Genomic DNA, 72,089 nt, shown 5'->3' with positions numbered 1-72,089 from the left:
TATCACAAATGTGTGTTAAAGTTGAACAAGTATACAATAAACGTCAAATGAACAAAATAAACATTTACCCAAACTTATTTTTTAGGTGGAGAACAGAATCCACATAAACATACAAATCATCACATGTGTAGAAAAAATACTCAATCAATATGAAATCAAGGACTCATGGTTTGAACTGAAACAACCCAAAATTAATATAAAGGTTGTTGTTTCATTTGATATGATAATGAACAAATCAAAGTAACAGTCAATCAGTCTACTAGAAGAGACAATGGGCCTCATTACGAAGTCGGTGGTAACCATCGGTGCCACTGGTGGGTTGCCACCGACCCCGAAACACCATTTCCGGTGCCTGACTTCCTGGTGCCACCGGGTCATTACAAGTCCCGGCAGCGCGGGAAGTCAGGCGTCAGATTTGGTAAGTCGGTCAGATCTGCCCTGGCGATGGCCCCAGCAGGCAGACCTGTAGTGTGGCGGCCCGGAAATAGGGGTGCCAGTAAGCTTACCGGCACCCTTATTTCCAGCCCGCCACACTCGTAATGAGGCCCAGTTAATATTTGTCTTCTATGTCCAGCTCATGAAGGGTTGTCTCCTGATCATCCCTAATCTAGTTTCAACCATATCACCATAATTGGGCTGGTTTTCCTCAGGACTTGGTGGTTTTTTTCTTAAAAAATGCTTCCTTTTCTTATTCAGACGACTCTCTGTCATCCTACAATTCAACAGGAAAACAGTCAGGGAATGCAAAAGCTATTTCAAAATTTTAATTATTTATCTCCACCATTATCAACAGGAATCATGTATATCACACAAAAATGGTATGGAGCATACAACATACAGTTTAAAAAAGCTGCTTAGGTCTGGGGTAATTCCAGAAGAGCACTAGTACTGACCCTCGACTGAAGAACACCCCTTAATCACAGGGTGCTGTCCCTAGATGGACGGTGCTGTGCCGCCGATCTAAAAGGAAAGGAGAGAATCCTTGAGAAAGCAGAAGCCACGCAACTCCTCCAACACATCAAAGCCAACAACCTCCTTCAGTCCCACCAATCTGTCTTCGGACATAGATGCAGCACAGAAATGGCTACCATCAAGATGATCAACAATGCCCTTAAAATTCTCGATGATGGCCATCCTTGCCTCCTGGTTCGCCTTGACCTCTCTGCAGCATTTGAAACAGTAGACCACCAGAAATCTACATCGCTGCATAGGGATCATCAAACTTGTTCTCAGCTGGTTCAAATCCTACTTTGCATACGCCACCAGTTTGTACAAATGGTATCCTCCAGATCACCAACTCTACCCATCAACTGTAGAGTCCCGCAAAGATCCATTCTCTCTCCTGTCTCTACAACCTTTACATGGAACCACTTGGAAGGTGTTGGAGTAGTTAATCATGACACTGATGAGTACATCAAAGTGTCTTTATTCGCCTAAGAGTAACATAGCGGGTACAAAGTTCCTTGAACATCCTCCCTCATCTTCCACATCTTCCAACTTTCCCTTTAGGAGACCCTGCACACTCCAGAAGCTTGGCACTCCCCAGCATTCTTCCCAACTCCCAACACTCCATGTTTTACCACCCACATGCAGATAAAACCCACCTCCCCCCTTAGCATCACACAATCACATGCGCACACACACACATACACACACACTCCCAGTGAAACAAGACATATTGGGCCTCATTACACGGTAGGCGGTAACCATGGCGCTATTAACGCCATGGTTGCCGCCGGTATTTTACCGTGTCCGCCTTGGTGGATGGTGGAATTACCGCCCTACTCCAAGGTGAGCGGGGGCGGTAATTCCCCATTCACCAAGGCCCTTCCCCATTCCCATCTTTTCCCCCATAGGGCATAAAAGCAGGCATTAAAGTACCAACCCGCAAAGGGACCTCGTAATAAGGCGGTAAGGGTTAACAGTCACCAGTAGCATTACCGGTGACCGTTAACCCTTACCGCCTTCCGTGCAATGAGGCCCATTACCACATACAAGACACTATGTGCAACTGGTGGGCAACATTTATTCCCCCCACCGGCAACAGTTCCCACCTGACAGGCGATGCTCTCAACCAGCTCTTTTTGCCACCATGCCTTTGTTCCATACCGTTCCATCCTGTGTGACCACAGCATTATAATAAACTCTCACGACCCTCTGAGGACCCCAAAATCTGCTATATGCCTTTCTGACCTCACACCCTTTCCTGATTCACACATTCTCACCTACATGAAACTCCTGTCTCTGAACATACTTAAACACGTCATACATTTTCTTCATGTTCTCTCCCTATTTTACAACCTCCTCTTTCAGCTACTGCTCCTCCGACTCCATGAAACACGCTCTTCCTAACCAAGGATAATGTCAGATGTCTATCAAAAGTAAAAGGTCCACTGTTCTATGTCCCCAACCTATTTCCATCCCTTACACTTCAAAAGAAACCTCTAACTAGATCACACCTTTCTTATAACAGGATGACTCCCTCCTTCGGATTCTTTCAGGCAGTTCATAAATGGTGGGGGAATATCCTTCTGCCCCTAGCTGTCACTAGGCTTTTAACGTGTTATTACCTGTAGATGGAGAGGAGGTCTTTCTCTCTCCAGACCTTCTCAGATGATTTATCAAAGTTCCAAGTTCCAAAACAATATTCAGAAGGCATCTCCCTTCCCCAAGCCTTTCTCATGCTCTCTTTTCCAATAGCCTTATTTATCAAGTTCTATCTTGTGCAAAAGGATATATTTCCCTCCTCTGGTCTTCTTGTAACTTGTGCCAAAAGGATCTCTTTCCCCTTTTGCTTTTCATGACTTTTGCCAAAGGTTCTCTTCCCCTGGACATCTTGTCTCGTTGTGTGGGTCTCAGATCCCTTGCTCAGCTCTCTAGGGTGGATTTCTTAAGCACGGTTCACTAACCTGTGAGGCATTATCTGGTATGTATAATTCTTTTGGTTTCTCAATGTTTGGGTCCCCGACCCCTTTTTCAGCTTTGTAATGTCTCTTAACTAGGCCTGGTTCACTATCCTGCTAGGCCTCTCATTGAGTCTCTTTGGGGCACCTTTTCACCCTCTGCATGCTCTCTCACTTCAGTTCCACTGGTATGAGGAAATTGGCTCCACACTTCCTCCCAACCACAGCCTCTTGAGCCTCCCCGTGCCTTCGCAGTCCCCCTCCGTATACCTTTACATTTGGTCCACGAGGGTTCCGGTCCTCGCCAACACTGGTAAGCTTCTGCAGCTTCCCCATGGCTCTCGGGGTCTTCCTTTGACATTCAGTGGCTACACCACACTGGTTCCTCAAGGCATTTCATTTCTCGCCGGGACCACTCGGATGGCTTGGTTTCTGCCACCGGACACCGGGTTCCCCAACTACCAGGTAGTGTCAATCTGGAAAAATGAATACCCTTCATTTTGAATGATAGACGTAACTTGATGGCCGTGGGCCAACCGTCTTATGCACCAAATTATAGAAATATAAACTGCTATGCTTGACCGACGAGCGGCCATTTTAAATGTAGCAAGAATCGCCATTTTGCTTGTTAACCATTGCTCATTGCTCATTGCTTTCTGTCTAAAAACTGTTTTGCAGCTTGCAATTCTTGCGGATTCTGCTTACTCTGCTCAACTGTTAACATTGTTGTCTGAATATGAAAGGACAAGGTCGCGGGACTGGAGAGTTTGCTGAAACTCCTCATGAGTAGCCCAGAGAGGAATGCCCACGCTCCCTCTCCGTAGCCTTGGGAGGAAGCTGCAGGGCATTTAATCACTTCACAGCTGCCAGCCAGTCTCGTACGATGGTAGAATATGTTAGAATAATACAGTTAAAGGCTTGAATTATGCTTTTCTTACGGCCCCCTTCGCAAAACCCTTTAGAACGTGTCGGCTCCCCGGACACAAATAGTACCTCATAGATAGCAAAGCCTGGAATGTGGCTCTTCCCCCGTTTACAGATTGCTTCCAAGAACAGAACCACTGTGTTCTAAAAGATGCCTCCGCACTTTCTAAATTGCACATTGATACTAGAATAGACATCGAAAGCATTATAATCGTCATACTCGTCGGATATGTCCATCGTCATCCCGAGTTCAAAGGAACTTAATACAGAGGGGTGTTGAACATGACTTTGCTGATTGTATGATATGCATTTTGTATATATGTAACTGATGTACGTAATTCGCTCTCTTGCGTCCCTCGAGGTCTAGGAAACTCACGTCACGGGGCATGAGATCAGAATTGGCCAATTGATACTATCTTTTGCTTGCAATAAACCCTAGCATTGGGAATTTGAAACCTTGTGTCTGGCGCATCTTTTCGTGTATGGTCATTGCCTTGTTTCCATAGCACGAGGGACCCCTAGGGGCCCCTTTCAGTAGGTTGTGACACTTTTCCACCTTCTCGGTCTCTGCCTTCCTACTTCAGGCATTTGGGTCTGCAGTGCGTCCTCTCTGTGTTGCTCCGCTCCCCAGCATGAAGCTGTTCTGGGGCAGGACTGACTTCGAGGAGAGTCTTTCATTAGTTTTTATCTCGAATTGTCTCTCTAGCTTCCAATAGCTAGTGTGTTCTTATTGGTTCTGCGTAGGGGTCTTCATCGGCCTGCTCTTCCTCATGTCAGTACTTTTGGAGTCATCCATATTCACTCTTCCTTGTCACAGTATCATCTGCCTGATATGCATAACTGCTATGCATGAGGGAATTAGTAGAAGGAAGAGGAGTCAGTGAGGATGGGGTGTATGAGTCCTATTTTTATGGTTGGCTGAAATATGTCTGGCAGCATGATGGTGTGCATACCGTGTTCTCCCTTGACAGTCTTCACTTCTCCCATATAGGGGCTCCCCACGGATCCTCCAACTGAGTACCACCCCAGTGGGACTATCGGGTAGCGGCTTCACCTCCCTTGTCCCATGGGAAGGGTCCCCCTCCCAGGGAGAATTAATGACATTGAGGCATTTGTCACATTGTATAGTCCGATCCAGAGTCGACCAGCTTGGGTACCGGCATTCCATTTACCTGCACCTCCACATGTGGCTTCCCTGCCTTCCTTTTCTTGCTGCCCACCTGACTCACCGAAACACTCACACTTCCAACATCTACTCTTCCGCACCCATTCATTTCTTCCTAATCGCGTGAAATCTCTCTCACTCCTAACTTAGAGAAATGTTCCTAGTAACGTGCACAGTGTTCCTTTTTTCCACACTTACTGCACTCCGAATTTATCCCTGGACAGTTCCCAGACTTTGCAAAGTGGAAGGTACTCCCACAATGAAAACATCTACTTATCTCTCTGCCACCTGCTCTTTATACTCCCTTCTGCCCAGCCCTATTGCTAATCTCCTCAGCTTTCTTGTGATCTATATTTCTTTTGTAAAAAGCTGTCTTCACTCTCGTCTAGGTCTAGGTTTCATTCTTCTGTCTTTATAGCAACACATTCTTTCTTTTACAACCCTTTATATTTATTCTCCAGTTCTTTGCCACTTTTCATCATGTGTTCAATTTACTTTGCTATTTGTAACAACTCACGCTGTGACTAGACTTAAGATGGCCACAGCCGCAGTAACTGATTGGAAGATGTGGACTGCACAAGCATGTTGCACTAGTCATGGCTCAGACTGCCTGCTTCTGTCTGTGGCACGTTTTCCCAGTCGCCGAGGGGTTTGATATTTATCTTCGGCACTCCAGAGTGAGTACAGCAAACTATCTTTATTTGACTAAGAGTAACAAAGTGGGTACAAAACCCCTTCGACATCCTCCCTCATCTTCCACATTGTCCAACTGTTCGTTTAGGAACCCCTGTACACTCCAGATGTTTGTCACTTCCCAGGAATCCCAACTCCCAACATTCCATGTTTTAACACACACATACAGATATAACACATCCCTCCTCATTAAACACAACGTCCACATCCACCAATATGCAGACGACACAAAACTCTACCTCAAGATGATCTACATTGAAGATATCCACAGGCTCAAGGTCTGCCACACACTGATCCAGTTGTGGATGTCTAGTGCTTACCTGAAGCTCAACCCCTCAAATACTGAATTTCTAATGCTGACCAATAACACCTAACACCCTGAAATCCATACCTGGCTCTGTGCTATCAACCTCAAGGGTTTCACACCACAGCTGATCACTTGTGCCAAGTTCCTCGGCTTCGGCATCAATAGACAACTCCCATCCAAATAGCACAAAGCATGGAAGACACAATAGGCTTGATACCAACTTTCTCTCCTGTGGAAAATCAAACCCTTCATCCCAAAAAACTAATTTATATCTGCCGTCCAAGTCTGGGTCCTCTCCCACCTGGATGGTGGCAATGCCCTTTTGGAAGGCCTTCCAGCGACTACCCTGGTACCCCGAGATGTGTCCTGCATGCTGCAGCACGACTGCACTGGCTCCTGCTGCAAGCCCATATCATCTTCACATCATGCTGCATCACCTATGAGGCTGTCACCCTGAAGTCACCAAGCTACCTCACTAAGAAACTCTGCGTCTCTGGAAGCCTAGGATTTACCCGATGTAAGGACATGTGCAGACTTGAACTCTGCCAGAGCAGGAAGGAAAGAACTTGAAGACAGGCCTTCTCTGTCTATGCCCCAAGACTCTGGAACCTCCTCCCAGTCAATAACAGAGTCACCCCATCACTTCCAGTCCAGGAAGGAGCTCAAGAACCCCCCTCTTCAAGGAATGGGTCCTCCCTAACACCTAGGTCCACACACCCTCCACTCCCCATCCTACCTGAGACTGAGTGATCTGCTCCAGACTGTGTCCTCGCCTAGTTGCTTTGTAGTCCTGTAGTAAGTCAGAATCAGGAGACAGACAACTCATTGTAGTTTGAACTCAACAGTTTTATTTCTTTTGCAAAAACCCTGTTCTATCTCTACGCTCTAGTCCCTATACTTAGGAAAGGGTGCATGTCAGGAAGTCGTTCAAAATAAAGTCGATCCACCATCTACAAACCTAATTAGCCTGATCCTAGACCTACCACTACAAAGGAAAGGAATATAATCATGACACAAATTCACAAAAGGGCCTTTGCCCAAATGGTATATTCCTGGCTGGCTTCTGACTGGCCCTGTATTGTCCCAGGATTAGACAAGGGCTTCTTGCACTAAGCAGGATTCAGGCGAATGTCTCTGGGTCTTTCTCCTACTCCACAGTTCCAACAAAAATGTTCAACATGCCTTCTTGACCAACACAAAGTACTCAGGGATGTCCTAAAATAGTCGGCCTTGTCCAGACCGGTTCAGAACCCTTCTGGCTCCAGATGGATTCTTTCCCCACCCTGGGGTCCTGGGATTCACACCCCTTCATGGGGTATCTGATTTCTTAGCGCCGCTTAGGCCACTGGTTTGCAAGCCTTCTTCCGGCTCTCTCTCTCTTGGTTGGTCTCATGGGCCCTTTTTGTTCCTCCCGGGGAGGAAACAGAACTGTCCATTGGTCCTGCAGTTCATAGACGGTGGGCAACTGAAAAGGGTCCGAAACCTTACCTGTTAGTTAACATTCCTAGAGCTGTCTATTCATACAGCCCATAATAACATTAGCTTCCTCGGACACGAGAGGATAATCGCTGTCAAGGGATAGCCTGTCCTCCAAGGGGGGTTTCCTCCAGTGGGATCCCGCTTGCCCTGCCCGCCAGCGAGAGGACGAATTCCTTGGTTGTGTCACAAGCCCTTGCTGCCAAATTGCCCACCCTCTCCCACCCCAGTGTTAGCTCCCCACTCCCTTCTTCCTCTGCTTCCCTCACTGGGCCCTAACGCCTATAATTGTAAAGCGCTCTGTTGCTTACCGAAGCTAGGTCTGAGCTCAATAAATACCGTAATAATAATAATAATAATAATAATAATAATAATAATAATAATAATGGCTCCTTTTGTGTACTTCCAAATTCCACCATTCCTGCATGGATGGAGGTCAGTAATCAGTATTCCCTATACCTCATTTAGAGTTGGTTGGGGGAGTGCCAGAGGGTTGCGAATATCCATGTGAACGAGTTTCTTTCAGATATTGGCACCCTTTTTAAATGCAAACAGTGTTTTCTGTAATTTCAAGGGTCCTAATTCCAAAAGACCCCAGTGCCTCCCTGAGCACAGCTAGCATGGAAATGGGTTGCAAAATGCTCGTGTCTGATAATGGTGACCTGGCCCCTCTTGGAGTTTTTCATGTGTTCCCCTAGAGAACCTACTATAAATTGTATGGCTTTGTCCCAAATGTGTATGAACTCTTTGCTCCAAAATGCACCCTTTCAACCCATTATTTCAACAATCTTTCTTTGGGTGGGGGAGGGCAGGGACCTTCTCCCTGTACCCTACTGAGTTTGGAGTTGAATAGAGTCAATTGAGCAAGCCTGGTGATATTGAAGTGTGTTCGAAAAGCATTACCGGTCTTGCCTGCTCTATTACTCTTTCCACCATAGTCATCTAATTCTCTGAGGACAATCCTCGATAGACCGCTAAACTTCAACCATGTTCCATCTTCTGTTCCCGCTGCGTTGCACAGCATATGCAGAAACTTGACAGATTTGGAAACCTTTGGTGACGTTCAGATGAGTTACTTCCACTTCATGTTTGATCAACTTGGCTTTAAAGCTTTTATCTCTCTGATGTGCCACCTTATAATTCTTTGGTCCCCTTTCTGAGGCTTTCCTTTCCTTGCATCGAGCAACTTGAGACCATGGTTACTAATAGGCTGGTTACATTTGGTAGCAAGTTACCTGCCCTTCATCAATAAGAACGATGACACACCATTTGACCTGACTCATGCACTGTCGTCTAGACACTCAAAAGCATGTACATCACCAACGTTTTCCATGTTCAGGCATTAACTAAGGCTAATCAGATGTATTCCCCAAGACATTTTATTGAATCTCTTTACTCGCCTGCTGCTCTCTGGGTGATACAAAAACGTGAATGCCCACTTACAAAATGCAGACTCTCCCCTGCACCTGTTTGGAATAGAGACATGCCCAGGGGGCAGGCGCAGGGGGATGCACCATGCATAAGAGAGTCATTTATGATCCTCTCATGCATTTAAAATGAAGTGGACCAGCAGCAGTAGTAGCCGCTCAATGTCTAGCCCTTGACACAGAATAGAAAGGCATTGTATGACATTTCACTTTGTAAAGTGCTTCCTGGGTTCTGGGAACCAATCCTGGATTAGTGTAAAGCTCCCAACACTATACTATCAAGGGAACTGGCGCGAACGCATCATTTGTCATGGCACACATCCCCTGAAACACGCATTGGCAATGCCAACAGTTTGGGCTTTTGTGTAGGCTTTTGTGTAGGCATGGGCACGTGCCACGCACAGCCATAGTTTTATGCCAACAGAACTTGTATAGCAGACTTTCACCCAAGGTATCTTGGCGCTGGGACAGCATGCGTGTAAACATAAAAGCAGCACTAGAACAATAGGGTCTTTAAAGCCTGTCTGAACTCAAGATGGTTGGGCGTGCTATGCAGCAGCAATGGCGGGGCATTCCAGAGTTTGGCCACTACGACAGAAAAAGCCTGGTCGCCAACCCTGGCAAACCGAGCGGTAGGAACTAATAACAGGAGAGCAGACTTGGAGCAGAGTTCACGACCAGGAGGGTACCGCACAAATCTGTCCCGAAGGTAACTTGCAGCTTGCCATAGAAGGCACGATGAACTATATAGAGAGACTTGAAGTCAATTTGTCTGGCCACAAGGAGCCAGGGAGGGCCGGAGTAATTTGAGCGCCGTAAGGAACATTCAGAGCAACACAAGCAGCAAGGTTCTGCAGAAGTTGTAATCGATGTATTAGCCCTTTGGGCTGGGCCAAATACAGCGAATGAATTACAGTAGTCGTTTCCCACTCTGGATGAATGCAGCCACAAAGGGAGAATGAAGATGAAAGGCAATCAGTGGAAGTACCTTCCACAGAATCCTCAGGTGGAAATGCCCTGCTTTACTAACCGCAGCCACATGGGAGGCCATCGAAAGAGTGGAAGAGACTACGACTCCAAGATGTTTTACCTTTGTTACAGGGGAAGGGGGAGTCCCAAGTGTAGGTGACCAAAAGGAAGAGACCCAAAGTGAAGGGATAGGAGGAGCACCCACCACCATAACCTCTGTCTTGTCACTATTAAGTTTCAGCCAATTATGGTTCATCCAGCTCCCCACGGCCCCCAGCCACTGACACAGGCGCGACGACACCTCATCCTGGTAAAGAACTAAACGGACCAGCATCTGGGCGTCATCAGCATATGAGTAGCACTGGTGGCCAAAGGAACCGATAAAACACACCAAAGGCTGAATATGGAGGTTAAATAACCATTGGTGGCAAAGCAGAGCCCTGGGAAATACCACAAAATGGGGAACAAGGGAAAGAGAAAAAAGGAGGAAGACAAGGTGTTTGGCACCTGTCAGACAAAAAGAAGGTAAACCAGGCCAAATCAGACCCGTCAAAACCAGCATTTACCAGGCGTGACAACAGTGTGAGGTGATCAACGGTGTCAAACGTCGCTGACAGCTCCAGCAAAATCTGGGCACCTACCCGGCCCTTGTCCACCAGCCTGGCCATTTCGTCCATGACTGACACCAAAACACTCTCAATGCCTCATCCCGGCCGAAATCCCGATTGCAAAGGATCAAGAAATCCTGTAGTTTCTATTAACGAAGAAAGAAGAGGAGGAACCAGTGTTTCTAGCAGCTTAATAAAAATCGTCAATAAGGAAATAGGTCGGAAGTTGGCTGGGAGTGAGGGATCCAGAGATGGCAAAGATTTAGCAAAGGAATGACTGTAGCATGTTTTAACTCTTTAGGAATTTGGGCAGTTTGACAGGACAAGTTAATAGCCTGTGTAAACCTAGACAACATGTCTGGATAGATGTCCTTCAAAACCGAGAGTGGAATAGGGTCAAAAGGTGCCGCAGATTTAAGGCACCAAATCGCATTGGCGACAGCCTCCATTGAAAATCAAGGGGAAGGTAGACCATTTGCAAAGGAAGAGGTCACTATTAGGCATAGAGGAGGAAACAGATGGGGTCTGAGTGGCCTAGCCAATATTGGAATAAATGGTCTCAATCTTAGTCACAAAATACCTTGACAGAGATCTCACAGAGCTCTTAAAACGGAGTAGCCAGAGATGAAGGGTTGGAAGCAGATGACAACGATTTAACTACAGAAAACAGTTGTTTAGGTTTATTGAGAGCAACAAACCTAAGTATGGCCTCTTTAATTGAGGCAAAATATTGACTAATGCATTGTTTATATGCAATTATTTTCTGCAGATCCATAGGACTGGCACCACTTGCACTATGTTTGCCTAAGCAGAAGGCGGGCTACACTAAGCTCAGGCGAAAACCAAGGCTCTGAGAGCCGGCTACGCACTTTACGCAGTTTAAGAGAAGCCACTGAGTCGGCTGCCGTTTTCAAGAAAAAGGTTGAAGAAGCCAGATGAGCTTCGGGAGTAGGCTCACGCTCAGAGTGGACACAGTTTAGCAAAGAATCCAGATCCGCGCAGCGCCAGTTAAGCCACATAACTAGCACAGGGGCAGTCTTTGGTCGTGGACTCGGAAGTTTAAGCAGAGAAGACAGAAAGTGGTGATCAGACCACAACACGGGTTCCACTAAGGGAGCACATAACTGGCAATCCCTGGCAAACACTACATCGAGCGTATTACCGTTTATGTGTTAGCTCCAACACACTTTGTTGAGGACCAAGATCAGATAGACAATCAAAAAATGAGAACGAATAGGAGCCCGTGGCAGATTAAATGTGATGTTAAGCTCTGCTACCAGGTCAAGAAAGGGGTTAAGGAACGCCACATGAGACCCAGGAGGTCTGTAAACCAGGAGGATGTCGAGATCCTTGCTAACATTGCTTCCATCATGACAGTGCGTAAATGGAATCATAGTGACGCAAAGCGCAGATTTAAAAAATCATCGCCACCCCCCTCCCCCAGGATTTGATGATAATCGATCAAGATGAATGATTTTATAGCCCGTGGGCAGAGCCCGAATGAGTGATGGCTCAGAGGACTTTTCGAGCCAGGTCTCAGATAGGCAAAGCACATCAGGCAAACGATATGTCAGACGGCCAAATATCGAAGCTGAATGTGCCGGAAGGGATCTTCTATTAAATAAAGGAACTGACAGATGAGGCATACTATCCGTTGTGTGCTGGAGGCATTGATGGCTTTGGCAATGCTTGTTTTTAACAGGACTTCAGTGAAGGACATGCAGAGTGCTTATAAATCCAGTGGCTGAAGGCAGACCTGGTAAGACATTTTTATTACACCAGTGGCGGGTTTACAATTACAATTAAGTCATTAACTCTCAGAAGACTACTTTGATAAAAACCTGGCAGGCACTTGCAGTGACAAAGTTTGATGGTAAGGCTTGATTAAAGCGAGCTCAAAGAGTTCCCATAAGGAAGTGGACGAGGAGGAGCAAGAACTGCGTGGGAATGACCATAGGGATTAGCATGGCCATAGGCACTCAAGGGGTGGGCAAATAACCAAACAACACCTGCTGGCTGTGTGTCCCTCTTTACATGCCATTCCTCCCTATTTGTTCTCTAATGCAACAGTTCCGGCTTAAGGGTGTCACAAGCGATACCTAATAGCCCAAACTAAAATGGCTGGGAGAGAGGGAGAGCCTGCAGACCAGGCACTCAAAGGATGAGTAGGCCTGAATGGGAATGACAGACACAGGGATCCACTGAGGGAAGATCAATGCTACTCCCCCACCTGGTCTGTTTGGTCGAGGAAGAGAGAGTTTGTTGTAGCCTTCTGGGAGAAGTGTGTCAAAACTCGTGACAGAGCTATCCTTGAACGAGGTGTTTCAGTGAGGGCAAGAACATCAAGATCCAGGAGTTTAAGGAGGTTGCAGATGTCAGACGAGTGTTTGACAGCTGAGGGAGTGTTAAACGTGGCAATGTGGAGCAGATTGCCATCCGTGAAAGATTTACGGGGGGGCGAGCAGGGGACAGTGGTCCCCTCCATAAGTGACGAGAGTGCCTGAGGGACAGAGGTAGATGGGGGCAGAGGAGCCAAGGCCGGCAAGGTTGCTGGGACCGTAATGGTTGAGAAGGGAGCCAGTGCAGGAGGAGCCGCAGGGGGCAAGGGATCCCCAGATACAGAGTTAGTGGGTGGCTGATTCACCAAAGAGGAGGAGGCTGATGGGGTTGTCAAAGTGTGGGGTGGTGGCAAGGAAGCTGTGGCGAGGGTAGAAGGGTGGTTTGGAGGCGGCAAGGGAGCCAAGGTGGGCAGAGCTGGCAAGGGAGCCAGGGATGGCAAAGGAGTTGGTGAAGAAGGAGGAGGGAGGTTGATAAGGTGGGGGAGGAGCCTATCAAAGAGTAGAAGGTATGGTTGAGGACCCTGTACCATGATGGTACCATTGCGGTAGACATTGATGATGACCCTGGATGTGGAGAGGGCAAGATGGACCACCCAGTGGGTGCCACCATTGCTGGGTGAGGAAGAGAAAGGAGAGAGAAGAACGATCATATGGAAGGTCCATAGGTCGGGTGAGGGAACGACAAAGAGGATGTCGGTGAGAGGTTCTCTGGCAGAGGCAGTGTCGTAGGTGTTTGCAATCAGAAGGCATGGGTTAGAGCCCAGTATGCCTTTCTTGAGTTTCTTCCTGCCGGGCTTAGTAAGGGGTGAAGGATAAGGGATAGAGAAGCAGTTTGAGAAGATAGTAGAGATAGAGAGCGCCATAGCAAACGGCAGAGAGTGAGGTACAATTAACCAGGCTGAAGCCGCAGAGGTGCGGGGAGAGCAGTAGTTGGTGGGGGAGACAGGGCTCAAGACTGGGAGAAAAGCACTGGGAGCTGGGGAAGGGTAATATGCACAGAAACACAGTGAACACGCTGAGGGAAGGGGGTAGCGAGTGTAGGGAGGAGGGGAATAACAGCACAGAGAGAGAATGGAAATGGAGGGAGAGTGAGGGAACAGGTAGCAGAGTAAAGAGGGAGTGGACTTGTCAACACATTCTCATGAAAATCAGGTTATGCACACAGCTAAATTCAACTTTAAGCAGCAGCAATATAATCAAGATGTACACACAGCTACATTCGACTTTAAGCAGCAGCAAGATAATCAAGATGCACACAAAGCTAAATTCGACTTTAAGCAGCAGCAAGATAATCAAGATGCACACAAAGCTAAATTCGACTTTAAGCAGCAGCAAGATAATCAAGATGCACACAAAGCTAAATTCGACTTTAAGCAGCAGCAAGATAATCAAGATGTGCACACAGCTACATTCAACTTTGAACAGTAGCAAGATAATCAGGATGTGCACACAACTAAATTCGACTTTAAGCAGCAGCAAGATAATCAAGATGTGCACACAGCTACATTCAACTTTGAACAGTAGCAAGATAACCAGGATGTGCACACAGCCCAGCCAAAAACGAATTTAAACAGCAGCAAGATAATCAGGATGTGCACAAAGCTACATTCGACTTTGAACAGCAGCAAGATAATCAGGATGTGCACACAGCCAAAAACGAATTTAAACAGTAGCAAGATAATCAGGATGTGCACACAGCCAAAAATGAATTTAAACAGCAGCAAGATAATCAGGATGTGCATACATCTAAAATCGAATTTAAACAGCAGCAAGATAATCAGGATGTGCACACAGCTAAAAACAAAGGTACACCACAGCAGGACAATCAAGATGTGTACACAGCTAAAAAAATAATTTGTTTTGGTGTTTTTTTGTTTTTTTAGATCAACAGGTATATAAGCAGGATAGTACAGGGGTGTAGCAGTGGAGGTAAAAGTCCAGGAAGACGTGGGTGTTAATGTTTGGCATTTTTTAAACAAAAGTGAGAAGAAAAGTGACTTTAGAGAATAGTTAATAGAGATTGTCGGGGAAGGCTCGAACTCCAGAGCATGATGTAGGCAGCATAGAAAAGTGTAACGCTTACCTTTGGTGCCCTGCAGGAGTGCCTGGTCCAGACTGTGTCAAAGCGTTGCCCCCACTGAATGAACTGTTCATGACGGATCCCAAACCACTCCTTCCCAACTGTCTCACTGAAGAGCTATAGCCCAGTGACCAGTGTAGTTGGGAGTGGCCTGGTAGGATTCTGAGTCTCTGGTAAGGTGTGCGAGGGGGTCTGGATGGACACCTAAGGACAAGCAAGTGCATGGATCAGTATTTGCTTCCCGGCTTTCCCACCACCTCCCCCTTATCTATCACTTACATGTGCTGGCTGGCACGCAGGCAGTTTTGCTCACTGTGTTTAAGGAAGATGAAGGCTGAAGGTGTCAGGTAAGCATCCGACTCCATTTGCTTCACTGGAAATAGTGGCCCAGGACGGCAGTGGCCAACGACATGCTGAGGGTGCTGAAGTAAGTATTCGTTCAGCACTGCTTTGTGTCCTTCTAAGGTAATAGCAACTTATGAGCGAAGCGCAGCTTGTTTTGTATTGTTCGTTCTTGTATGGTGGCGCAGAGCGCATTAGCTCTTTCTCCTTTCCTCCTGCAGGTGTGGAATATGCGAAATGCCGGTCCGGATCGGACCGCTGCACGAAGAATGATGGAAGTGGCAGCTGAGCAGGTTTCCAGCCAGCTAAGAGCTTGCACAGGTAAGTGTGTTCTCAATGGGGAATTTGGGTGGGCATTGTCTTAAAACTTCATACTCTTACTCCAGTTTCTCTGTTTCAGGAGCCAGAGTTGCCACGGGCCCCGATCAGTGAAGATTCCAAGTAAGTATCAGGCACTGAGGCTGCTACAGAGCTCGGTCGATAAAGTCTTCAAGTAAGTATGGATGCAGGGATGGATTCAGAGCACAGATGAGTTTGTGCGTGCACCGGTAAGGTTAGAGTCTCGGTGCACGTGGAAACAGGAATGGTAGCATTACACTGCTCTCACTGGTAGCAGAAGAATCGCTAAGCACAGGGTGTGGCCCGGGGCATGGTTTTATAGCCTCAAGCTGTACGCGGTAAAAGTAAACCACCAGAGATCCCAAGCACTCGGGCCAGCTGGGGGCCATCTTGAGTTCCACAGCAGGTCCTGACTTGGTGGCCATGTTGGTGTGGGTCGTTGTAACTTCCTAATAAGCGCCTGCGCCAACCAGCCATCCTATATGTCCGCCCCTCCCCATGCTACCATATGGGGGTGTGCCTTGTGTTCTCACTGGGTTCATGACAGCACTCACCTCCATAGCCCCCCCAAGGAGAGCCATTCCTGGTCCTGGCCGGGTTGGGTGATTGCGGTGATAGCAAGCTAATAGGCAAGGTGCATGGATGTTTTGAGCTGGTTCTATCCAGCATGCTGTAACCCTTCCAATCCACAAGATCATGTAATCTTTTCCTAATGATTTTAGAGTCTAGGATGTCTTGAACCTCATATTCTTTTTCCCCACCTACTGTTTCTACTGGAGAGGGTTCGTGTATGGAGTTTTGTGTTCCCGGTTGCACAGGTTTTACTAAACAAACGTGGAAAACAGGGTGTATTTTCAGAGACATGGGCAGCCCCAACTTAATCTCCACATGATTAATAAAAGAAATAACAGGATAGGGGCAAATGTATTTTGGGTTTAACCTCTTTGGGCCCTTCAGTTGGATGTATTTTGTTGATAACCAGACCGTATCCCCCACTTGATATGCAGGGGCGTCAATCCTTCGCTTATCAGCAAAGCGCTTGTGAGCTGCCTTGGTGTGCTGCAAAGTTTTGGTAGCCTTCTGTAGGGTCTCTCGGATACTGGTATGCAATGATGTCATAGCAGGCATTTCCAATGGTGCAGGTGGATCTAGGGCTGTGGTACGTGGATCCCTCCCATGTAAGAAAAAGAAAGATGAGAACCCTGTGGAACTGTGGACACTGTTATTATAAGCATATTCTGCTGCCCAAAGAAGGTTGTCCCAGCTGTCTGCCTGTACAAACATACAGTGTAGGTATTGCTCAAGGGTCTGAATGGTTCTTTCAGTTAGGCCGTCGGTCTGTGGGTGATGACTGGTGGATAGCCTGATTTCACTTTGGGCTTTGTCACAGCAACTCTTGCAAAACTTGGATACAAACTGGCTTCCTCAGTCAGAGATGATTACCAACGGGAAACCGTGCAGTCGTACAATGTTTGTCAGGAATGTGTGTGCCATGGTTCCTGTGTTCAGTAATCCTATCAGGGCGATGAAGTGTGCCATTTTCTTTAAGAGATTGACAACTACCAGGATGGTATTATACCCATTACAGGGAGGAAACTCTGGGATAAACTCCAAGGATGTCATATGTCCATATGCCAAGGGGCAGGTGGTATGGATAATGGGCGGCGTAGCCCCTGCGGTTTAGTTTTTGGTGCATTGTTTTGTGCGCACACATCACAGGTCTTTACATATTGAACAATGTTCTTTCGCCATGTGGACCACCAGAAGTGCTGCTGGACTTTTGCCATAGTTTTTGTTATTCCAGGGTGACCTGCTGTCAGTGTATCATGATAGGTTGCAGGACCTTGTGCTGCATAGGGAATCTGGTAAATACAAACGTTTTCGATAGTAGGGTAAGCTGTTATCTTCAGTTCATTGAGGATCCTGAGATACCCAAGCCTGCAATTGCTCTGGCTTCATGGATTGTCTGACTTCATTCCATAACTGATCCAACGGGTGTGGAGTAGAACTTGTCACCCTCAACAGTTTATTTTCGGGAATTATTGCAACTGGTTCCGGGGCTGCATACACATCTTCCCCCTCTGCATCCCATCCAATGCAGGACAAAGCATCAGCTTTACAGTTTCTCACTCCTGAACGAAATGTTACGGTGAAGTCATATTCTATGAGGAACTGGGCCCACCTTGACTGGCGCAGGGATTATGCGTGGGCCGTCCGTAAGTATTGTAGGTTGCGATGGTTCATGACAGCACTCCCCTCCAAAGCCCGCCCAGGGAGAGCCGTTCCTGGTCCTGGCAGGGTTGGGTGATTTCGGTGATAGCGAGCTAATAGGCGAGGTGCATGGATGTTTTCAGCTGGTTCATGACAAAACCAGGATAGGGTCCCTGGCGTCCAGGTGCATGATGAGGGATTTTAGAAAATGGGGGCCCAACAACGCCCAACCAGGACCGGACAAGAGCATACAGGGCCTAGATGTGGGCCTTTGAAGAGGGGGGCGCTAAAGCCTGCCAGTTCCCCGATAGGCCAAATAAAGATAGAGAGAGCCAATCAGGATGAGGGAGGCGAGTGAGGAGGAACTCTGGGGGCCTTCCCAAGATGTGAACAAAGCGGCAGCCATCTTGGAAATGCTGCATGGTGCCAGGAAACAAAGGGCACACAGATGAAGATGCACACGCAGCCACAGTGCAGACTGCCCCAGACTGTTGGTGGGCAGTGTAATGTGCAGCAAAAATGTCACACAGTGGTTGGCGAATTTAGATGGACATTTTCAAAATAAAATGCGCTCTTCATAATTACGCTTATTTGTATTCTAAAAAGTAAATCCTACTGCACGTGGTATTTTGAAGAGAAGCTGCAAGGATTTCAGGCATCACGGATGAACAATGTGGTTTACAGGTGATAACACATGGAATGGCAGGCACTAAGTCCACATCCTCTAACTCCGAGTGCTGACGAAGATCCCAATAAATAATTCACCATCAGCCACTGATTTCATGTCCTCACAACCTGGCATTCAGAGTACCCCACGGATCCAACCTACTGCCTCTCTTCTCTTCATCATGTGCAGGACACGCATCCGGGAGCTCATCAGCAGAACACGCCTCAAATGTTTCAACAATTCAGAATACACAAATCATCTAGGAATTCAAAATGGCCCAGCAATAGACACGTCAAACCTGAATTCATTTGGTGCGCACAAGGACTTTTGGATGGACTCAAACAACTCAACGAAATCAGAACTTAGTATCTGAGGTGCACCAGCTCCTAACTCTGGAATGCATTCAAAGGCCCCAAATTGAAGTCTCTTTCACATGAAAAGAAGGATTTTTCAATACTGTCACAAAAACGGCTTTGCATGTGTGATTGCAAATGAAAACTGAAGAGCCCTGTGAAAACAGACCTACCTGCCATTACCCAAGGAATAAAAGCATTTTAATTTGCAAAGCAAGAAGAAAAATCAAAGGTCCCTTTAACATGAAAACACAGGATTTTTAAACACTGTCACAAAAAATGGCTAGGCAGGTGTATTTACAGTTTAAATGTGAAAATTGTACCACTGCAAACTGGCACAATGTCAGGGAAAATGACATGGTGCGTGTTGACAAAAAGTAATGTATATTATGTTTCACATGCAAAATAACAGTGACATTTGAAGAGCCACTTTGTTTTCCATGGGAAAATGTCAGCCCAATGCAAACTCTTTTGGCTTGTGGGTGGGAAAACTTCACAAAGAAATCCCCCACTGCCAGTCTGGATGTTACATTTCCCATCTAATTAGAAGTGCAATAAAGTGTGTCCTGCAAAAGGCGTGGAAACCCCAGTGTTCCCCAGACTTGCAGGCTCTGAAGGCAGTGATAGCAGAACAGTTCCCCTTGGCTGGAGCATGACTTAAAGGTACGAAGACTGAGGGCTACAACTTCAAACAGGCAACCAACTTCAAAGAGCAAACTGCAAACACAAAGTGAATAATAAAAACTCTGGTTACAGGCTGACCCAGTGAGACCACATGGCCTAAAGGCAGGAGCATTGCCATTTGTCCCACATGAAGATTTACAATTAATTTAAAATGACTATTATAACTTAGGCCTTTCCCCAGCAACCATAAGGTGAATTTTCTTCATTTATGTACCATTTTATAGATACATTCCGGGCGACTTTGGAGATATAAAATTCATCCACCTGCGACTCAGGGAACTGTAATGGCCATCTAAGATGTGTTTATGGCTGATCTGAAAATGTTCCAAATGTGAGAGCTGGTTAACGGGTGGAGGGTAAAATTAGGAATATGGGTAACAAATTACATATTTAGAAACTTATGCTTTTTATGGAAACAGCACAAAATGGACACATGGCATACACAATGGTGCAGACCTGAATGTCACCTTACTGAATTCCCAATGATTAGCTGAATCATAAAATATGTATATTATGGCAGTTATTAATACAATTATGAAGTTTTGCCATATAACTAGTTTTTGCCAAAAATGTGACATGAGAACAAATGGGGCTTGTAAATTAAAGCTGCAATTTGTCTGTTACAGACTCTTAAACAAATCTGTAGAGAGGGGCTGGATTGGGGAGTTGAGAGAAGGGTAACTGTCCAATCCTAGTAGCGACAACTCTGCAGGGTACTTCCCCAAGATTGTAAAATTGGTGGTGTCATCACTGCTTTATGAGAGTGACTGTACTACGAGGAAGGGACAGAGCTGCTGAAATTTACCATCAAAAGAGTGCTGCTGCAACTTACCCTCTGACTGTTGCAAGGGAAATCCAGAGGAGATTGCTGAGAGCGCATCTGGGTGGAGCTGTGTATTGCTAGGAAGGCCTAAAAGCTGACAGGGTCCAATGGCAGAGAGCGGGAGGCCATCCTTGAGAGTGGAGTGACCAGACCCTGCCCTATCTTTCCAGAGTGTCCTGAAATGCAGCTGACTGAATTTTACACAGAGGCGTTTTATGTAAGTACAACTAAGCAATGGGAAAACAAAAGGTGGAGGAATCTGCTTGCCTTAAATCCTTTCCCTTCATAGTGGGTGTGGCGGGGGGCAAAACTGTGTCGATCCTTAGCCTACTTAACTAAAAGATTCATTTAATGAATTCCCCATTAAGTGAAACACTATGGGGTGATTTTTGTTAAAATTCTAAATTAACAAAGCTCACTTCCTAGTGTGTGCTGAAAAACTATAGCCTATCATTTCATTAGGTAATTGTTTTTGCTCTGTTGACAGTGGAGGGGGGTCTGAAATCTAAAATTCCCCAAATCCTTCAAATCTTTCTGTCCGACTTCCCCAACATAGACCAAAGTAGGGGGGGGAACCTGAAAAACAAACCGCTAAATAGCCCTGTGTTTATTTTAAACCAAAAGTGTGGGTGAAATAATAATTGCCATATCTATTTATAACAATATTGAAACCCTACTGCTAGCCTTTTAAGCCTGCAGAAAAATCTAAATTGCACAGCGTTACATTTATAATTGTTTTGGTTATTCATCAGTTTCAATATTTCTTGAAGTGAAATGTATAGAAAGCTAAGAATTGTGATTTGTGTTTTTTTTTCTTAACTGATCTGTATAATTGATTTGTATAACAAGAATTTAATGGTGAGCCACAAAGAAGGTGGCATGTATAGTTGTGTGATGTCTATTACTTTTAATTTAAATAAATACAAATATATTTCCTGTACACCGGCCTGGTTCTTGGCTCATTATTTGGTGAGGGGGAGAGATGCAAGGGGCATGATATGTGTCTGAAGCAGGGCTGACAAAAGAATCAGTTAAACAGTTTGTTGTGTAACACCTTGAGTGGGGAGGGAAGGAACTCCCTGTGTTGAGGGTGGCCTCTCAATAAACCGTTACATAACCCCACAGTGACCTCCTGGCTGGACAAAGTAGGCACTTGCCCATTTTGACTTACTGCACAAAAACCCAGACTCGTTTTAGAGTGGAAAAGGTTGCTTTAATGTGACAGGTCAAAGCTTACAAATAACCGCTTACCTGGCTCCTTGGCCTTACAAACTAACCAACTGTTTTAAACAAACCAATTAATAATTAACACTTTCATTTCCCCAACAATTAAATAAATAAATCCACTTCCTCCCTAACCATCCCTTTGGTCCCTAACATCTCCTTACCAGTTCTCAAGGCGTCCCATTTTCTCCCCGGGGCCATGCCCCTTTAGGCTCAATACCTGTTCCCCCGGGGTAGCCCGTTTGTGCAAACAGCACCACCCCCATCCTTTTCCGCGCCATTCCCCCATTGTGTTTCCCTCCCCCCACATCTAAAGGGGCCATGCCCCCGGCAACCAAACAACTTCCCAGACCCATAAAACTCCCCTCTACACCAATCTCCCCTACCTATCTTACCTATGACCTGCAGCCAGTCTGACCTGCCACATCAGCAACAGATATTATACATTACAACTTTCAACTAATGCCCCAACCTGTCACACAAAACTACCGAACAATACAAAACTTGAACAGATACTAAACCCAAATATTTAACAGAAATAATGCTAACCCTCAGAACCAAATTAAAAGGGAGACCACCCTCCCCTCCCCCTCAACAATTAAAACAGAACCCAGCATAACCCAAAAACAAAAAGGGGGTGGGCGGGCGGGTCAATCTTAAGTCCCCAACCGTCGCCTGCTTCCCGAACCTTCCCAGCCCCTTAAATACCCCCCGGGGGAGACGTTCTGTACGCAGGCCACCTCGCTGGCCTGTGCAGCGTCAAAATAACCCCGGGGGCAACGCTATGCGTTCCCCCGTGCCCCCCTTTTGACTTACTGCACAAAAACCCAGACTCAGTTTAGAGTGGAAAAGGTCACTTTAATGTGACATGTCAAAGCTTACAAATAACCCCTTACCTGGCTCCCTGGCCTTACAAACTAACCAACTGTTTTAAACAAACCAATTAATAATTAACACTTTCATTTCCCCAACAATTAAATAAATAAATCTACTTCCTCCCTAACCATCCCTTTGGTCCCTACCATCTCCTTACCACTTGTCAAGGCGTCCCATTTTCTCCCCGGGGCCATGCCCATTCAGGCTCAATACCTGTTCCCCCGCAGTAGCTTGTTTGTGCAAACAGCACCACCCGCATCCTTTCCCGTGCCATTCCCCCATTGTGCTTCGCTCCCCCCACATCTGAAGGGGCCATGCCCCTGGCACCAGAAAAATCCTCCACCGAGGTGTTCTTTCTGCCCCACCCCTACCAGTTCTCCTTAATTCCAACTCCTTAACATGTCTCCCACCAACGAGCTCAAATCCGCCAGATAATGACTATTCCCGAACTCCGACAAGTGGACACCATCCTATCTAAATAACATGAACCCTTCATAAACTATTTCCTTGTGATCCAAAACCTGTACCGCCCCTGAGGCGCAAAATTTTACCATCTCTCTATTTATCCCCTTCCTTGCACGCTCTATCGCTCCCTCACTTCTCGCTCCCCTCCAAACTCTCCGCGGCAACAACTTAGTCCAGACTACCGATGCTTGAGGCCACATTTCTCGTACCCATAACAAATCTCTTTTCATTTTCCTCAGAAGAGCCACTCCTGTATCTCTTACCAGGTCATTTTCCCAAGCATGACTAATCACCCCATCTGGAGACCCGTAGCGTTCCCTCAACCCCGCCAACATAGGAAGTAACTGATACCAGCGCAGACCCCATAAATGGACCATCTTACCAAAACATTTTTATAGCTGGAACCCAATTGTGTGCCAAAAACCCTTTTCTCAGCATCTTTCCCCGACCACTTAACAATGGAGTGCCCCACGATCCAAATTTGTGCAATCTGCCCCAGCTTCCGAGCAGCATCTTAAACAGAAATTACAAAATCACTTACAATTCAACAACAGACTACTAAATGCAACTTTCTTGCTCACTTCTGAAAACTCTATCAAACATCCCACTTGCCCAAATCCCTGACATATCCTTTGTATCTCCCTGACTTCCAACGCCCCAGACTTTTCACCTTCTCCTCTGAATAACCCATCCAACAACCTTCAGATGCTGCCCCCATCCTAAATGAATGAGTTCCAAAATCCTCTGCCTTTTCCCCCACTGCTACCAGAGCCTTCCGTAGAACCCCCAGAACTTGTTGCGCTGATAGTTGCTCCCCTTTCTCATGCTGGAAAACCAAACCTGTCCTACCCCCACAACGCTCCTTCCAAATCAAACCTGTCCGAACCGGGCATAACTCCTTACTCCCTCGACCCAGTAAAACCCAAGAGCCCTTTCCTTTTTGATCCGTCTTAGACCTCCTGATCTTGATGTCCAGACCTAACTCGGTAAACTGGACATCCTCCCATTGCAGCCCACCTACCCCACTTTTTCCCCCCACCAGCTCAGAAACCCTAAAGGCCCCAAATAATAGCCAAGTAAAACAGGTTGCGAACAATTCTCCTTCCCAGGCAGACCAACAGATCCCCCCCACCGCCTGACACAACCTGGTTTACAATTCTGCTGATACCGGTCTCCTCTTATCTTTTTCCCTCTTACTTTCCCTTGCCCATCCTTTCAACATCCTGTTTGCCATTTCTCCACCGCTCGGCTAAAAACCCCAAAACCACTTCCCATAGAAAGCAATCCCTGCCAGTTCCCCGTTATAGTTGACCTAGACCAGCCCCTATCAATGCACCTGAAGAGGAAATTAGTGACATCGTCCCTTCTCCTTTATTCCACGTACCCACAACCTTTCCAACTACAAGCCCCCCTCCTAAAAAATCCTCCCAAACCCTCCTGTATGCCTCTCTAGATGCCGGAACTAGGGAACTCTCCACCAATGCAAGTGCTCTCAGCTTCCTATTTTCCGCAGCTCCTCTGGAATCCGCTGCCCCTCATGATCCGCCTCTGGAGCCAATCTATGGAATCACTGCCATTGAAAACGAGATAATGCATCAGCGATGCCATTATTCTTCCCTGGCACATGTGTTGCTTTGAACACCACATTCCATTCCATGCAACACAGAACAAACTCTCTCATCAACCTCGCCACCCTCTGATCCTTTGCTGACTGCAGATTCACTACATGAACCACACATTCATTGTCAATGTTGAAATTCACTTTCTTGTTTTGCAACTCCTTCCCCCACAACTCCAATGCAACCAACAAAGGAAAGAATTCCAGAAATGCAATGCTCCTTCCCTCCTTCAACCAAAGCGATGGCCACTTCTCCGCGCACCATTTACCTCTCCAAAACACTCCAAAACCTCCTGCACCTGCTGCATCTGAAAAAATCTGAACTTCCCAAGCCACTGGATCTCCCTGCAACCACGTGGACACTCCGTTAAAGCTCTCCAAAAAACACAGCCAGATTCTACAATCTTCCCGCACTGCAGCTGATACTCTTATCCGATAATGTGGGTACTTTGGTCGTGCCATAGACCGCGCCATGTTTCTGCAAAAAGTCCGCCCTGGGGCCACCACCTTGCATGCAAAATTCAAATGCCCCACCAAACTCTGCATTTCCACTAGCATCAATTACTTGCCTCCCACCGCTTTCTCCAGCAATCGTGCCAATTTGCTCACCTTGTCGTGCGGCAAGCATGAGGTCATCGCTACAGAATCCAGTTCAATCCCTAGAAATGTCAACACCACTGCAGGCCCTTCTGTTTTGTCTTCCACTAGAGGCACACCCAGATCCCCCATCAAATCTTGGAAAAACTTTAGCATCTCTGCGCACTCTCTTTCTCCTTCCGCCCCGCTAATAAACAGAAAATCATCTAGGTAATGCAGCACACTTTGACAACCGGAACTGTATGAAAAAACCCACTGTAGGAAGGAACTGAAACGCTCAAACAATGCGCAAGAAATTGCACACCCCATTGGCAAAGCTTTGTTGATGTATATCCTGTCCTCGAATTGCATCCCCAACCGCCAAAAATCCTCCGGGTGCACCAGCAACAGCCTGAAAGCCGCGTTAATGTCACACTTGGCCATGAAAGCGCCACACCCTGCTTTCCTCACCAAATCCACTGCCTGGTCCACACTTGCGTATACCACACCGCATTCCTCAAGGGCAATGAAATCATTGACAGACATGCCCTCGGGCCATGACAAATGGTGTATCAATCTGAATTCCCCAGGGGCTTTCTTAGGCACCACACCGAGCGGAGATATCACTAAATCACCCGGCAGATCATCAAATGGCCCTACTATCCTTCCTGCCACTATTTCCTTGCCCAATTTTTGTCTTACCACCTGCACATTTTCTTTGGCTGACTTCAAATTTTCTGCCCACCGGCGCAACCTTGGTCCCTGATAACCCAGCCTGAAACCATGACAAAAACCCTCACTCAAAATCTAAGCCCCTTTCCTGTCTGGATAAAATTCCAACCTCTTCTCCAGCACATCCATCTTAACTGGCGTAAAAGCCTTTGCCCACAACCACTCTGCCGGCTACTCTCCCCCTCCCTCTGTCTCCTTGTTGGAAACACTGAGTGAGAGAGTGTTTCCCTGCACATTTGCTACATTCAAGTCTGAACCTACAGAAATTCCTTGTGCAGCCATCCTTGTTAAAAACCCAACACGCTGCTGAGGATTACCCTCTGCCTCCTCCCCCCAACCCCTCCTGGGCGGGGCAACCAAGAAAGGGCCGGAAAGACACAGGCAGCCCACTTGCTGTGTGTAGAGTCGGGGCAGGCCTCGTTGGCGCCATCCATTGCAGCCATAAATCCATGTCTATCTCCCCCCAAACCGCCTGACTGTCCTCCGCCATTCTTGCTCTGAATTCCTTATCATAACGCACCCACGCAAAACCTCAGAAACTTGTAAATGCCTTCCTGATCACATCCATATATTTTAACAGAGCCACGCACCGCTCCGGAAATTTCTCACAATATACACTTGCATAAATAATAAATGCTGATGTCCAATTTTCAATTGTCACCGGTACTCTTGGGCGCAAGGCCAACTCCTCTTCCTTAGAACCCTCCTTTGCTCTCACTTCCCTATGAAGAAGCTTAAACATGTCCACAAATTCCCCTGCCTGAATCTTATCCTTAGTCGCTGCCATCAAGTGTGCCCCCAAAGGTTTCGAGATGCCCATGTAAGGTAGCTTCTTCTCCTTTCCCTTCACATCAGCTTCTTTCTCTTTTGAAACCTGTACCTCGAGCGCCAATCGCTCAACCAGTTTGTCCGTTTGTACCTCCACCGAGCAATTTCCCTTGTCACTCACCATGGCTCCAATAGCCTGTACACCAATCTTTCTCCTTGCCCCTTGCAGACCAGACCCTTCATTTCCTGCCCCCGTTCTCATATCCCCCCACTGCCATGCAGATGATCAATCCCTTTCCCACTCACCTCTTTCCGTCCTGCCATCGCCTGTCTGCGGTCTGGCCTCCGCTCCTCATTTCTTTTCTTACTGGGCTCCTACTGCGGGGACAAAACATGTCAGCCGTCTCACCCAACCAATTGCTCCCCCGACCTCTTGCTCCCCAAACCCCTTACTCCCATCTTTCCCGAACCCACCTAGAATCCCTTCTCTCATTACTTCCTCTCCTTACTGCTCTATAAGCTTCATCCTCCCACTGCCCCACATATTCCTCAATCCCAACTTCATCACCCCTGAAATACCATTGCTTATGCGAGCTCATGCTCGGGTCGCGTAGATCCTCTTCCTGTGAGCCCGGAGCGTCTGCCCCGTCACTCCTTTGACGTCTTCTCGGCAGGGCCGCAGAAACCCCTTCCTGGTCCTCTTCTCTCAGGCGAGGTGTGCTCTCCTCCACCCTGTCATCCTCATCGCTAGGGGCCGTGCTGAGCCCTCTAGACTGTCCTCGCGCTGACCGAGGAGGGGCCGTACCTAAACCCTCTCCATATTCATCCTCTCGAACAACGGGGGCAGCGCAGTACCCTCCGCTACCTGTCCTACATTTTGGTGGGGCCGTTCCGCGTCCCTCCCTAACCTCGCTTAATGATGGGGACCTCTCTCTCCTTCTCCCACCTACACTCTTCTTCAGGTATTTGTCACCCTTGCCCCTCTGTCCGGATGCCCCACCATGCGCCCCAACACCCCCACTGACATGGCTCTCTTGTCCTGCCCCTTCTTGGACACTCCTCATATCGTCATCCTCCTCATTATTAATCTCAACCCTAACAGGTTCCTCACCTAGATACAATTCCCCCCTAGAAGCTCTCCTATCAATCTCCCTCCTCAACTTTCTGCCCCTGGATTCCCATGCCTCCCCTCTGCCAGCTGCAGGGGTGCAAGCCACCACTGCTGCTAGATCCCCATCTGACGCTGCTCTGAGCTGCGGTCTACCGCCACCCACCTCTATTTCTCCTGTAACCTCCCCCACCGCCCCCCCAGTTGGGCTTTAGATGCCCTGCTAATAATCTCCAGGGCCTCCCTAAGTGCCCTGGCATCCACTAAACCTTTCTTCCTGGCACACAGGCCCACCATTGTGCACTAAAAATGCTGACCGAGTTCTAAATAATTCCCTTATGTAATTAATAGCTACCCCAAACCCCCGAGCAGCACCTAACCCCTGTGAAGAAAAAGAAAAGAAGAATGGGATGAAAAACAAGATATTAAAGAAAAAGAGTAAAATAACTCTCAACATCCCCCAATTTAAATTACCCATAGTTCTTGTATAAAAAAATAACTCCTGTTTTTTTTTAATTTTTAATATGCCCGCCAACCACTGCCCTATCCCTGCAGAACCCATTAAAAAAGGCACACAACTGGCCAAAATCACATAAAAAACAAAAAAAAGAATCACAACAATAATTGGACCTTCGTATAGGGCTACAACCCTCAGGTATCTGAGTGTTGCTTGTTATTACCAGGGTGCTAATTTAGAGCTCAGAAGAATGAAACGCTGAGTTTTAGCAGGCTCTGCACAGATGCCAAAGCAAGCGCTCTACTCGCTGTGCCACTTGATCGGCTGTAAACCAAGCTCAAGTTCTGCTAAGAAACAGCAGAAAACACACTGCCCCCTAACGTGCGTTTGGAACTTCAATGAAATGCCTTCTATTCGCATTACGGGAGCGTAACACAGCAATTATTTAATAAAATATATGTAACTAAAAGGCCTGACGGAAATGCGCACCCCCAAAAACGGACACTGCACAAACACCACTGAACACACTGTAAGTGGCGGTACCTTATATACGGTAAAAACTATGTGAAACATTTTTTTTTTAAATTAATATGCTAATAATTCCCCTAACATCCTTTAAATAAAACAAACTAACCGACCTCACCTCACTCTACCACTAGCCACCAATGCCCATCTACTAGGGAAGGCTCGGGAGCAGGCGACTTAAATACCCCCCGGGGGAGACGCTCTGTGCACAGGCCACCTTGCTGGCCTGTGCAGCATCAAAATAACCCCGGGGGGAAACGCTATGCATTCCCCCCAAGGCCCCCATTGCCCGCTCCTTCTGTGTGGAACCTTGGAATCACAAAGGAAAGTAACCTCACACTGGAACCCCAGGTTAACACCATTGTAAGGAGCTGCTTGTTCCACTCTGGAGCTTACGATGCCTCAGGCTTTGCCTGACATCCATGCACAGTTCCATGTCAGTTATTATTAACTACCCCCAAACCTTTACCTTGGACACCCGGAATATCTACTTAACTATTGGCCCATGAGAGATTTACTGGATACATATGCTTACAGAACCAGAGCCGAAGGGAATGAACATGGCGTTTGAATGAATATAATGTATAATTGTAACTGATCTATTAATTGGCTATGCTCATGAAATAAAGAGTTTGGAATGTATAAACATTTGTACCACCATACTATAGTTTCTATAAGAAAATTATTGGAGTTCCGGTAGGGGACAACTTTGTATTTCTGAATACTGATATGGTTATTTACCAAATATTTCAAATATTTGTATAGACCTACAGTGATCTACTAACGCTGAGGAGAATCATGCAGGTATACCAAATGAACACATTTTAATTTAATGGGTCGAAATTGGAATCCAAATCCCTTGATGGACATATCCTAATGGATAAAGAAGAAGAAGGATAAACAAGGCTGTTGATAGGGTTCTATGTCATTTCATCGCCTGCAATTTCATCCCCTGTCATTTTAACGTGTACATTCCAACGAAAATGCTCATTGTTTTTCTTTTTTTTTTGGAGGGGGGGTCCCCCCCGGTCCCCCCCCCTCCCCCCCAATACCTCCTCACACACTTTCTTTTGGCTATTGCTTACCCGCACAAACACTTATTTGCCCTTTCCCACACCCCTTAAAAAATTCGATGAGCACATTCATTGTAATATGCACGTTAAAATGTCAGGGGATGAAAATGCAGGCGATGAAAGGACGTTGTTCCGTTGATAGGATAGTATCTGTAATTTAATTTCCAGTTAAGCTCAAAAGGGAAAAGAGTATATTATTATTGTGCCCAAACATGTCAGTACATTTGTACCACCTACAACACTTTTAAAGTTGTATCTTTCGTGAGTAACTGGCACATCCACAAACAAATGCAGAAAGGGAGGGAATACCTTTAAAGGTAGACACAGGGCACAAATAAGTTCCCTCATCTTTTGGAAGATGGTTGTCAGCAGCACCCTTTTAACTAAGGTTTCAGAGCGTGGCAGGCAGTAATTAGAACACCTAGATTTGAGGCACCTAGACAACGAGACAATTTCCAGTTTTGAAGGCGTGCGACACAGGTCATTATTTAATGTGGCACTCTCTAGATGTGACTCAAGGCAGGATTAAGAATTCTCTAAGAGTGCGAGGCAGGCCAACATTCACAGTACCATCTCGATGTAACACTTTCTAGATGTGACTCAAGGCAGTATTAACAATTCTCTAGGAGTGAAATGCAGGTTAATATTCACAGTACTATCTTAAAGTGCCACTCTCTAGATGTGGCTCAATGTAATATTAACAGTTTTCAAGGCGTGTGACACAAGTCAATGTGATATTAACAATTCTCTATGACAAGCCAACATCTACAGTTCCATTTTAGAGCGGCTCGGGCAACAGTCACAAATCTCACCAGCCGTGAAGCCGGTAAGCAGCATTCGCCCGCTCTAACACGCTCCGAGGGTAGGCCGAGTGCCAGGGCCCTCTGAGTACAGCGATCGCACCACTCACCACCCAGGCCACACCCACCCTGATAATCGCTGCCAGCCGACGGCTGGTCACCGGCCCCCCACTGACACCATCTGAAGCCCCCTCCGTGGGAGCCGTCCTCTGCCTGGGGGCCCCCAGGCGCAGGGGCTGCTGGGCAGGCGGCTGCCCTGGGAAGGTGAGTTAATAGCGGCAATTGAGCCAATCAGGGGGGAGGCGGGAGTAGGGGAGGAAACGGGAGCTCAAGCCGGGGAGAGGGTCGGGAAGTGAAGGGCATGATCGGTAGCTGGGGTCTCTAATAAAAAAAACAAATGGAAGACAACAAGGCCCAGGAAGGTCTAGGATGGCCTGCACTCACGTGCCGTGCAGGGAGCAGTGCCGGTGCTAGGGCCAGGCAAACACAGTCCTAATGACCAATCAGGGGAAGGAGGTGGGATGAGAAGCGGGAGGAGAGAGGGGAACGGGAAATTAAGTCAGGGAAAGGGTCGGGGAGGCAAGCGTGCAATCGGGGACTGGGGGCTGTAATAAAACAAACAAATGGAAGACAAGGCCCAGGAGGGTCTAGGAATAACAACACGAAGGGATTGTAAAGTGAAGCATTATGATGTTTTAAAACATTGTAAACGGACCTGCCTTGAATAAAGCAGCCTTTCCTCAAAAGATTGAAGTCAGAGAGTTTTATTGTAAACGATCTCCCACAATGCTTTTATCATCCTGTATGTGTATATACATGAATGCGCGTGCTTCCTATCCCTGGTTCCCAAAGAACGGTTCCCTCTGCACCAAAGGGTCTTGTGCGCGACCCCAGGCGTCCCTCCCGCCCTCCTATTTTAACATGGAACTCTTCTTTGGCGGCTCGAACGGTTTTATTTCCATCTTCTTCCCAGATCCCAGCTTCTGCTTTTGGCTGATTCTGCCCTTGGCGAACCACCATTTCATTTACAAAGAGCCCTTGTGTTGTGTCCTTCCATAGGCCCTGCCCCCTTTCAAACTCTTTACTGTCAATACCACGTGCATACAGCATGGCACATAGAAAAAGAACAAAACGGGAAATAAACCTAATGTGTGGGGATAAACGGGGAGGTCACATTGACCTTATTTGCAAATCTCAGGTTTTTTGTTTCAAAAGCATTTTTATTTTATAAACAAGGAGTCAAGGGGTGCTGAATAGATTGCGAGATCCTTATCGCGTAGTACCTGTCAGGTGAAATAATAGGCCCTCGGTTTCAGGGCTGGCCGTCAAACGTCTCTATTGTGAGTGGGGGCGAGCGTAGAATTGCAGTGCTCTGTGCAAGAATCCGTTTAGTCAACAGCGATAAGTGAGCTGTCGCTGCCGAGACATTCCAGCCTGTCTACGTCTACAGAGTGGAGGGACTGCCTAAGCGTTGTGCCACATGACCCGAGACCTGGAGACATGTTCATCTGGGCTTGAAGAAGCCTGACTGGCCTCTGTGCTGATTGATAGCTCTGCTGTTTGCATGTGGAACCAAGATGACGCAGCCTCAAATTCCGGAGGACTTGATTTGAGCGGTGAACAAAGCCAAGGGTCCAGGTGATAAAGTAAGAAGTGACTGGGGAGTCTGCAAGCTTTTCACAGCACACTGAAAGACATGGACGTCTCTGAGTGTTGTCACGGTCTCACAGTCGTTAGTGTGTACAATGACGGTGATGCACAAAGTATCCCTTAAGTAGTCACTCCAGGGGAAGGCCTCATTAGCTCTTACTCTTTGCCCCATGGTGTCCTACATTCTGAATTGTCCGATGTACTGCCTCTGTCAAATGAAGTATACGTTTGACAATTCTGCCATAGCATCTCCTCCACCTTTATGCACGAGATGATGCCCACTAAACCCACCGTGCACAGGGGACACATGTGGTGATAGTTTTCGTTTTGGCTACAAGGTTGTGCTTCAGTGATACCTATATAAAGCCAAACCTATCGGTATAGGAGTTCAGATAGGAGGGAGATGTGAGGATGGACGCATAGTATATGTGTGTTGTTAGGATGTTCACCCAGTCATTGACTACCCATGAACATGCTAATCCCTGTGGCCTTTACCACCCACTGTCAGCCCCTCCCTGCCCAAACCACACTCTCTTTGAGCTAGCTCATTCATGAAGTAACATCAAACAATGGGCTTTTTAACAGGGCTACGACTGTTGGGTTTTATGGCATTTTTTAAATGGGCTCCTGGTGCAATAAAAACGTATTAACCAATTGTGCCTGCATACATTTGATCTTTAAGCAATATGTGTGTCCTCACATCTGTTCCTTGCATTCAATTTCTGTTAACAACAAGCTTGTTAGATGTTTCTACTGGTTTCTAAATGTGGCAGGGGGAATTTCACTGTGCATTTAGTAGGAATACAACCACATCTATGACTGCAGTTTAAAACAAAGAAGTTGTAATTTTCCCTGGCCGATACACACCAGCCTGTTCAGGTTTATCACCTGTCAAGCTAAATGTATCTATATTTCAAATTTGTAATGTATCTATATTTCAGAGTTGTGGTTCGCATGATAACAAAAGTAAACAGCTTTACATCTTAATAGAAACAAAGAAACACCTACTGGGCAACTGATTGGTCTGTATGTATTGTGTTATGAACACGTTACAAACCCTGCAGTTCTAGAGTGTAATACATGCTCTAGGACAGGTAATGGTAACTCTAATACCTTCGTATCCACTTAAGACAGGCTACCTATTGATCCTGCTCAATATTCGTTTAATTAGTTTTTGGAAATAGGTTTTTAAAAACATCCCATGCGTTTCCCATTGCTGATGTAATCATGATGCTGGCGGCTGGTCATACTTCCGATTATAGGTCGACTTGTTGAGTGATATGGCTGTTGGGAGACCTCGTATGGCGTCTAGGGCGTGCAATTCGAAACTGTGTTTTACTCTACTAAGAACTGTTCTCCGACAACGACGTACCCGTTTTGAAGCACATCAAGCACACGCAGCGCCAGGACTTAACCTGGGCATCTGTCCATTATTATGCCAACATCCATCATCCTTGCTCATTCTCTTGGCCCCTTCCTTTCCCCACCAGTAAGAATGAGACATTTTTTTTTTCTGGCATAAAAGGTCCGCAGATTTATTTTCACACATAATAAAACACAGCAAACAATAGTGAAATAGTTCCGAAGGTGCAGCGACTGCTCCGTGTCCAAAACCTGCTTCCCCCTTTTCCCAGCAAAGTCCAAAATAGGCACAACTCCCCCAACTCCCCCAACCCTTCCTCCCCCAAGCCTTCCTGCCTCCCTGAAACTTGAGGAGAACCATCTCCGGTTCCGGAAGCACCTCAAAACCTTCCTCTTCGCTTCTGCCTTCTCTCTCCCTCTCCCCTGCTAAACCTGCTTAACTCCCCTCTGAATTCTGCACTAAACCTGCATCTGGGCCACTCTCAGCGACCTCTGTCCAGGGCCCAGCCACTCTCCACTTGCACTGCCTCCCTGGCTCCCCCTACACTGTGGGACTGTCACTGTATCCCTACAGCCCCCTTCCTAGCACTTGCTCTGCACTTACCTCGCACTTGCCACCAGCTGGCCCTTTTTATTTATTATTTATTATTTATTATTTTATTACGCTACTTACCTTGTACTGCACTTTCCCCCCACCTCCTCCCCCTGCACTTTCCCCTTTTTCCCCCTACCTCTGCACTTGCGCGATCTGAATGACACCTGGCCTAGTAGGATCGTTTGTCTGTCTTCCCCTCGTTTCCCTCCCTCCCTGCCTCGTCGCGCCTTGAAACACTTGTGTATAGGCGCGTTACAAATACCATATCATATCATATCATATCATATGTTTATGTTTTTAAATTTATATAGTGCGCCAGGTACCCGAGGGCTTAAGGGCGCTGAACATAAAAACAAACTAACTTACAACGAGAGACATAAAGGAAGCAGAAAGGTCATGGCAGTAGGTTCCAGAAAGGGCCAAATCGTTTAGAGGCTAAAACAAAATCTAAGAAAAGAGAGCAGTTTTCAACCCTTTCTTGAAAACCTCAGTAGATGCAGTGACCCTCAACAGAGGAGAAAGAGAATTCCTTGTCTGTGGCGCTGCAGAGACAAAAGCGGCATCCGTAGACTTCTTGGTCTTGAAACGTGGAACATTGAGAATATTCGACTCCTCAGATCTGAGGGTTCTAATGCTTTTCTTGAGGATGATGATTTCTTTCAGATAGGCAGGCATAGTTCGTGTACACATTTATGTGTAATGAGAAGTAACCTGAAGGAGACCCTAGCCTGAACAGGAAGCCAGTGCAAACTTATGTGTGCTTCCGACACATGGTCTCTTTTTGCAAGATGTTTAACCACTCTTACGGCTCAGTTTTGTATGACCTACAGACAATGAAAATCTGATAGGGCCACGCCTACTAAGAGGCTACAACAATAATCTATCTTGGAGCCAATGATGGCCCTTGCCAGAGTTTCTGATTTTTTTCAGATACAAAAGGTCTGAGACAGCGAAAAAATAGGATGCTGATGAGATTAGGCTATTGACCTGGGCCTTCATGTTCAGGTTTTTGTCTAAATAGATGCCTAGAGTTTTTACTTTGCTCATAACGTCAATTTTACAGTTATCTATAGTAAAAGTCTTATAGCTGGGACTCAGCTTCTCGAGTTTGGTCTCTGACCCAACTAATAGGAGCTCGGTTTTAGAGCTATTGATGGCTGAACTATTTGCCACCATCCAATACTGAATTTTTTGACAAATTTCTTTGACGAGTATTTCATCCTCCATATAGGATCCTGAGATAGGGATAACACACTGGGTGTCATCTGCGTAGTTTGCAAATATGAGCCCTTCCTTTTGCAACATCTGGAAGAAAGGGATCATAAAGATGTTATAAAAGCAGGGCGACACGCAGGCCCCCTGCGGAACACCTTACATAAGTGTGAAAGGTTTTGCTTCAGCACTGTCGCTAGCTACTCTGACTTGCCTCCCCTCCAGAAAGGAGGTCATCCAATCTACGGCTGCTTGGGAGAAATTAGCATTATTCTTTAGCCTGGTGGACAAGATGGAATGATCCACCAGGTCAAATGCTGCTGACAAGTCAAGAATCCTGAGAAGCGATATATGACCCCATCCATCCTATGAAGTAGGTGGGACTTAAGAGCCAGCAAAGCAGTCTCGGTTCCATGGTTCATTCGGAAACCCGACTGGTAATCATGATAGATATGATTCTGCTCCAGGAAGATAGGAATCTGGTTGTATCCTACTCTATCCAAAATCTTCAACAGGAAGCTGGTATTTGTGATGGGTCTATAATTTGATGCATTCTGAGGACAAAGATTAGGCTTTTTTAAGCAGTGGAGTGATCCATGCATTTTTGATGTTATCTGGAACCTTATTCAGGGCATAAGAGGAATTGACGAATTTCGTCAATGCAGGAATAAGAATGAGGGAACATTCTTTTATGATGATAGAAGAACAAGGATCACCTTTACAGCTGGTACTTTTTAATTGAGTGATGATTTTAGCCAGTTCTTGTTCCGATATTGGTTGAAAACTAAAGACAGATTAGTCATCAACCTTGTTAGCAGAGGTATGTAAGTTAGCTTCTAAGGCTTGTTTCAGCATATCAAGTTGTTTTACCTCATAAGACAGGGTGTATTGAATTTCCGTGCACCATAGTTCGTTTTTAAGAATAGTGTCCTGCGTGGGACCAGGTGTGTGAGATTGCTCCTTCAAGATTTTAAAGAGTTCTCTGCTGTCAGACTTACCATTCAATATTCTTGTGTTAAAAGACTCTTTTTTGGCAGTATATATGGCCAATGTATATTCTGCTGAGACTTTTTTGTAAATTGCGAGGCTGGAGGGATCTCTACAGTGACACCAAGCATAAAAAAGTTTAGTTTTTGAGTTTAGTGTCTGAGACCCCCTGCCCCTGCAGGTGTTCCTGGGCTGAGAGAGCGCTGTTTGTTGGGGGGAAGCTGAGCCCTCATTGCTACCATCAGACGCCCCCACTGCTTAAGCTCCCAAGAGGCGCTGGTCCGAAAGAGCGAAGACCCTTCCGGCTTTGCAATGGCTCATTCAGAGTCTGTCTCTTGTCACTGGTCGCCAAAACACTGCCACGCAGAAGGTGGGTTACCGCTCACCGCGGCTCCCCCCTTCCCTCATTCATAGTTCCAAGAGCTTTGTGCAAACATTCCAAAAAAATAGATCCATCCCCGTTGCTGACAAATGCACTCCATTTTACAAGTAGTATTTTGGGGATTTCAAGTTGATCAAGCCGTGCCTGATGTGGGGAAAACCTCTGCCCCTGCAGAATTTTGCCATTGCGCAATTCAATTTCCTCCTCGATTTCTCCACTGCTGAGTGGAGCACTCCTCCATTCTTGCCTCAGAATGATTTCCGACCACACAATCTCGGTCTCCCCCAGCTGTGCTGACAACTCCTCTAAGGAAAACATCATCTACCTCATCAGGCTCCCTCTCCCCAAGCTCGCATGGTGCAAGAGCGGTATAGATTAGGGAACTCAGATCCCCCAATCATTCCCCACCACTGTGCCTTGAATGGGGTCATCATCCTGCTTTCTTCCGGACAGTTCCCCCGAAACTTCTCCCAATGGGGGAGGGAGGAGAAGGACCCTGCCCCGGTTATCGGGGTGCCTCCTCCATTTTGGTCGTTTTCCGTCGTCACCTTCATGAAATCCAAAATCCTCGTGGTTGCATTAAGAATCCCCACTCTCTCTGGGCAACTATTCAATCAGTGGCTGGATCGTGATGCCCCAGCTCAACTCCTTCACAGGTCCAATGGCTCTTTACAAAAGCCCCTCAGTCCTCCCTGGGTGGCATGTAGGCGCAGACAGGAAGTTCATAGAGGAAGTCCCCATTGAGGGTAGTGCCTGCTAACGGGCCCTGGAGGTTCTGGAGGGGGAGACAAGCGAGAGTTTCAAGCAAGGATTTCAAAAGTCTTCTGACAACGAGAAAAGTTAACGCCGTCAGGTGTAATGACAAGGTGCACATTCCTTCCATCACCAGCAAACAGCCCCGTCCCAGAAATAAACTGGAACAGGTATCACAAGAGATTGCACATTGGCACGGCATCTTAGAACAGGAACAATAAACAGCAGACATTTTGGAACATGCAACATGCACTGGCCCTACATAGTGGGGCGTTTGCTGCATGTTTGGCCACAACTGCCACCCACAACTAACTTTAATGCCATCAAACCGGTCCCAGAATCCTAGAGAGGCCTGGGGGAACCATTGATTTCTAGCATCACTATGGCCTTCCCCAAAGAGGCGGACTTGGACATGACACACCAAAAAGCTACACTGAACCCACAGCCCCCCGTTGCCACATTGTATCAGAAACCACTTCATTATAATGTAATCCCTTCTCAGAGCCCGGGTTTATCAGGGAAAAACAAAGAAAACCAACCTGCAATCAACTGAACGCAATGGGCAAAGGAAGTAGGTGCACAAGCTCTTTCACCAGCTGTCAAATCTATCAGTGATTCTGCTACTTCAGGCAATCGCAAAAAATGTGAGCGATACAGACCCCAGAATCTCCATATTCCTTATAACCATCCAGCGGTGTTGACGCAGAGGGGATAAAACCAGGATGTAAGGGCTCTTCTCTGGATACCCTCTTAGTTCACCAGTTTCACTTGAGATACAAGTGCAAGGAACAGGTTCAAAGACACATGTCTTATTTTAAATACAACAGGAACTCATTTACTTGCATAATTGAGATATTAAATCCATATAGAGTGAATCACTCGTTTTTGTAAAAACGAAAAAAATCTAATCGATTTAGAAAGACTGCTCAGAGACTACTCAGAGCAATCTTTCAAAATCGAACTGTCAGCCCCTGCGACGCACAGGAATGGGCACAGGGGCTGACAGAAGCAGCTGTAGAGGTGGAACCTAGTACCCCCACTCAAAGCTCCACCCCCATGCTGCCTATATGTTGGGAGCCAGAGTGTGAGACACCTGCAGTACCAGTGAAAATACCTATACCGCAAAGAATCATGGAAATAAGGTTCCCATTGAGAAAACCATATATGCACTCCCGAATATATGATGGCCATTTGAATGAAATCTCAGAGGAAGTAGGAAAAAACAAGCGAGAAAGGAGACTGGTGACGTCATACAGAGCAGAGCTTACATACTCAGAGAAGAGGCTGAATAGTATAGACATTCGATAGAAGCAAAGGAGGAGGTGTTAAAGATGAGCAACATTTCGGGCTCGAGATGAAGATGCTCATGCTACAGAAACAATGAAGAAGATACCAAGTCATTTTGCAATTGTACAGTTTCAGTAATGCAAGCAATACAGTTATTCTTGAGGCTGGCTACATAGTGAATAGATTGCTGCGATGCGCTAATGTATATATGCATAGGAATGTAGGGACTATGGATGTTCCACAATGCACTTTAGCAGAGTATAGACCCAGTGAACAGAAAGGCTGTTTCAGAGTGGCGCAGTTGGAAAAATAAGCTAATGACTGAGGTAAATTGAAGAAAAGCTTGGCTGGCCCAGCACCAGGAAGTCAAGGCCACCGTGAGCCTGGATATTCAGGCAGAAGCTACAAAACGTGTGCCAAGAACAAACTCCTTTTTGAGGTGAGGTTCAAGAACATTGAAGACGTCAGAGCTTCTTCATTTAATAGAGTTTAGTACAGCAAAATGCTCTGAAACATGGTCTCCAGTCACATGGTCGGATGAAAATAGATACTGAGTTGAGCTACTTCGAGACCAAGAGACAAAGTATGCCTATACTCCCTTTTATTCTCAGGCACAGAGAATATTTCCAAGGCCAATGTTCAAAGGCTAATTGACTGACAAACGGCAAGAGTGATGATAGATGACAGGCTAATTAGGTGGGAAGCTAGTCATGACCAGCCCACCAACACCTGGGTGCCACCATGCATGCTGCTAGCATGTGTGGAATATTAATACAGAGCCCTATATTTTGTGTAACCAATGGGACGTTGTGTATTTGATGATGTTCGTATGACTAGAGGAGGGCTCAGTTGCCCACCTGATGTTAGAAACCCAATCACCATCCTTGACAAGTATGGAACGTATATCTAGATGTTCCTTGTAAACCTATCACTCTCCCACATAGGTTTTTGGAGTTTGCCACGTAGATTGATGTCAGTGATGACGAGTTTTTACTATATAAACTGTTTTTAATGAAATGCGCTGAGTGAGAAGATGTACGTTGTACTCCCTGTTTTAGATAATTGATAATAAAACAGACTTACTTTTTGCCACCTTCCTGAGTCGGTCTGATTATTGATGTGTGAGTATATTCTGCATCCCCATCTATCTCAAAGTATTGCTACCCCGTCCTAAAGGGCCCAGTGTTGGGTACACAGGTTCACAGCCGCGCCAAAAGAGGAGAGATGCGGGTGCGCGAGGTAAGTGCATGTGTCTGTGGGGGATGAGGGAGAATGTTTATGGCATGTAGAAGGGAGAGAAGCGGGTTAACGTGACTGTAAATGCATGTTTGTGCGTATGGGTCGGTGTGTCTCAGGGTCACAGGGGTATCGCATCCTGAGTGGATTTAGGGGAGGGGTAAATCCCCCACCCCGTAGTGTGCTATCTCCTCTTTTAACGGCTGCACACAAACTGCCAAAATAAATCAGCCTTTTTGATGTGCAGCCTTTAAAAAGCAGGAATATCACATAGAACCATTCAATGTCGGAAGAATGATTACAAATAGCAAAATAGCACTGGCAAGCCCTATACAACACAAATATTGAAGTTTCTACATGATAGAATTAGATGGAAACCATGGAATGGATAGTTCCCAATGACCCAATGGTACATATAAGAGCCCATGCATTGAATATATCTTTTACATATCTGCGAATTGCGCATGTAATTAGCACGTGACTGTGTGTTATTTAGTGTGCATATGTTCTGCATGTAACGTATAGCAGAGACCTCAACTGTAGACAGTTGCCCTAGGGGTTGATAGACTATTTATGATGCCCCCCCCGTGCTGCAATCCATAAAATACAGCTGAGCCCCAGGAAGAAAATCACTCCTGCTGTCACCTCTGTGTCTGAACACAATGCTCTGCATGATTTATATAATGTTTTAAAGTCGACTCTGCTAGTAATTGCATGTTCACCTAATTCTAATTACTATTTGCATGCAATGTAATGCACTTTTTATTTACATGTTTGCACAGACTAAGTCTTCCGAAGGGCCTTCCAACCCACAGCGCTTCGAAGCCATAGCAATTGCAGTAGGCGCTATGCTATTATCAAATAACATAACAAAACATAGAACACACAGTCAACTGTGCAGTGAAATGAAAACCCGCGCCAGAGCAGAACAGGATTGACAATGGCTCAGCTAAAATGTTCAACAAACCGTGTGCCTACCTACCATCAAAGGCACAGAACATGCTGCAAGGAATCAGGAGAAGAGTGAAAAAGTATCACCACAGAACATGTTAAGCATGATCGATCACTCTATCAGGAAAGCTTGTAATCAGAAACAATAACTATGTTGAATAGTTGTCACCTTAAGGAAAATGCAGGTGCATACCATACAAATGTGAACAAAGAGAACAGTAGAAATAAGAACCTTATGATCAGTCCCACAGTCATTCAGCACAGTCAAGTTCAACTTGCCATGGTTTTCATTCTTCTTCTGGGATCGAAGAGATGGGGCATACCGCCTTAAGAAGCCAGCCGGTCACCATGGAGTGATACAAGGTGAACAGTGGAGCCTCTTCTCGCCACTACTCATCCCTTCATTCTCTGCACATACCCCACTTCCCTCTCACTTCTCTCCACGGCCTCGTAGCTCTGCCATGCTCAGTTCTGCCCCTCCCCTCTTTACCTCTTCTCCACCTCTTCAGTCCTGTTGTCTATGTCCTCTCAACCGGCCCACCTCTCACTCTCCTCTCCCCTTATGTCCCCCCCTCTATATCTCTATGGTCAATTCTTTTGCCACTTCACCAAACTCTACTCTGCACCTGCAACTCCGCACACCAACTCTTAACTTCCACAACAGTCATGTGCTGCGTACCTGTTATATAGGGCGTCGGGCTAGGGTTGTGTGGAATAATTATCTTAGAGGTGCCAGGTGTTTGAAAAGTGTGAACATGCTTTCAGATTGGGTAAAGGCTGAACAAAGTACTAACTCCTCATTGCACAGCAGAGCATGCTGCGGCTTCCCTAGTCAAACAGACAAAAGGTGCGCCTTCCATTCTGAAACCAGTATGACAACCGCCCAAACTCAAGCATCTTCCCCAAGATGCTGGCTGGTCCCTCCCATTTGATTCTTTTAGCAAGACGTTTTCTCGTGTCCTCTGGAGCTTTACAGGTTCCTGTACACACAAGAAGGCAGCGCCAGCAGTGTTTGCCTCAAGAGCTGCTGATAAACTCTTCTCTTTTAGGCAAAGATTATTCCCTGTATGCATACTGAGCTTGCACACTCTGTTAGTGAGAATTTTAATTTATGTGCCAATTCCCTTTAACCTTAAAGACCCACGGCTCTTTTGCTGAACTCAGGGCTTTTTAATTTTTACTCCTGAGTGAGTGGGACCTTTTTCTCACTCACTCATGTATTCACCAGAACCGTTTACCTCTAAACTCGAATGTGTCCTAGACATAGAAAAAGGACATCTACCCCTGCTCCTTTCCCTACAACTTTGACAATATTAGACAATACTTTGGCAATACTCAACAATACTAAACAATACTCAATACCCTCCCTCACACCCACAGTTGCCATTCGACTAGGTCAATATTTACACTCTGTGGTCTGCTGGCACTGCTCGGCTGCCGTGTCCCACAGAAAGTGCCCACTTCTCCATCCTGGTCAGCCTGGACTCATCGCTGACTTCAGCCAGGACATTTTCCAAGCTTGCTCCTGAAGGCCTTTCCATGGGTACGCATTCCCCGTCTTCTCGAAATATGCGAGGGTCCTGCGGAGGAGACGACCTTGTGCCGGGCTGACGCAGCCAACCATCCTCTGCTACCAACTTGTTGGGGAGAACTCCCTGGTAGGCCAGAGCGATGCTGGAAGTCCGCAGACTTGGAGAGTCCAGTTCTCAGCTCGTGGTGTACCTCTTCAATATAATGTGAACGATTATGTATCTGTATTGCAACTTGTGTACACCATCTTTGTCTTGTGAGAATATTCTGGTAATGGTAGCAACACTTGTAGCAATCTACGTCTGACTGCTGGGACTGTCCATTGTTTCATTCGGCTGTACCACGTGCTTAGAGACCACAAAATCGTGATCAGCAGCTCCTTATTATGAGGATGTATTCTGTTTCTCTGCAGCTGCTCCCTTTGTCATCTGGGGATTGGAATGTCTACATATCTCTTGACCTTGGCTGTAGGCCCTGTCTCACACGTCCTGCTCTCTGTCGAGCCTGAATCGGCTCAGCTCGTCTCCTGCTCAATGATTTGAGGCCTGCTGTAATTTTCCTAAACCTTATAATGCGGTTTCTAAATTGTCCATGTTATACTATATTCCCTATGCGTTAGCTATACGTGGTTTGATCAGGTCCCATATATACTCTGGTAGGTCCATGCGACTACTGACTGCATCAGCAAGCTTGCTCAGGATCCCGTGTGCCTTGCGGCTCTGCGTTACTGCATTTGACTAATGACAAAATAATAAAAGCAATGACAGTATGTATATGTATCTGTCCTCTAGCTATAGAACTGTGAACTCATGTTCTTCATGTATTCGGGTGTGTGTTTGTGTGGCGCAGTGCGAACCACACATGTGCTTCATGTCTAATGCTGCTACGTCATGGTGTCTCTAATGATATCAGTAACATGGCTCCTTGGTGTCTAGTCCAGGCTGTCCATATAGGTGTCTCTGACCATGGTCTCTGGTTCTTCCCCCACACAGGGATAGATTTGTACCGCACTTGGTCTGTATGGCTGACTGGTATCTCTCTGTTTATTTGTCAATCATTGGGGCACTTGGGATTCGTCCAAAATAGAATGGGTGGTTGCAGGCTTTTCTAGCCTTCTGTCTTGTCATGAACTTGATGGGGGGTCCCAGGATCCTGACTCCCTCTTCAAGAGAGACAGAGAGAGAGGAGGAGAGAGAGGGACAGAGAGAGTGAGAGAGAAAGAGAACGAGAGAGAGAGAGAGACAGAGAGGGAGGGAGACGGAGAGCGAGAGACAGAGAAAGAGAGAGAGAGACAGAGAGCATAAAATCACTGTATGATATGCCAGGTACACCTAGTAAATAATATAAAATACATACAGTAGTTACCATTCTTTTATCAATAAATATACATTACAGAAATTTACATTAAGGTATATGTTACAAATATTGAATAAATGAAAGAATCAGAAGAGGACTCAGGATGCACTGCCAAACTAGACAATAATCAGGAAACGTTAAGTCTTCTTATTGAAGAGCAGAAATAGAATAGAGAAGTAGAAATGATCAACACACCGATCAAATGATAAATAATTCTAGGTCTTCAGTTTGAAAACTTTAGGTGTATAACATCAACGGTTTAAAATGAAATCTTGAAAATGAAAGTTTGGAAATATACTGTTTTGTATACTTAGCATTGCTATGCCTTTAACTTCAAAAATATTCTTTTGAAATAATTTATTTCTTAGTGCATATGGTTTGGTAATTCAAAGTTTAAAGTGCTTTTGACTCTGTCGTCCTCATAACAGCCCCCTGCTGACACTGTGCCCAGGTCATAGCTGGTCACCTCATACAGGACCATTGTAGCCATGCGTGGACACTGTGTCCCGGGGCTGGTCTTTGGGCTCAGAGCATGTATTAGGCAAATGTGCCCCCTGCGACCATCCTCAGTGGATACTTTGCCTGGGCATGGCTGGAACCCAAATGAGACCCAAAGTGCTCCCTAGGCATGGCCTGGGGCATAGTGGACACAGTGGCCATAGGCCCAGGGCACCTAAAGGATCCCCAATTTGCTGACTGGACTGGCCTGCAGCCATGCCCAGCAGATATTGTACAGAGCAGGGTAGTTTGTGCATGACCAATCAGATTATTTGATTGCAGCAAGCAGGCCTGCAGATTGGTCCGCAAGCTTGAAATAACTCTAACTTCATTTTGTAATCCTTGGTAACATTTTGGACATTTTTTAAAAAGCTCTAAGCAGATTTGTACAAGTCTAAGTTGTGAACAATTGCCATCTGGCAGGGTTAGGGAAACCCTGACTTTTTGATTTACATTGAAATATAAGATGATGCGGGCACGGCATCCCAGGAAGGAGGGTTTGCTAAACAGGCACCCATTTCATATAAGGAATAGTGCGCTCAAAAGTATTATTGTGCCGAGCGTTCAGGCATGTGGTTTTAAGCAAACTGTGATCGATCATAAAAACATTTCCTATGCCCCTTACCTTAGTTTTCTGCACTTTTACACATGCATAATCAGGCAGCAGGGCGCGGCCATCTTGTGCTAATCTTATTTGTTGCTGCATCGCCCTAAGTTTAACTGCCCTCGCGGCACTAAATCATATCCGCCGCCCCTGAAGCTAACATCACTATTCCTAGCGATATTCTCCAACTATTTTCATGACGTTAGTTTGCAGCGTAGCCAAACGCGCCCAGTCATCACCTACGTCTTAACGTTAGTTGACGCAGAACCCGGAATATCAACACACACTTCCTCTCACAGCACAGCGCATCCCAAATCGGAATAGAAAACACTATTTTTAAAGGAAACACCAATACTCTGCAATTCATAATGAGCTTTTATTTCACAATTAACGCTCAGAAAACATCCGCCAAATTCCATATAAAAACAAAATTTTAATTTAGTTGTTTTCGAACATCAAATCTTTATCATGAGGCACACAGTGTTCCTTTCGGTATGAGAAGTGCATTGGACGCACTTTGAATCGCAAGGCTTCGGCATCAGCTTCTTGTTAGACTACTGTAAACGATGTCAGGTTGCTCCTTGTCGCTGGTACCACGAAAGGGCATATCGGTCCGGGGCGATCGTCCCACATCAGCGTAATTGTAAACCAGCCATTTAGGTGTATCTGCCACTGCCTGCTGAAGAACACGCCACTGGGTATCTGGAAACAATGACATTTGCAGAAAGGAAGGATGTAGCTGTGTAGAAAACATAACAGAAATATATCTCAGTAGCCGTTCTTTATTCTAATTTATCCATTTACCCTTTATTCCTGCACGGGGTGAAACCTAATAACGAACACAAACCAGAAACAATGGAAACACTGAGAAAACATTGTGGAAAGTTGGAGTCTACGATGTGCTTGAGAGGTTAGTGCTGAGGAGTATGTTTAGCTCGCAATGGGATGCAGATGCGGAAGTTGACGTAAGAATTCGAACAACACATAGACGGCATTATAACGGAATACTAGCAATGAATTTAGCGTTGGTGGAACCTGGGGGAACACAGACGTGGACTCCATGCATTTCGGTGCTAGACTGCCCATGTGCCCGGGACAAAGACAAATACATACAGCTAGTGTTTGCGTGTCATCACAATATGCCCCAACCAACAACCCATTACAATGTAAGCCAGCAATACCGGTCAGAAAATGAAACTTTGACTTGTTCGTCTATAAACTCGTCTACAGTAAAACTTACATTATATTTGGTATTTCCATTCTCTTGGCGTAACGCAGAGTGTCCGCTCAGATCAACGGTTTTCATAAAATGAAATGACATGTTCCTTTGTCCAGTTTTGAAATGGTGAACCTTATCATTTTTTCGGGTACTACACACCTCCCGTCATTCAATCCATAGCAAATCCTCCCTTTCTTCCAAGGACGAACAACAATTGAACCTTCTTAGGAGCACGTATGCTAAGTTTCCTTTTGGTGAAGGAAAGCCACAAATCAAAAATATACTGTACAGGATGCGTCGGTGTGAACAGCCCACAAGCAACATCTAACGCAGTGACCTTCACTCCTATGGGAGCGATTAGCCCGGCCGACCAAATTGACATTTGAAATATGTTTGAAAAACAAATTGTTTGCTGGCATCCACCAATGCTGCGCTATTGTGAATACTTTTTTACCTTTCTATATTGATAGTGTTTTAGTTATTTTACGACAACAGTTCCAGTTAGTGTCCTCCCCATTGTCACATCTGCGTGCGCCCTGTTTTCTCGGAGGATTGTGCTCTGCGGATAACGTGAGACTCTGACAAGTCATAAATCCAAGTGCCCTTCCATCTCCACTGAACTTCCCGTGCACTAACAAATGTTGAAGGAGAGGCGGCATATCCCATCCCCAAGCACCATTCTCGTACCGGGCAAATAGCGTATAAACTAAGGTGGGAGACATCTCCACCCCTCCTGTACCTATTTGCATCACCCATGTTTCATGCTAATGTGTATACTTTGAACTCCATTTTGTGTCCTTCCAAACGCCTTCTTTTTCGAGGCCCTCTACCCCTCTGGCAAACTGTTCACTCTCCCTCTTCGAGCACTGCGCAGAGCCAGCCCCCGCCCCCTCTGTCCTCTGTCAGCTCAGCGCATCTCCTGTTCTCATGGAAATGCAGCTATTCATTTTTGCAAGTAGCGAGTATCGAGCCCTGATAAAATGTGCTCATCCAAGAATGTGAGACCAAGGCCTGCTCCAGCCTTAGTGCCCCATCCTTCTCTGCTGACTGACTCATGCCATCTCCAACCCCTCCCTGACAGGCCACGGTCCCCTGAACCCTTGACCCCTATTCCTTTTGAACGAATCTGGTCACCAGACACTACCCCCGCACCACCTCAAATTCACTTACCATATACCTAATCTAGAGTGGCCATATATTTTGGTAACACTTACACCTATCCCCACTGTGGTTGAAATCGTAAGAGTCCAAAGCCCGCAAATCAAAGATCAGCCCTTCTGATAAGGCATCCGAAAGCAACGACCACTAACACATGCCTCCATAAAAATATATGTCAGAATGCACCTATTTCACACCAACAGCCCCCTTCTATGCATTGTTTTGCTTACAGTCATTAGTTCTTGCATGCCAAGTTTGTTATTTAGCTTAGGTCTCATTCCTTAGTGGGAAGCAGATTTATTCTGTCTACTTGGACACGTGCATGCTAAGGCAACGGCAGACCCCACCGTTACTTTCATGCTGATATCCATCTGACCCTCCTGTGCCCTGATCAGTGAAGGACCCACTGGCCGAAAGCGGGAAGGGGGAAAACACAGAGTTACACTGTATGTCATTCTGCAACAGGCACTTCTTGCAAAGAAATTGACAAAGAGGATACATTTAAAAAGACAATTTGGACGCTTAATACTTCTTAATACTTTTAATAGCTTTGAAATTCAAGTTACATAGATTTCCATTGGTCATGTACAATGTACAAACATTGTGGAACATACACACCGCTGCTAATCATTTAGACCAGGAAGTCAACTGTTCAACGCAGTCTGCTTTTGGTGGACAGGGCACGTTTGCAATATTTTGTGGCAATGTATATGTCCTAGGAGCAAAATCATGATCGATTCTATGAGTATGCATGTCCAACACAGTCAAAGTGAGATCTTTGACAAAATCGACTTCCATTTCCTGGTATATTGGCTTGACGGCCCTTTTTTTGCTTCTTTTTGCAAAGGACATTGTGTAACAAAGCATCCAAAAGTTTCCTGCAATTCTCGATTGTTCTTTCCCAATGTTCTCGTTATGCGCTAATACCGCTAGTAATTTTCGATATTGCATACCGTCTATGCTGAAATGCAACCTCTTGGGCCTGTACTTTAGGCACAAATTGTGGAACACCTCCAAATCTCTGGTGTGACAGAATTCTGTGAGTCCCTTCAGGTCTCTTGAAAGAGTTTAATCAAACAAGATCTTCTCAAGAGCTTTGTGTGGAGGTGACGATGGAACCAACCACTTCTTCTTGTGTTCCTGTTCTTCCGATAAAGGTCCATGTGCACATTGGTGAAAATGTTGGTTTTCTGTCCATGAGTGAACGTTGAACAGTGGTGCATCAATGAGCGCCATTTTTCAAGTAGAATATCCACAGACCCATCACAAGTTTTGGAGCTCCAGCAAAGATGGTTGCTGAAAGACTGGGACCACTGTAAAATATTTTCTGAACCTTTTTTTTTTACCTGCAGCTGTGATTTTTTTATTGATTGATTTGGCAACGTGCCATACATCAAATTGATAGCAAATGTTTGGAAACTGCTCTCGCATGGTCTTGGCTATTGAAACATGTCTGTCAGTAGCTATGAGGTCTATTTGCATTCCCCTCGATTGAAGATGTTCGAGGGATTTTATGAAACCATGTTTCTCCATGGCCACTGAGGATTTACATTCGGACACCTGCATGACCTCCAAAGTCACAATTTTTTTTAGTTTCCATGTCCTGAAAGTGGTATGTGCAGTACTTTGCTGAAAATCCGGGGCTGTCACACTGTCCATTGCCAACTAGCCTGAACCGTTGACCAGAGAAGGTCCTTTCAATTGACATTTGTTCAATTTTCCAGGCTTGACTAATAGCGGGGAATAAAAATTCTCTTTGATATGTGTAGTACTGCGTATTAGCAAGGAACTGAAGTCCCACAAATGGACAGAAACTGGACCACTTACTAAAAGTAGAGCTACTGAAAAGTAGAACTGCTGAACACAGTAGATTTCCAGCTGGCACTTTGCCCAGCATCAGTTGAGCCGACCATGAAAATGTATCATGGAGGTGTGCACAGGTGGCTTGTATTTTCAGGTTAGTGCCTTGTAATACACAAGTCACAATCACCAATGGCTCCCTGCAAATTTACCCCCTCACTGGATGCACACATTTCAGCATCCGTATAATCTCTACCAGGCAGCTGTCGAATACAATGTATTTCTGCTCACTTATTAGCCAATCGTTCTGCATGATTGTGGTTTGTGACTCAACTGAGGTGGACAATTCACCCAAAGTAGGCAAACTGTAGTCGAGAGCTTTGGCAAGTTGCTCGGTCAATTGCGTTGAAGCTTCAGTCTCTGTTAGTTCAGCTTGTGTTATTTGCACACAAATTGGAGAAAACGTCAACAACAAATGTTTATTGGGTGGACCTTTTTTTGCGGGTGCAGATTGTGTCAAACAGCCCTCAAGGAATTCCAATGCATCTTCATTATATTCAGTTTCATCTTCATCTTGTCGAGTTCTCACATTGTAGCAATGGTCCAACAACACTTTGCTGGCTTCGCCGGTCACATTCAATTCATTGTCTGGCCATTGGACATAAGCATCTGGAGTCTGCTTATTGACTGGACCACGCTGCGCCTCAAATAGTAGTTGCTCCATGGTGAAATCTGTTTGGCAAGCAGCATCTTTGGTTTCATTTGCTGTCTGTCTTTATACTTCTTTTCCTTCTGGGCCTCTAGGAGATGGGTTGTAAAAACACGTTCAATGTAAATCACACATACAGTAGATAGCCCTTTAAATAAAAAAACATGTTATGAAGAAAACACCAGCCCAAAACACTTCGAGAAAATGGAAAAAAAATGTTTTTACCCTTGTTTTCTTGATTCTATGTGAAACCATGGTCTCCTCTGTAACGACCGCACCAGAAAGCTGGTCCACCACCTCTGATCTATGAACCTCCTCTTCTAATTCCCGACCTTGTATACATTCCTTGAATAGAAAAAATAAATAAATCAAAAAAAATTTAAATTAAAATCTTTCATCATACACATTGCTTACATACATACCCTCGTAAACAGTGTACATCATTTACTCAAAATATACATTTTGAATTTCACCTGATTGATGGCTAGTGTACTCGATCAGAGATCACTATGACAAACATACTGATTGTAATGTTGCCCTCAAACATTTTGCAATGTATTCTGCGTTAGGGAGAAATTGTAACGTTAGAACTGAAATGATAAAAGTTTGAAAGACTGCACGTTTATAAGAATGTCACTGTCTAATAGTATCCTATGTAGGATTTATTTTCTTTCATTCAAGGGAACTGTCAGTATGCATACCTCATACTATGGACCAGATCCAAAGGATGATGTAATTGTAATAGAAGTACCAGCATCCCCCTGTAACACAGTACTTGTTTTAGTATGGATGAAAACAGCGAAATGGAACAAAGACAATGGGATGCAGACAATGGTACATATAAAGAGAAGCCCTTAAATGACACATAGCGTAAACAACCGAAAGCATACATAAACAATTTCATAGTATTTGAAATTCCAAAAATAATATGTTCTCGTAATTGAAAAGTGAAATACAATTACTTGATAGGCGCTTGAAGTTGTTGTTGACTCCAGATAAGAAATGGATGCAGAATCTTGCTCCTTCATTTCAGAGCATTGTCACAAAGTGGTAAAAGGGAAAATTAGATTTGCATTAGATATGTGGGAAGATCCAACTCTTGATAATATGAACTGTCTGTGCTCTAGTCAGTATGCTCTCCTAAAGTAATGGACATGTCAAGCACGCGATTACAAAGAGATTATGCTTCTTTTGAAGGGCACTATGGCATTGTTTTCTATAGTCATAATTACTTTCTATGATGCTCCTTAAACCAGGGACAGATGTGTAGTAGAATGTGGTATAGTTAAAAAGTAATAAAATCTGGTAAATATGCAATTCATCATCTGGGACTCACCTGAGGCAGCGTGTGCACGAATAGAGTTGGGATTGCATTTGGAAGCAATTTACGAGACGTTCTGAGTCAGTGCTTTTTTGTGTACTGCAATTGGTCGTACATATCCGGGGTAAAGTTCAGGCTGCAGATGCGGAATCGATTGGCCCTCGAGTCTCCCAAGACAGCCACGACTCTACTTTCAAGCTCGTCCACCGGAAATACACAATGTGAAACCCATTCTCTTATTAAATCAATATTCGTCGGGAATTTATGCATGATAGTGCCCATAGTTTTGACATGGCTCCTAGAACAGCAACCGAAAACCATACAAGCAGGCATTCTTGAAAAATCTGTTTAAAAAAGTACACATAACTACAACAAAAATTCTACTGAATGCATGAGATTGATGGGATTATATCAAAGTTTTCTATGCAATGTTTCTTTTGGTCAAAGAAGCAAAACCTGTGTAGCATAGTCGAATATACACCGGGATAACTTTCATACAGAATTGATTAATGCGACATAAATCTTAACGTGTTACTCGTCTGTTGAATGTACTTTCATGCATCAAAAGGATACATGCTTTAGACATGGTTCGAGAAAGATACAATTCTATCACAATTGACACTGATGAAATTTGCAATATATCGAGATCAGACCACTTGAAACAGTAGACAATGGTAAAGTCATTGAGATGAATGAACATTACACTACTAGGTACATTCATTCGAAAAAGATTCAGCAAGCTGGGTAGTTAGCAGCAGGAGAACAGGTAGCACGATCACGAGTTGACTTCCAGTGCTCACAGGTGTTCTCAGGATAATTATCAAGGGGTTTATAAAGAATTAAAAAAGTGGGTGTGTATGTGATGCAGAAAAGGGCCAGAACACTGCTGAGTGGAGACACACTTATGTGGATTGCAGGGACGTGGGCTGTTTCAAGGGAGCCTGTGTACAATGGCCGCTGTGCGGAAGATACCTTTGAAGTGTACATTGTGTTTGGCACCTTGACGGTTCCCACCCTGCCAGCCCCCTTGGGAGGGCACGGCCATAGGTGCAAACTGCCATTGATACTGGAGGTGGGATGTAGGGACATGAGGCATGCAGAAAAGGGCCGGAACACTGCTGAATGGAGACACACTTATCTGGATTGCAGAGGCGCGGCATGCTTCAGGGGAGCCTGCTTGGAGACACTAGGTCTGGCTACGCCATGTGAGCAATGGCCTCTGTGCGGAAGATACCTGTACATGGGGTTTGGCACCATGGCCGTTCTCACCCTGCCAGCACTGCCAGGACAAGTGAGCGTGTCCTTGATTCAATGAAAAATGTAAACAACTATTCATAAAAGACAATTTGAATTTTATTTTGTTGCTTATGTTGATGGCACAAATGTGCTACAAATTGTATACTTCGGGTTGCAGCACAGTGTGGGAAAATCCCCTGTACTGACCGCTGTCACTGGGGAATTTGGCTCGAATGGCACCAACGACACAGGCGGATATTACTCGTCGAACGGGGTATCCAAGCCTCCCATGAAGCCACCCTGGAAATGAACGATAGGCCACCAGCCTGTACCACTTGTGGAAGAGAAACATACAAACTGTATTGAAATAAATATGACAAGTGTACAAACCTTAGTTGAAAATGCAATCTTGTATCCTATGGCACAATTGCCAGTACAAATGTTACTTCATGGATCAATCAATTTGGGATTTAAAGTGTAGACAAATTACAAAAGTGAACACCCATGCAAACCATAACGTTTGGGGGACAGAGAAATATTGTTTCTTGGTTGTACGGGAAAGACATATAAGATGACCACTATGATTTCCCCGAATCACGAGAGATGTATTGAATTGCCAGACTACATTCATTTGGCAGTGATAGATCAAAGTTAAGACAATACAGGAGACAAACATGAAATGTTAGTGGCCTAAGTTACATCACATCTAGAGTACACTTACACGTTACTTGGATTGCGAGGGTGAACTGTCGTGCGAAGTTCGTGCATAAGCACCATCATAATCCTCAACACGGACCTTGTGAGGCAGGCTGCCCTGAAGTCATGCAGCTCGGTAACGCATTGCGGCTGTGTCTCATCTTCTGATATGTAGACCAAGCATCCAGAGTTTTCTCTGCAGAAGCAGTTCTCCTCCTCGGTTGGCATGACCTTGCACTGATTGCAGGTACACCAGGTGGAGAAGTCTTCCATGCGACTAGGCTCTGGATCTGGTAATTCGTCCTCCCAACTGTCGTCCGATGCCCCATCGTTTCCGCATCTTTCTCTTTTAACTAATTCCGCCTCAGAATACATTGGCTCGTACTGGTAGGGCTGTATTGTTGCCATTCTACAACAAAATTAAAATCGATAGTAATGCTAGTACTAGTATCTGTTCGCACAGGCTACGAGCAAAGAAGATAGCTGAACAGAGCAGAAACGAGTCACAGGATATACAAAAAAAGACAGCGAAACAATTGAAAAAGCAACTCTGATGTTGTCTGATGAGAAGCGGTCTGTTTATACTTATTGAGGAAAGAGGCGTCCTGCCATTTCCATGGAGACACGTCATTAGCTGGCGCACAGAGAACTTTGACACAAAACGTGCATTTGCATTATGAAATGCGCCGTACGCGTCTACTGATGTCAGCTTCAGGGGGGGTAATGATTTAGTACTGCAAGTGCAGTTCAATTTAGGGGGATGCGGCAACGGATAAGATTACCACAAGATGGCCACGCACCGGTGCTTGATTTTGCATGTGTAAAAGTGAGGAAAACTATGGTAAGGTGCATATGAAATGTTTTTCCGATCAATCACAGATTGCTTTAAACCACATGTCCGAACACCCAGGACAATAACATTTTTGAGCACACTATTCCTTTAAGCACCAGGTCAAAAGTATGTATCCTGATCTGCAGTGCCCGCTTTCCAGTGCTGGTTTAGAGGTCACATGTGCCCTGTCTGGCAGCTGCAATAACAGCAAAGTTACTACAGTGCAAAGGCCGCATTTAAGATCTACACCTCTGGTCCAAAACAATAATTATGACGAACTAACACCCTGGGGACAGTTTAATCTAAAAACATAAGCCATACCTGAGCTTGGGGTATGGTGGCTGGTATTTCACATAATTGTTAAAGCCACATCTGATCTGTATCATGCATATGTCACCACTGTGTGCCAGGGCCAGCCATGGACATGCTGTGTGTATTCACCCAAGATTGTCTGTCTCTGCTGCAAGCAGCAGGACAATAGCCAGTGGTAGCTTCCTCTCTTTGAACCTTTGTGAGAGGGAATAACACCTTTCTCCAGCCCAGGAAGCTCTCAGCAGGAACACCCTAAGAAGCAGGCTTCAGGAGAACACCCTAAACAAAGGGACAAGTCTCACACCAAGGTGTTGCATACCAAAGGGTCTTTGTTGCTAAAGGCTTGAGAAGGCGGCGGGGTTAGTGTTGCTAGAGGGAGCACAGCATAGTTGAGGAAGAATTCCACCATCTTGCTTTTCTTTGCACCTCTCCTTCCTTCCTGTCTCCTACACTTACTTTAGCAGAAAACACTTTTGGTGTGATGCAAAAATGCAAATATCACTTGTCACAAGCACTGGGATCGGACACCTTGAAGCAGCCTTGCTTTCCCCCAATCCTATTTGGCATTTTGCTTATAAATGATGGGTTCACCCACCCCTTTGTTGATTTATTCCTAGACTGCAAAATAATTCATTTGGATCTCTTTGTGGGAGAGTTGATCTTTCCAAAGTCCTCAGACATTGAGATGAAGCAGGAGAGCTCCAAAGCAGAGGCAATCTTTGCTCTCTAACCATCCCCAGGGCAAATTGGGGGTGAAATTCTGCTGGTGCAATACCTGCCTCTCTGCCAGCTACACTGGTTCCCTGGACCTCACTGGTGGTGAAGGGCTCATGCTTGTGTTAGCCAGCCACCCCAAGTGGGAGAAAATGAGGAGTGGCTCATCTTGTCCCTAAGCCCCTGGATTGGGACTTACAGCATTCTGAGAGCCAGAACAGCCAGGATCCTTGTTTTTCATTGCCTCAAACCGATCAAACCGCATTCAAGTCATGTTTGCTGCATTTGAACCAACTGGAACCGCTGGTGCTGCCTTTGGCACTCTCTCAAACATTGAACCACTGTGACCACATTATTCAACTTACTAGACACTGCATCACCCCAGCATAGTCTCCTTAAATGTCTGGCTAGAACACCAGTGCACCGTGCAGACGATTTTAAACTGCCGCACCCAACCAAGCACCAAACGGCCAGGACTTCTCATCGAAGCTCGACTAGAACCACTCGACCAGCGAGCCACTTGCCGACCCAAACTACAGATGCTCATAGGTTCGAATCACACTTGCTCGTCGAACAGCTCCTGATGAGCCATTCACTCAACCCTGCCTCGAACCACACCTTCCAACCCGGTTCAACCTGCCAGCACAATCGTCCGAAGACTGTTTAGACTCTGTCGAAACAACTAAGATTGGAATCAGTTATCTTTAGGTGACCCTAAACCCCCGGTTCACCTTTTGGGGCCCTAGAGACCGGTTAAGACATTTTTGCACATTTTTTCACCAAGATACATATGCTTTTGAACATTGTTGGTGAGTGTTTGCATCCTTAAAATCTGCATTTCTCTGTCTTTATTTAAAGGGGTGGGCTTTTGTCAGTGTTTTCGAGAACAGTCTTTATTGTATATTGATGTGTTTAATTAAAGAATATATTTGTAGAGATCCATGATTGGATTGGACATTTCTTTATTTTGGACTGTTGTGCTATTACTGTTTGGGTTGCTACTGTCTCACCTTCACACTCCACTTAGGAGTCTAGCCTGCCCTTGGGCCACGTTACAAAAAGGGAAGAAGGTATATCACTTATTTTGTGCCTTATGACGAATCCAAGGAATTCATTCCTTTTCCACAAGCGGGAGTCACCCTCTTTTGGGACCAGGGAGGTGTGCCTACAAAGCTTAACACCTCCTAGAGGACAGGGAAAGCGGGATCCCACTGTGGGTATACCCCCGCCCCCTAGAGGACCGGCAATCCTAAAGAGGGTTTTATGTTCCTCCCTTGTCTCCGGTAAACCTAATCGTTTTATTGGTTATATGGAAGGTCATCTGCATAATTGCTTACAACTTCCTACACAAATAGCTGGTAAGGTCGGCAATGTACTCGCATCTTCACTGCCCGGCCTGCCAGTCTCCGTGGGCTGCCATCTTCCCCCAGGCTGCACCAAGCACACAGCCCAGGTCTTTGTTCTCCTTTGGCAACTGGTCTGACCTCCAGGCGGGCCGTGATGCTTGCAGGCTGTGCAACTTTTCCTGGTATCACCACGTGCATGGGACCCCAGTCGAGGTGCCTCTTCACCCAGGTTGCACCACGCATGCTGCCAACCCATTCCTCTGGTCCAGACCTCCCATGTTCACACAGACCCACATTGAGGCTCATTCTTCACCTAGGCCACCATCCTGTGGGGCCCTGGACTTTCACCATTCTTTGGGCCTACCCAGTGTAACCCCAGGTGGACCAACAGCTTCCTAGGCAATGTAGGGGCACAGACGGCTCCTGACACCGCTGAGTCTGCATCTGGCATATGCAACCCAGCTTCCAGGATCTCTTGAGCACTGTGGGGCCACTCAAGGCAACGGCCCCCCCAGTGACCAAACAAGCTACCTCTCGTTTCCCCATTGGTTGATTTCCAACGTCCCTCAGCTCCTGGAATGAAATCTTCAGCACAGGTAAGGCTATGTTTCCTGGCAGGGGGTGTCCTGCCTATTTTCATTAGTCTGCAGATGTTCCCGGTGACCCCTGCAGTGGGAGCACCTTGGTACAGTCAGATAAGACCACTGAGCAAAGTCAAAAGCACCTACACATGAATAAATAATTTTTTCTAAAGACCTTGGGCCTCATTACACGGATGGCGGTAGGGTTTTACCGGTACCGGTAAAATACCGGTACCGGTAAATCCCTACCGCCTTACTACGAGGTCCCTTAGCGGGTTGGTGCTTTAACGCCTGCTTTTTGCAGGCGTTAAAAACCAACCCGCTAAGGGACCTCGGAGCTAATTACGGCACCGCAAAATTGCGGTGCCGTAATTAGCGCCTTCCCCATTCCCATAGAGCCCTATGGGGCAGAAATGGGAATGGGGAAGGGCAATGGCGGAAGGGGGATTTACCGCCCCTCCAACCTTGGAATGGGGCGGTAAATCCCCTTTCCGCCAAGGCGGTGCCGGTATTTTACCGGCATGAGTCATGGCGCTAATAGCGCCATGGCTCACCGCCTACCGTGTAATGAGGCCCCTTTTCTGTGTCTGTGTGTCATTTTTGTCTATAGTATCCTCCCCACTCTCCTTTGCACCCTATTAATGGTGCCTGTCCGTAACCCCATACCCGAGAGGGCCCCGTTTGGGCCAGGGGTTCCACATGGCTTACACTTTGTTCTCAGATTTGCATAAAGCATAAAGCAAGGCAATGTCACCTCTCGCCTTATCCAAAGATTGACTCACAGTTTTTGTCACAGACATCACATCTAAAAATGTAATCATGTACGTATTTTGACTTCCACAGATAAGTAGTGGCTTGCAAATGGTTAAACATGGAATTGTATGACTTCCTCTCTCCAGAGGTTAACTCTAGCTCTGTCTGCACTCCAATGCTGGTCCCAATGACACATACCTGAGAGTCACACTGACTCCTTTACCTCCATTCACATCCAAACACCCCCGGGAGCCATGCTGCTCATAAGGTGCCCTGATGCCCTGCTCGTTCTGATGTCTAGGCATGACACCTAGTTCCTGCACGGGGGTGGTGGAGCTCAGAGCATAATACAAGACCTTTATTTGAGGGCCTACTTGGTGCTCAATGAGGTCAGGACTTGCTTGGCCTTCTAGAGTGCTGGTAGCCACATAGTGCCATGGGAGTTCCCACGGCCGAGTGTGAGGTTGAAGTTCGGTAGACGTCGTAGACGGCTAATGCATTATTGCAGTAAAAGGACGTGAGGACATGGTGCTTCTCCACTTCAAGATGTCTGCCACGATTGTCTTCATAACACTGTTCTCGTATTTGCTACTTGGTGTTTCCTAAACGTGTCCAGCTTTTTTTATGGTTGGTAAGTTGTGTACGCATTATTACTATCACATGGCATTGAGAGGGTATGCAAACGGCTGATGGGCGGATGGGGGTGCTTCATGACACTTCTGCTCTACATGGGTGTTGCCAGATGGTTCCCCTTGTGCGTGCAGTGGCTTTGCTGTGCTACAGAGAATGTCTCTGTCCAGGCAATCTAGCACAGCCTCACATGGGCCAGTCTTCATTATGCCAGAGAGGTCCATGGAAATGATATAATGCCTTGATGTACTATTATTCATAGTTTGCATAAGGGGTATGCTCGCAGCTGTACTGGGTGGGTGTACAAGTCAGTAAATGCGTTGGTATACTTTATTGAACCTTGGAATACGATGCTCTGTAGACATTCCGTGGGACTGGAGGTTAATGGTTTCCATTTGATTCCGTTGTTAGGATACTATTGAGGGTTAGGGCTCCTAGGTGTCGCATTGGAGGCTGGTATAAGGAGCGCATACATACGTATCCCCTTTACTGATGCCTCATTGGTTTGCTTCTGGCATTGGGATTTGCTGACAGGTGAATAGTCCGAGTGTGCTTTTACAGAACCTGGCTGCCTCTGCCCTGCCATCAGTTTATTGCAACGAGTCCCAGATGCCCTATGCTTGGCAGAATAGTTTTTGGTTTTGCTCCACCTTTTGTCTTAGACCGGTGTGCCTGTGTTGGGTTAATTAGTGTATGTATTGTCGTCTGTGAGGGTGTGACCTTTATTGCTGTCCTTTAATCGTCGACTTGAAGTTTATTGTCTTAACACACAAGAAGGGGATTTGTAGCGCACACCAGTACAAGATAGTTTAATATAAGAGTAAATCTCCAGAATGTTAACACTGTGCCTAGGCAGAAGCACACACTGTCCCTTTCAGGGGGTGCTATCCCTAGGTTGGCGGTGGTGCACTGCCTATCTGAAAGGAAAGATAGAGAAAACTGTCCCTACTTTCAAAGCACCCATTTTTTGGGAGTAAAGAGTTACAAAAACATGCAGTAACCCACAGAAGCAGATCATTGCTACTGATCATTTTCCCATTCTGAACATTGCAGAGGGGGTTTACACGTGGCTCTGCAGTCCTTTTATTCAATAACAGAGCAATATGTACAATGAATGTGTCACCTGTCAGCAATGACCTGCTTCTGTTTACTGGGTTACTGCATGTGTTTTAACTCTATACTCCAAAGAAATTGGTGCTTTGCGAGTGGGGACAGTTTTCTCTCTCTTTCCTTTCAGATAGGCAGTGCACCACCGCCAACCTCGGGATAGCACCCCCTGAAAGGCACAGGGCGTGCTTCTGCCTAGGGACAGTGTAAACATTCTGGAGGTTTACTCTTATATTAAACAATGTTGTACTGGTGTGCGCCAGGGTTGTCATTTAGGGGTCGAGGTGCGACCCCTGAAGTCTCCCTTGCTACCCCTGTAATCTCACTTGCTACCCCTAAAAAAGAAAGAAAAAAAATACATATATATTTTTTTTAATTTGAGACTCCTGGGCTGTGGCCTGCGTGTGGTTCTGCGTTTCTTGAGTGACTCGTTTTTTGGTACCTATTGCCGGTAAGATAGCTCAGTGGGTGGAGCACTCGCTGCTGCAGTGTGTGAGTTACAGGTTCGGCTCCCAGCAAGGTCAACTCAGCTTTTCATCCTGCTGAGGTTGATAAATGAGTACCAACACAGGTTGGGTGATATTGTATGTATATCTGTTCTATATGAAGCCCTTCCGTGTAAGTGCTATATAATAACACACACCATTATCGTTTGGCCTTGGACGTCTGCTTGCATTCACAGTAATTTGGTAAATGGGCCAAAAATGGTGATCCATTCTTGTATGAAATGTATATCACTTTACAGTGATATTGTAACCCTATTGTTCGTAGTGTAGTAGAAACAATGCCCTGTGATGCCACTTCCTGTCTGGTCAAGGTATGAAAGGATGTGCTCCTTCGCTTCCCGTGATGTGACTTTAGGGTGGGGTCAAATGACATCACTTCCTGACATGTCATCAGAGGTCAAGGGTCGTGTGATATCACTTCCGTTACCCCTGGCATTTTGGTGAAATGACGTCCCTGGTGTGCGCTCCAAATACCCATCTTGTGTGTTAAGGCATGTTCTAGATCTAATGGTGGAGCCATCAGTGTGTTGAAGTTTATTGTGCCATTTGAGAGCGCACTTGACTAACGACAGCCAAACTTACTGGCTTTGCGCGTGCTTTTGGGGACTGGACGGCACATGTTCAGCAGCAATATTTTTTAATTCTGCGGATGAGAAAAAGAACCATTTAAAACCAATGAACAATGATTAGGTACACAATGCAATCGCAGCCACGTGGAACGTTCTCAATGGTAATATGCTATTTGCCAACAGCAAGATTCGCTAGAAACTATTTCTAACTGGTTGGCTGAGATCTTTCTTCCGTGAATTGGGCTATTTTCTTACATCCACTACGAATATTTGCCCCCTGTTATAGGAAAATGTGCATACATACAACAGATACCTCTTTTTTTGTTGAGTAGTGTGGAAAAGTAAAAAAAAATCTGCAAAGCGACCAGGGCTTGAATGTGTACCATATTTGCGCCCCAAACAAAATGTGACCCAAAAGTGTGGCTTTTGCGAAGAACACGAACGCAGGGCAAAAAAAGCAGCAGCGGGCTTAACGATCTGCATTCATTTTCACCGTCAGAGCCTCTCTCAAGTGTAAATCATGCTTCCAATTAAATGGAAATTTGCTTTAAGAAAAACAACCTTTCCAGAGAGATGAAAGCTTTACTAGGCTGACTAATGTTTTTAAGCAGGCACCGGGGAGTGACTCCTACCATCCTTGAGCACAGGGGGGAGTGAGGTCAGAGCATGACGTAGCTGGCTTCGTTGCCACGGTAGCTGTCATGGCGCCACAATGTATGCCAGAAATGCCAAGCGGGAACGACTTCTTCCCCACAAGATGTAGTTTCACCCAAAGTCTCCCAGCAATTAAAAGTGATAGATGGCTCTTTGCCTAAAAACATACAATTTTCCTCCCCTATGCACCAACCCGTCACTTTAACGCACCCTTCGATAACGTTAATGCTATTCCAGGTGTAAACACATTGAAAATGAGGAGAGAAATGTACTTCATTTTACTGATGTGCTACTTTTCAAACTGTGACAAACGATGAGAAAAACATTGCAGTAAATAACACAGGTGTGTTCTAAACAAGGGTTAGACATTCAAATGAAGAAAAGGTATCAGCTTATTGCAAATGCTTATCCCAGAACTTCTTGCCACTGTACAGTGGTAGCTTGTCCATAATGGGTGAGGGGGCGCCGACCGGCCAGTACCCTCATCCATTATGGAGGAGCCGAGCAACCCCATTGTAAGCACTGAGCGCGCCCCTAGTTGCTTTCTGCAGATGAGGGAGCACTCCTGGGCTGGCAAACTGTGACAGGGGAAACTGACCTTCCATTGACAGTTTCTGTTCCCCAGGGCACATGTCCAATTGACCATGCAAGGCTAGGGGTGTTGTGCTTCTCCAGCCTTGAATGGCCCATTGGGGATGCAAGCTTGGGAACTGCACCTCTGAAAATCTGTAGCGGTTTTATAACACAGCACACTCCAGCCAAGGACTCCTTCACGTGACAATGAGCGTGGCGCACAATAAAACTGTTTTTTATCTTTAATAATCCACAGGTTCTTTATTTGAGTAGGCCCCCAACCCATCTCGCACCCACTTTAACAAACACCTCGTGTCGCAATGGACCAGGAACCAGGCCGGTGTGTAACAATATGCAGGCCGATTCATGGAATAATTAGCGCGGCGCAAGTGGCCAAAAATGTGCGGTTCGCAGTGGAATAGCGAAAATCGCAGTGCAAGTGCGAAAATCGCACGAAAAGCAGCACACATCGATTCATGGAAGGCTGTGCGCGAGAAAACCATCGGATGTGCGCTAAAAAAGTGCGCGGCGCACGTTGGCGCACAGGCCATCTAACGGCGTGCGCCAGGTCACAGCGAAAATCGCACAGGCCACAGCGAAAATCGCACATAGCGCCGCGCACACAACAAAAGTAGGCGGAACACCGGGCGTAACACTCGGAATGGGGAACAACTTGCCAAAATGTGGGCGTCACGGGGGAAGTAGAGGGTGCAAGTGCGCGGAACGCCCACACGCTTGCCTACAACACGTATTCATGGAACCGAATAGGGCAAAAAAGCGCACGGTCAAACCAGCACACAGGCACAAACACGATCGCCACAAGAAAGCAGGCGGTAGCGTCTCAGCGCCTGTAATAAATGTGCGCCAAAAGGTGCGCCAACAAATAGCACCTACATACAGCCATGATGAATGTCCTATATTGTGGCCCTCCAGGACAAATGACGTGCAAAGGGGTACCCAAAAACACGGACACCCGCTGACCTAAAAATAACGTGTGCGTGTATTCCGGGGTGCGCGGGAACTTTCACACGCGATTTGGCTGGGTACGTGGATCTCAGGGGTGCGCGGGAAGTCCCACACGCGATTTGGCTGTGTACGTGGATCTCAGGTGTGCGCGGGAAGTTCCACACACGATTTGGCGGGGTACGTGCGCGGGAATTCACACACGCGACTTGGCTGGGTACGTGGATCTCAGGGGTGCGCGGGAAGTCTCACACACGATTTGGCAGGGTACGTGGATTTCAGGGGTGCGCGGGAAGTTCCACACGCGATTTGGCTGGGTACGTGCGCGGGAATTCACACACGCGAATTGGCTGGGTACGTGGATCTCAGGGGTGCGCGGGAAGTCTCACACGCGATTTGGCAGGGTACGTGGATTTCAGGGGTGCGCGGGAAGTTCCACACGCGATTTGCCCGGGTACGTGCGCGGGAATTTACACACGCGATTTGGCTGGGTACGTGGATCTCAGGGGTGCGCGGGTAGTCCCACACGCGATTTGGCTGGGTACGTGGATCTCAGGGGTGCGCGGGAAGTCCCACACGTGATTTGGCAGGGTACGTGGATTTCAGGGGTACGCGGGAAGTTCCACACGCGATTTGGCCGGGTACGTGCGCGGGAATTCACACACGCGACTTGGCTGGGTACGTGGATCTCAGGGGTGCGCGGGAAGTCTCACACGCGATTTGGCAGGGTACGTGGATTTCAGGGGTGCGCGAGAAGTTCCACACGTGATTTGGTCGGGTACGTGCATGGGAATTCACACACGCGAATTGGCTGGGTACGTGGATCTCAGGGGTGTGCGGGAAGTTCCACACGCGATTTGCCCGGGTACGTGCGCGGGAATTTACACACGCGATTTGGCTGGGTACGTGGATCTCAGGGGTGCGCGGGTAGTCCCACACGCGATTTGGCTTGGTACGTGGATCTCAGGGGTGCGCGGGAAGTCCCACACGCGATTTGGCAGGGTACAAGGATTTCAGGGGTGCGCGGGAAGTTCCACACGCGATTTGGCCGGGTACGTGCGCGGGAATTCACACACGCGACTTGGCTGGGTACGTGGATCTCAGGGGTGCGCGGGAAGTCTCACACGCGATTTGGCAAGGTACGTGGATTTCAGGGGTGCGCGGGAAGTTCCACACGTGATTTGGCCGGGTACGTGCGCGGGAATTCACACACGCGATTAGGCTGGGTACGTGGATCTCAGGGGTGCGCGGGAAGTCTCACACGCGATTTGGCAGGGTACGTGGATTTCAGGGGTGCACGGGAAGTTCCACACGCGATTTGGCCGGGTACGTGCGTGGGAATTTACACACGCGATTTGGCTGGGTACGTGGATCTCAGGGGTGCGCGGGAAGTCTCACACGCGATTTGGCAGGGTACGTGGATTTCACGGGTGCGTGGGAAGTTCCACACGCGATTTGGCCGGGTATGTACGCGGGAATTTACACACACGATTTGGCTGGGTACGTGGATCTCAGGGGTGCGCGGGAAGTCTCACATGCGATTTGGCAGGGTACGTGCGCGGGAATTCACACACGCGACTTGGCTGGGTACGTGGATCTCAGGGGTGCGCGGGAAGTCTCACACGCGATTTGGCAGGGTACGTGGATTTCAGGGGTGCACGGGAAGTTCCACACGCGATTTGGCCGGGTACGTGCGTGGGAATTTACACACGCGATTTGGCTGGGTACGTGGATCTCAGGGGTGCGCGGGAAGTCTCACACGCGATTTGGCAGGGTACGTGGATTTCACGGGTGCGTGGGAAGTTCCACACGCGATTTGGCCGGGTACGTACGCGGGAATTTACACACACGATTTGGCTGGGTACGTGGATCTCAGGGGTGCGCGGGAAGTCTCACATGCGATTTGGCAGGGTACGTGCGCGGGAATTCACACACGCGACTTGGCTGGGCACGTGGATCTCAGGGGTGCACGGGAAGTCCCACACGCGATTTGGCAGGGTACATGGATTTCAGGGGTGCGCGGGAAGTTACACACGCGATTTGGCCGGGTACGTGCGCAGGAATTTACACACGCGATTTGGCTGGGTACGTGGATCACAGGGGTGCGCGGGAAGTCTCACATGCGATTCGGCTGGGTACGTGTATTTCAGGGGTACGCAGGAAATTCTACACGCAATTTGGCTGTGTGCTCCCAGGTATTCCCTGTACACCCTCCATGGCCCCTGCAGGCAGCCGACACCACAGCGGACTACCCTGCACACCTGCTCATGTCACCCAGCACCCCCACCCCCCAGCAGTGCAGGGGCACCCTCCACCAGGCCCCCACTCATGTCCCCCTGCACCCCCTCCCCCCAGCATCCAGGGGCACCCTCCACCAGGCCCCCACTCATGTCTCCCACCCCACCCACCCCCCCAGCAGTGTGGGGCACCCTCCACCAGGCCCTCACTCATGTCTCCCACCACCCCCACCCCCCAGCCACCATGGGCATCCCCCACCAGGCCCCCACTCATGTCTCCCACCACCCCCACCCCCCAGCAGTGCAGGGGCAGCCTCCACCAGGCCCCCACCCATGTCTACCACCACCCCCACCCCCTAGCCACCATGGGCATCCCCCACCAGGCCCCCACTCATGTCCCCCTGCACCCCCACCCCCCAGCATCCAGGGGCACCCTCCACCAGGCCCCCACTCATGTCTCCCACCACCCCCACCCCCCAGCAGTGTGGGGCACCCTCCACCAGGCCCCCACTCATGTCTCCCACCACCCCCACCCCCCAGCCACCATGGGCATCCCCCACCAGGCCCCCACTCATGTCTCCCACCACCACCACCCCCAGCAGTGCAGGGGCAGCACCACCAGGCCCCCACTCATGTCCAACTCATGTCTCCCACCACCCCCACCCCCCAGCCACCATGGGCATCCCCCACCAGGCCCCCACTCATGTCTCCCACCACCCCCACCCCCTCAGCAGTGTGGGGCACCCTCCACCAGGCCCCCACTCATGTCCCCCTGCACCACCACCCCCCAGCATCCAGGGGCACCCTCCACCAGGCCCCCACTCATGACTCCCACCACCCCCACCCCCCCAGCAGTGTGGGGCACCCTCCACCAGGCCCCCACTCATGTCTCCCACCACCCCCACCCACCATGGGCATCCCCCACCAGGCCCCCACTCAGGTCTCCCACCACCCCACCCCCCAGCAGTGCAGGGGCAGCCTCCACCAGGCCCCCACCCATGTCTACCACCACCCCCACCCCACAGCAACCATGGGCATCCCCCACCAGGCCCCCACTCATGTCCCCCTGCACCCCCACCCCCCAGCATTCAGGGGCACCCTCCACCAGGCCCCCACTCATGGCCCCTATCACCCCCACCCCCCAGCAGTGCAGGGGCAGCCTCCACCAGGCCCCCACTCATGTCTCCCACCACCCCCAGCCACCATGGGCATCCCCCAGCAGGCCCCCACTCATGTCTCCCACCCACCCCCACCCCCCAGCCACCATGGGCAGCCCCCACCAGGCCCCCACTCATGTCTCCCACCCCCCCCACCCCCAGCAGTGCAGGGCCAGCACCACCAGGCCCCCACTCATGTCCAACTCATGTCTCCCACCACCCCCACCCCCCAGCCACCATGGGCATCCCCACCAGGCCCCCACTCATGTCTCCCACCACCCCCACCCCCCAGCCACCATGGGCATCCCCCACCAGGCCCCCAGTCATGTCTCCCACCACCCCCACCCCCCAGCAGTGCAGGGGCAGCACCACCAGGACCCACTCATGTCCACCTGCACCCCCACCCCCCAGCATCCAGGGGCACCCTCCACCAGGCCCCTACTCATGTCTCCCACCACCCCCACCCCCCAGCAGTGTGGGGCACCCTCCACCAGACCCCCACTCATGTCTCCCACCACCCCCACCCCCCAGCCACCACGGGCATCCCCCACCAGCCCCCCACTCATGTCTCCCACCACCCCCACCCCCTAGCCACCATGGGCATCCCCCACCAGGCCCCCACTCATGTCTGCCACCCACCCCCACCCCCCAGCCACCATGGGCAGCCCCCACCGGCCCCCACTCATGTCTCCCACCCACCCCCACCCCCCAGCCACCATGGGCAGCCCCCACCAGGCCCCCACTCATGTCTCCCACCACCCCCACCCCCCAGCCACCATGGGCATCCCCCACCAGGCCCCCACTCATGTCTCCCACCACCCCCACCCCCCAGCCACTATGGGCATCCCCCACCAGGCCCCCACTCATGTCTCCCACCACCCCCACTCCCCTGCAGTGCAGGGGCAGCACCACCAGGCCCCCACTCAGGTCCAACTCATGTCTCCCACCACCCCCACCCCCCAGCCACCATGGGCATCCCCCACCAGGCCCCTATTCATGTCTCACACCACCCCCACCCCCCAGCAGTGTGGGGCACCCTCCACCAGGCCCCCACTCATGTCCCCCTGCACACCCACCCCCCAGCATCCAGGGGCACCCTCCACCAGGCCCCCACTCATGTCTCCCACCACCCCCACCCCCCCAGCAGTGTGGGGCACCCTCCACCAGGCCCCCACTCATGTCCCTCTGCACCCCCACCCCCCAGCATCCAGGGGCAGCCTCCACCAGGCCCCCACTCATGTCTCCCACCCCCCAGCCACCATGGGCATCCCCCACCAGGCCCCCACTCATGTCTACCACCCACCCCCACCCCCCAGCCACCATGGGCAGCCCCCACCAGGCCCCCACTCATGTCTCCCACCCACCCCCACCCCCCAGCCACCATGGGCAGCCCCCACCAGGCCCCCACTCATGTCTCCCACCACCCCAACCTCCCAGCCACCATGGGCATCCCCCACCAGGCCCCCACTCATGTCTCCCACCACCCCCACTCCCCAGCCACCATGGGCATACCCCACCAGGCCCCCACTCATGTCTCCCACCACCCCCACCCCCCAGCAGTGCAGGGGCAGCACCACCAGGCCCCCACTCATGTCCAACTCATGTCTCCCACCACCCCCACCCCCCCAGCCACCATGGGCATCCCCCACCAGGCCCCCACTCATATCGCCCACCACCCCCACCCCCCAGCAGTGTGGGGCACCCTCCACCAGGCCCCCACTTATGTCCCTCTGCACCCCCACCCCCAGCATCCAGGGGCAGCCTCCACCAGGCCCCCACTCATGTCTCCCACCCCCCACACCCCCACAGCACTGAGGGGCACCCTCCACCAGGCCCCCACTCATGTCTCCCACCCCCCCAGCACTGAGGGGCACCCTCCACCAGGCCCCCACTCATGTCTCCCACCACCCCCACCGCCCAGCAGAGCAGGGGCAGCCACCACCAGGCCCCCACTCATGTCCCCTATCACCCCCACCCCCCAGCCACCAGGGGCAGCCTTCACCAGGCCCCCACTCATGTCCCCTATCAACCCCACCCCCCAGCAGTGCAGGGGCAGCCTCCACCAGGCCCCCACTCATGTCTCCCACCACCCCCACCCCCCAGCAGTGCAGGGGCAGCCTCCACCAGGCCCCCACTCATGTCTACCACCACCCCCACCCCCCAGCCACCAGGGGCAGCCACCACCAGGCCCCCACTCATGTCTCCCACCACCCCCACCCCCCAGCCACCAGGGGCAGCCACCACCAGGCCCCCACTCATGTCCCCTATCACCCCACCCCCCAGCCACCAGGGGCAGCCTCCACCAGGCCCCCACTCATGTCCCCTATCACCCCCACCCCCCAGCCACCATGGGCATCCCCCACCAGGCCCCCACTCATGTCCCCCTGCACCCCCACCCCCCAGCATCCAGGGGCATCTCCACCAGGCCCCCACTCATGTCTCCCACCACCCCCACCCCCCAGCAGTGCAGGGGCAGCCTCCACCAGGCCCCCACTCATGTCTCCCACCACCCCAACCCCCAGCCACCATGGGCATCCCCCACCAGGCCCCCACTCATGTCTCCCACCATCCCCACCCCCCAGCCACCATGGGCATCCCCCACCAGGCCCCCACTCATGTCTCCCACCCACCCCCACCCCCCAGCCACCATGGGCAGCCCCCACCAGCCCCCCACTCATGTCTCCCACCACCCCCACCCCCCGGCCACCATGGGCATCCCCCACCAGGCCCCCACTCATGTCCCCCTGCACCCAGGTCCTCACAATCCCCAATCATGTGCGTTATGGTCAGCCTCCACAGCCAAAAGGCCCTACCAAGTAACCCATTCACCCACATCGAAATGGAAATTATATGTTACACCCCCAATGTTCATAAAGCAAATGAACCCATGTTTGTCACACACAATGGTTGCAATTGAATGGGAAAACACCCAACATGACATGCATGAAACCAAGGAGATGATACCACACAGTGAAGTATGAAAACAAAATTGTAAATGAAAAAAAGGTAAGCTGCATGTCCGTCCAAAAAAATCAAAACTACAAATCCAAATCCAAAAAAAATGTTGTTCAAAGTCACATTAAAAATAAAATCAATCCGAGAGAGAAAAATAAATGCAAAGACCATTGCTCCATGGAGAATAAATAAAAAATAAAAAAATAAAACAATCCAATGAAGAACTATGTACAAAACATCCAAGGGTCCATGAGCACAACTGAACAAAGGAAACCTACAAAAAACCCTAACTAAAATCCAACTATATACAAAAAGTGGAGCAGTGTCCGTCGACTCCAAATCATAAGAAGAAACAAAGGAAACCTAAAACTAAAGAACTATATACAAAGGCGGCGGGCAAGTCCAGCGGCTCACTCCGTGGTGTTCCGGGCCAGGGCATCATCAAACTCCTCGTCTATGTCCCGGAGGCGGTCCTGTTCCATGGCCCCGAGGGTGCGCAGGGACGACGCCATCTGCTCCTCCAACCCCCTGCGGATTGCCTCAAGGCACTCGGCCCGCCTCAGGGCCCTCCGCATGGAGTTCTCCACCCTGACCATCGTGAGCCGCGCCTCTTCCGCCCGCCGCCGCTCCGCACCTATCTGCTGGCCCAACCGCAGCCACACGGAAGACACTTCCTGTCCTGGGTCCTCCTGCCCTCCGGCTGATGCCTGCCCCTCCGATGTTGATGGCCCCGAGCCATGATGCCTCCCACGTTGACTCTGCTGCTGCCTCCGACGCAACTGCCTCTGCCAGCACGACGGCATCCAGGCTGATGGAATCCACCGACGCCGTCGTGCACGTGCCCTGCCTGATGATACCGGCACATCCTCCATCTGCTGGGGTACAGTTGCTGTGGTGTCCACCCCTGCTGAACCTCCGACTCCCGACTGTGGCAGGGATGGGATCCCCACCGAGCTGGCTGCATTGGTCAGGGCAGGTCCACAGGGGGCCCTGGTGGCATCTGGGCCGGAAGACGGCAAGGAGAACGACCGGCGTATAGCCTCCACAGAGGAGGAGAGGGCCGCCAGATTGGCCGACACATGCAGGAAACCCCCGAACATGGAAGATCCCAATTGGGCCACGTCGGCACGGTGCTCTTCGTGATGATGTGCGTGCTCCTCCCGGGAAGCACGCACGTCAGCACGAATTGCACCCGCGCGCATCGCAACCCCAATCAGGACCTTCTCCATACAGACACGGGTCCCCTCGTCCGCAGTGGAGGGGAGTCAGGTGACATGGACATCCCCTCTACCTGCGGACGGGACTGGGACGGGGCATCCCTGCTGGTGCATGGTGGTGCACTCACAGGGTCAGGGACAGCGACATGCACAGGCCCCTCCACGGTGACCTGTGCTGCCTCCTGCCCCTGCCCCTGGACGGCACCACTTGCACCAGCAGGGATGCCCCCACCAGGCCCCATGTGTGCCTCAGTGGCGGCCTCCTCCTCCTCTGTGGAAACAACCAACCTGGATGGCTCCTCACTGTCTTCCGCCGTAGCAGGCCCCTGTGGGGGCTCACCCACCCCTTCCGCTGCAGCCGTGGGGGCATCCCCGCCGCCTTGCTCCACAGCGCCGTCTCTGCCCTCTTCTTCACTAGCCACTGCGTAGAGGGAGACATAGAACACAAGCATCAGGGTACTGTTCAATGGTCCCCTAGACAGGAAGCAATAGCAGATGAGTACCACTGTCAAAGTACACTTCCATCATGTCCCTCCACAACACATGGGTCAGTCCAGGCAAAACACACACAGTAACAGGCATGGTGCATGCCATGGACATTTCCATGCATGTCCAATGGACTCTTGAAACATACAATGATATGGAACTCACATGCATCATGGGTCATGCATATCACATGCACACACTTCACCTCAGTCACATCCATCTGGCCTCATACACCCCAAACACAGCGGATACAAGGGTAACTAGGCTGCATCAGTGAATCTGTGCATTGTCACACACATGTGTCATGCATCCATGGCATTCACAAGTCACAGACACGCAGGTCAGGCACACAGACACGGCTACCATATATGAACCCAGCATCAGCACACATCCCTCACCCCCACCCATGTCCAGGAACAGAGACTGGCATGCTCTCATGTGTAAAATCTGCATAGGGCTCCCCATTTCGCATTTAAACACATGCAACAACCATGTGGTTCACACATCACTGTTCGCACATGCATTACCATGATGTCCCTGCACACATACATGCATACATGGCCTATGTCACACATACAGGCAAGTATCAGACAACCAGCACACCGCAACATCCCCTGTCTCACACAGCAATGCTTGGACACTTACCGCTCAACTCCAGACGGGTCTCCCTCTCAAGGATCTGGGCGTGGAGCGCTGGGCGTACACGTTCCAGGACCCTCATCTGGATGGAACTCATGCGGCCCCGGCCCCCCTCCACGAGGCGCCGGGCCTTCACGAGGGTCCTGGACCTCAAGTCCTCCCAGCGCTTCTTGATCTTCTGGACGTCGCGGGTTGCCACCCCCTCCGCGTTGATGGCAACCACACAGTCGGCCCAGATCCTCTCCCGTCCTTCCTTGCTGGCACGGGACGATCCAAAGAGGGCATCATACTGCCCCAGGACATGCTCCACCAGGACACCAACTTCGGTGGCAGTGAAGCTGGTGCCCCTCTGCCCCTCTGGCCTGGGGTTGCCACTGGTGCCAGATGTGGAAGTGCCCGACATGGCAACCCCAGAGGCAGGAGTGAGTGGGCAACTGGGTCATGGGGCTGTGGAGCGATGTAATCCCAGTTGGGAGTCTCCTGTTCCAGCAGGGGTGGACACAGCAACTGGACCCCTGCAGATGGCTGATGTGCAGGCACCAAATGGCAGGGCACGGTGGCAGCAGGCAGGCAGGCAGCAGCAGCAGATGGCACGGGGGAGGCTGCTCGGGGCAATGGGGGGCAGTAATTCGGCCTTCTGGGCAGGAGCGTGGTCTTCCTTGTGTTTTCGCGGGACCAACTTGATACGGAGTGATTTGGCACGTGAACATCCTGCACGTCAGCGTGAAATTCGAGGAAAGGCCCTTAGCGCGTAAGCGCGTCAGCACGCATACGCGATTCTATT

The sequence above is a fragment of the Ambystoma mexicanum genome, chromosome 2q (genome assembly GCF_040938575.1).
Source record: "Ambystoma mexicanum isolate Mex_15411 chromosome 2q, UKY_AmexF1_1, whole genome shotgun sequence".
Taxonomy (NCBI): domain Eukaryota; kingdom Metazoa; phylum Chordata; class Amphibia; order Caudata; family Ambystomatidae; genus Ambystoma; species Ambystoma mexicanum.
The sequence above is the reverse complement of the archived record's forward strand: the minus strand, read 5'-3'. Positions refer to the sequence as shown.